The following is a 72,089-nucleotide window of genomic DNA, read 5'->3' as shown; positions in this document are numbered from 1 at the left end:
GGATGGTTCATCCACGGATTCTTCCCTTTTGAGTCTGGAAGGGATGAATGGTTCAAGCTCTTATGAAAAGGATTATTGGGGAGGAATAGAAAATCTGCACTGCTCTTTACATTACAATCAAGAGCAATTAGGAGAAGAGTTGAAGAAAGAGTTTTGAAAGAACAGAGAGGCGTGGTCTTTTGCAGAAAATTAAAAAAATAAAAAAACGATTGTGGAAAGAGAAGTTTTCAGACTTTGTCTCAGATCTGAATTATTCAGACCCATTCAGATCTATTAAGATGTTTTAAAAGTAAAAAAGACAAATGCATTTAATGGGCTGAAATCTGAATGATTCAGATTCAGACCCCATTAAGTGCAAACAAATGAGGCCGAGTCTCATTAGGCAAATGTGAGTTGGGATATGGAACATAATGGGCTCAAATAGACTGCGCCTAATTAGGGTTAAATGCACTAGTAGTCACTTTGAAGTTTTCCGTTTAAAATATATTCAACATTTTTAAAATATATTCACAACTTAAAATGATGGTGACAGTCCCACGTCTCGAAATTTCAGGCCATTGTTATAAAGTTCAATTCGTGTAATTCAAATTTCATACAACTGTCCTAAAGTTTAATTCGGACAGTTCAAACTATATATTACTATCCTGAGTTCAATTCTTGTAGTTCAAACTTCAGGTCACTGTTCTGCAACTTATTTCGTACAGTTCAAACTCCAGGTCACTATTATAAAATTCAACTCATGTAATTCAAACTTAAGTGGTATTTTGAGACGTTTAGTTTTTTCAATTCAAATTAAGGTAATTATCCTGATATGTAAACTAATATTTCGTGACAAATCACAGTTAAATAATGCAACAACAATTTTTTTAGATATTGTAAATACAAATAGAAGGATAAGAAGAAACGACAGAAATGAAGATGTGTGCTTCCTATAGAGGCTCCTAGTGGAGATATTAAAGAATTTTTAAACTAGAAGTCCTTTGTAACTGTAAGGCCTGGTGTTTTACTTATGAACAGTTAAAAAAGATTTGCGCAAAAGTAACATTGGTGTTCTATATCTTTTAGAAGTTCTCAATTTGTTCGTCTCTTCCTTCCTCCTCCTCCGTGTCATCTTTCTTCCTCTTTCTCCTTCTTTTTCTTGCAATAATTATGAACACACAATTAAATTTGAAAAGAAAGGAGATATGTATTTTAGAATATCTTAACCCATTATTTTGTTTGTGATCAAAATTGAATGGGTAAAATTTTATTGACCTTATATTGTCAATTCATGATGGTTTTGGTTGTAAAATATATGACAATCGAAATTGTTGAATTTTAGTTTAGCTTGAAAAAAACTTGTTGATGAGATAAAGTGATCAATTAATTTTTGACGGTTTGAGTTGAATCTAACCATTGACAATTATTGGGATTGCAATTAGAATGTTAGATATCAAATTTGAAATCTTTCAATCTTGATTTGAAATAAATTGAATCAATTTTAAAGTAAAAATATGTCGGTGAAATTTTCCAGATACTTTATTTTCGCTCATCTTTGTCTCAAATATTGCAACACCAAAATATATTGAAAAATCAGAAAATAAAAAAAATGTACAATATAGAGCACACTCAAAGTAAAATAAAAAATAAAAAATAAGGTAATATGAAATTTTAAATTGTCATTTGGACTAATTGTCTATTACTTTTTGTACTTTTTAAGCTCGTGAAACTATACTAGTCTCTTATATACTCTCTTTCTCGTATAATATCACATTATTTTGATTGGACACAGAGTAACATTATTTAAATGGATATCTTTTTTCCTTTAAAAGTTTTTTCCTAATAAAGAAAAAATTATTGCAAAGATGATGGCATATTTATTTGTGGTCACATTATTTTCAAGTTAGATGTCAACTTACAACCATCAAAAATGGTAGTGGAGTGATCACTAATCATCTATCTTTAATTAGAGACCTCGAATCGGAATAGAATTGTCTTTCTAAGGAGTAGTTTCCCCCCAAATCGTGAAACTTCTCTATGAGAATCCGTATTAGTCAGGATCCAAAACAGATAAAAGAAAAGATGTCAACCTACGTATGGAATCAATAATTTGAGAAGCTAAGCAAATAAGTATTATTATACCGTACCTCAAAAAAATTCAAGAAAAGTATTACGAAAAATGAAAACTAAAATTCATGTAAATTGATATACTTTGAGTTGGATAAATGTGAATATAGCCTTGTTTAAGAAATTCAAGCATGATTATAGTATTCTAATACATAGGCAATAGCCGTGATCCATAAATTGGAAAATCTTGAGTCAACGGACTCATTACCACTTAAAATGATTTTCTTTCAAATCAATAACAATGCCTTCATTCTGGAATTTAAAATAATTTTTTTTTTTATTAATCTTGATTTATAATTTGGTAACCTTTAATATAGGGTATTACAAAAAATAAAAATAAAATCATTCAGATTTAGGAGCTTCACTTGAAACTTCAGGAGAAGAAACTGGTGCGGCTGTAGGTTGATCATGTTCATGGTGATGGTGGTCATGACCATGATGATGATGACGATGACAGTTTTTATGGTGACCTTCATGACCATGCCCATGATGATGGTTATGACATTTTTTATGGTGGTGGTCATGCTCATGAGGAGCAGGAGAAGAAGCAGTATTTTGAGAAGATGGTGAAATAGTAGTTTCTTCAGAAGTTGATGGGCTAATTGGTGCATCTACAGGCGATGAAACATTTGTTGAAGTGTCATCACTAGGAGAAGGGGCAATTGAAGTATCTTCACTAAGTATTTTTCTGGAGAAAGTTGGAGTTGAGAGAAAGAAAAGACCAAGGAGAAGAGAAAGGAGTAAATATGAAGAAGTAGCCATTTTTTAAATCACTTAATTGTGATGTTGTTGCAATGGTGAGAAAAGTGTGAAGAAAATATTGACTTATATAGTGGAGACATGGTCTTTTGGGATTTAATTTTACTCTATCCCTCTTTAATTTTCATTGGATTTACTTTCTAAAACTCAAGATTACCTCAATTTTACCTCAATTTTGGTGGCATAAAATTTCAATAATCTTTTTTAAAAAGTAAGGTTTGGAAGTTTCATTATCAAAAATAAATATTTTAATTGTGTTCACATTATTAGATTATCAGTTTGTTCATTAATAGCACTAGAAAAAAAAAAAAAAAAAAAGGTTAAGAAAATGATACTAATAACGCTTCGGTCTCAAACAATGCTAGTAAAATCACTTCAAGGTGGAAAAAGTATTAAAGTTTAATTATTATAATGTATCAAAAACTATTTTTTTTTATTAAAAACCATCACCTAGGTTATATTCCCCTCAGTGATGGGGGTTTTGACATGACCCCTACCTGTCTATATATAAAATCAAATAATTATAAGGAGAAGGACATAAACATTGGCTTCCAAAGAAATGCGATGAATGATGCTTGTCATCCTTGTGCAAAAAATGCCTGGAGCATAGATTTGAATAAGAGAACAAGTCATAAGATAAACCTTCCGGGCCCACTAACACTACAAAAAAAAATGAGTAATTTGCGGAGGTTGAAAGTTGCAATTCGCGGAGGTTTAGCCTCCGCAAATTGCTAAAAGAAGCTAAAACCTCCGCGAATTACAACTTTTAACCTCCACAAATTATCTTTTTTGTAGTGTAAACACTTAGACATCATCAATAGAGAAGTCGTCTTTTATTAACCTTGAGTCTAAAGCGTAAAATCCTCTTCGATCACTTTTCACCAAAGCTTCTTAGGATATGATGTAGTGTTAAAGCTTGAGTGAAGAATTCATCTTGATGAAATAGCAGCTTATGATTGGCGAGTTTATCGGCCACCAAGTTAACTTCTCTAAAGCAGTATTAAATTTTGCTTCCTCCTTCAAAAAGTAGGTGCCTGATAGTATGGATAGAGCCCTAAGGTTGAGTATGAATTTGCAATGGTCATTATTAATCAGCAGCAAAGAGTCAGATTCTATGATCAGCTCCCTGTAACTATTGTCTTTACACCATTGTAAGCCTTTCAGAATAGCTAGACATTCATATTTGTTATTGTTGCATGTGCCAAAGAAGGAGTAGAATGTCATGATCATCTTCCCCTTGAAATCTCTGAGAATTCAACCACCTGCTGCCTCACCTGGATTGCCCTTGCAACATCCATCTGTATTGAGCTTCAAAGAGTGATGGTCAGGTTTTCTCCATTTGATAATTCTGATATCCATCCGATGTTGGGCCTTCTACACTTTATCCACAAATATTAATCCAATTAGGAGTTCAGTTCTTGCCATTATGTATATATCTATATATATATGTGTGTTGTGTGTATATATGTATATAGACACACACACATATATATATGTATGTATACATATATATGTCTATATATATATGTGTTGTGTGTATATATGTATATAGACACACACACGCGCATATATATATATATATATATATATATATATATATATATATATATATATATATATATATGTATGTATGTATGTATATATATTCGAGTCACATCCTGAAGCTCAGTTTGTGTAGTTCAAACTTTCTTTCATTATTCTTAAATTCTAGTCCTGTATTCAAACTTCAAACCACTGTTTTGAGAAGTTCAATTCTTTCTGTTCAAATATAAGGTAACTATCCTAAAATTCAAACTACATTTTGTGACAAACCATAATAAATAATGCAACAATAGTATTTTTGAAACATATAAAGCCAATCTATAGAAGCATAAGAAGCGTAGAATTTGGATATTAAATGTGAAATCATTTGGCATTGATTTGAACAAATTTGAATCAATTTTAACACATAAAATGTTGGTGAAGTGTCTTAAACTTTACTTTAAACTCATCTTCGTCTCAAATATGACAACTCGGAAATATATTAAAATATCAAAAAGCTTAACTCGTCTTCGTCTCAAATATGACAACTCGGAAATATATTAAAATATCAAAAAGCTATACAATATAGAGCACAAACAAATTTAAAAAGGTAACATGAAATTTTAAATAGTCATTTGGAATAATAATTTTCTACTATTTTACTTGTTGAACATTTTAAACTTGTGAAATTATTTTTTTTTTTTTTTTTTACTTCCCATCCGAGGTCCGGATCCGCATTGGGTCTGGACTAATTGGATTCACGCCGAGGAGTCCCACATTAGGGGATAAAGCGCTCACTAACAAAGGCGACTTCATACCTAAGGGGACTCGAACCTGAGACGTCTGGTTAAGGATTAAAGAGTACTTATCACTCCACTAAAACTCTCGTTGGTTGTGAAGTTATACTCGCTTCCTATATACTCTCTCCATTCCATTTTATATGACCTCACTTTAACTAGGCAAGACTTTAAAAAGAAAAAATGACTTTTGAAATTTGTAGTTTAGAACAAGCTACAGACATTTGTGTTGCTACAAAGTATTTATTAAGGTAAAATGCGAATTTTAAAGTTAAATTATTTTCAAATATAAAAAAAAAAAATTCTTCTTAAACAGACTAAAATGAAAAATGTATCACATAAATGAAAAGAATTTCTTTATCCTGCAATAAAATTTCACATATAACATCCTTTTCCTTTTTCTCTTTTGTAGATAATTTTGCCTCTGTAGTTAATCATTACATATAGGGAATACAAAACTAAAAGAGAGAGAAATCATCCGATTCAGGAGCTTGAGCTGAAACTTCAGGAGGATGAGCTGATGGTTGATCAGGCTGTTGATGACCGTGGTGTGGGTGATAACACTTAGTGTAGGGGCGGTGGTGGCCTACGTTCGGTGGGTGGTGGCCCTCATTGGGATGATGGCCACATAAACGTGTAGGAGCAGGAGAAGAAGGAGGAGGAGAAGCGGCGCTTTGAGGAGGAGAAATAATGACAACTGGTGAATCTTGAGGAGATGGAGAAATAGTGATTTCTCCAGGAGTTGATGGGCTAATTGGTGCATCTACAGGTGAAGGTGATAAAATAGTTGTTGGAACATCTTCATTAGGAGATGGGGAGAAGGGAGTACTTATTTGAACGTCTTCACTAGGAGAAGGGGCAATTGGAGTATTTTCCAAAAGTATTTTTCTAGAGAAAGTTGGAGTTGAAAGAAAGTAAAGATCAAGGAGAATAGAAAGGAATAGATGCAAAAAAGTGGCCATTATTGTAAATCAGTAGTACTGACTCGTGATGTTATTGCAGTGGTGAGAAAGTGTGAAGAAAAACATCTGGTTATATAGTGGAAATATGGTCTTGTTGGATTAAATTATAGTTTATCTCCTCTTTGGATTTATTTTACCTGCATTTAGTAGTCAATATTGCATCAATCTTGGTCGAGCTTAAGTAGCATTAAAAGTTTATTACTCATTTTTAAAATTCAAAATAATGAGCTTACATGTAACTTTTGTTTGCGCGAAATGTTCTTCAAAAGGACTGGTCTTTAATTTTTGGCCCTCAAATTGGTGGTCTTTAATTTTTGTCCTTCACTAAAAGCCTCTTGGTTCCGGGTTCAAATCCCCGCTCAATCAAAAATTTTAAAAAAAGAATCGCAAGGCATCAGTTGGGCATAAGTTGGGTTTCAAACTCTGCCTTAAGGCAAAAAAAAAAACAAACAAAAATTTTTTTTGCTGAAATTTTGTAAACCTTTGCCTTAAGGCCTAACTTTGGGTAAAAGTTTACCTTAAGGCAAACCTCTATCTTAAGGCATAAGTTGGGGTCCAACTTATGCCTTGCGATTTCTTTTTTTTTTTACTGAGCCTGGGTTCGAACCCAAGACCTCGGGGTATTAAACGAAGGGTAAAAATTAAAGATCGCCAATTTAAGAGTAAAAATTTAAAGACCAACCCCAGCGATGGACATTCCTGCAAATTGCCCTACATGTAATACATATAGCACTGTCAATCTGTCAGTTGAAATCCCCAATTGACAAATTGAATCATAAGTTCACTTGGGCCAATAACAGACGTATATTGGGCCGAACAGGTAAATGGGTCTGCTAAGATTAGACCAAAATGAGACATAATATGGGCAATTTGCAGGATTGGCCTTCGCTAGGGGTGATCTTTAATTTTTATCCCTCAAAATGGTGGTCTTTAAATTTTGCTCTTCGGGCAGAATTTACATGGCACAGGCAGAATTTTGCCCATGCAAATTCTACCTCCATGCAAATTCTACCTTCAGGCAGAATTTGCATGGTTAGAAATTCTGCCTGTGATGCCCAAAAGGCAAAATTTGCTAGGCAGATTTGTTGCAAAGTCTGCCTTGCAATTTATTTTTTTTACTGAGCTGGGGTTTGAACCTGCAATCTTGGGGTGTTAGATGAGGGGTAAAACTTAAAGGTCACCAATATGAAGGGCAAAAATTAAAGACCAGCCCAAATAAAGGGCAATTCGCTCAAAAAAAACATATATGAAGATATTTCTATAAATTCCACGCTTTTCCCTTCAACTGGGTTGGTCTTTAATTGCTTTCCTTCAAATATTCTGGTCTTTGATTTTTGGCCCTTGCAACAGAACTTATGTTTAGTAAGGCATAAGTTTTTTAGAAATTGAAGTCATGAGGGGCACAACTTGTGAGATATAATGATGCGGAAATATAAACTTATGCCCTGCGAGGGACAAAAATTAAAGACCAGCACAAAACACAACAATAGTGCAAATGACCCAGATAATAGGTTCCGGTGGAGTGGGCCTAATCCTGTCTTACATGTTGGGCCTACCCAAAAAAAGATGGGCAAAAAACATATATGTACAGAGTAAGTGGGTATATTTACAGAACATGATAATACTTTTCAGTTTACAAAATATATCAATAGATTTGTTACAAAATCTATACGAATCAGGTAACTTTAAAAGAAGTAAATAAAACAAATTAAATAAATTGTTTTCCTTATTTTATCCACTTTTCTTTCTCCATTCAAAATTAAGAGATATTGTTCCCTGATTTTCTTCAACTTTTGCTCTTTTATTTCATCTACTTTTCTCTCCTCATTCAAAATTAAGAGATATTGATCCCTAATTTTTTCCAACTTTTACTTAAAAAGTCCATTCTAATCGGTAATTTTTATGTATAAAGTCCATACACCAGAAAACATATATGTATAATTTTTGTATGCAATATGTATAACTGTATAAATTTGTTATAATTTTTATATATGAAACATGTATAAAAATCGTACGTGTATTTTGATTATGATAAAGTACATTTAAATTGTATAAAATATAATCTAAGTATGTATAAATTTTGAGAAAATATGTATAATAAATTTGTAATTGATACAAACCAGATTCCATACAAAGTTCATACACTAGAAAATAAATATGTATAAATTTTTATAGTATGCAATATGTATAACTGTATAAATTCGTTATAATTTTTATGTATGGAATATGTGTAAAAGTTGTATGTATATTTTGATTATGATAAAATACATATAAATTGTATAAAATCTGATCAAAATATGTATAGATTATGAGAAAGTATATATGTATAATAAGTTTTCTTATTGATACAAACCAGATTCCATACGCATTTCATACACTAATTCATATCGAATTTATTCGCATTTCATACACATTGTACCGCATATATCTAAATGATATATAGAAAATTTCATACACATTTCATACATATATTAGTTTTCAACATTTTCAAAAACTACAGTTTATAAAATATATAAAGATTTCAAACACACAATGATCACACATATCTCAAAACGTTACAAACCAATTTTTATATACAATTAATACACAGGTAAGTAATAAAAAATACTTTGTAATATTGGTTTGAAAATTTATTGTAGGAGAGAAGATGAATTTTAGGTCTGGAAATGGTGTCTATCATAGAAGGAGGGGGAGGGGAGAGAGAGAAATCTTTTTAAAAAGTAGAAGAAGTTAATTGGTAACTATCCTAAAATTAAACTCACATTTAAAATAAGATTCTTTTCCTTTAAAAAAAAGCCTAAAATCGTGGGATCCCATTAAACCAAAATTTGGTATACTTTGTAATTTTATTGGTATGTTTTGTAAATAAGGAAAAGTATCCTTATGTTTTGTAATATAAATTCTTAAACAGTATTATTAGGTCATTTTCCCAAAAAAGATTGTAAATTATTGATGATCTCTTATGCTTCCTGAAAGGAAAAATTCATAGTTTACAACTTTACCCTCGGAACGTGAGACCAAATCTCTGTGATACACTTGTCTATCATGGGCAATTTTTTACATACCTAACCTTTCAAAATATGTCTGTTTACCCTAAAAACGGATAACAATTGAATTTGTACGCAGTGCGAAGGATATGCGGTTTAATTTAACACGAATGATTATTAAGCGACAAGCAATGAAGTAAATGTAAATAGAACGACTAAACCACAATAAAGCAACGGTTGCCTTTGAGAAGCAGCCGTTCGGTTGACTCGACTTCTAGGAACCGAGCTCGTGTTAGAGTGGGCGTGTAATGAATGATGAACAATGATAAAACAATTAGAAAGATGAATGAACACTTGCTAACAATTGTTTTGCTTTTTGGATTTGTGCCTGTAAAAAAAGAACCCTCCCAGTGAAAGGGGGGCCTCCTCTTTATACAGTGGAGGAGTCCTAACCCTAGTACAATTCTAAATAAGGCACATAATCTCCTATTAACGGATGGGCGAGATCGGCGCCCAAATATCCGGCTGATGGCGGATATTTTGATCCTTCACTCATCGTGACTAACCGCCTTATTTTTGTATCTCGGCAACTAACTTCAACCAAACTCGACGACCCGGGGCCAGGTGTGATCGGTCTGGCTCCAACCCGATGCTCGACTTCGTACCTGACCAGGACTAGTTCGACCCAGCAATGATCGTTATGAACTTAAACCCCATGTCGGGAAACCGAGGATACCATTATCCTCGGTTTTACCCATATACAATGTCTAATACCCAGTTTTGCTACGTGTCATGCTAGTGCTTAACCAAAACAAATAAGCGCGTGAAATTGGTGTGTGAGATTACCCATATTTTGAAAAACTGGTAACAGAAAATTGATGTGTATTAGATACACTTTAGAAAAATTAAGTGTGTAAATAGTTGCTCGTGATGGACGGATGTTTAATATCAATATCGAGGGTAAACTATATATTTTATCTTTCTTTTCATGGGTATTTAGCTATAAAACCATGCAAGAAGACAGCCTGCTTCATCTCAAATATAGTACCTACTTGAAACTCACATGAAAGCAATACGATTTGAGTACCTAATATTTAACTTTTCTACCCTTGAAAATGCTACTAAAAGAGATCACATATATGGAGAAAAGGACATAAATGGTCCCTTAACTATGAGAGTAGGTTCAAAATAGCCCCTTAACTATGCACTTAACAGTTTTAGTCCTTTATGTTTGCCACAAGTTAACAAAAATGGTCCCTTAACTATGAGGGTTGATTAAAAATAGTCCCTTAAGTATGCACTTAACAGTTTTGATCCGTTAAGTTCGCCAAAAGTTAACACTTTTAGTCTCCGATAAAATATTCATCAGACTCTGTTTGTTAGATTTGACGAGATCTATGAAAAAAAAAAAATAGCGATAACTCACATTTAGAGGTACACATTACTAAAGAAAAGACCAAATATCTCGGGACAAAACCGACGGACATTAGTCCGTTATAGGGAAAAACCAACAGACTTGATAATGTCATAAAATAATGTCTCGAAACACAAAGACCGACGGACTCTGTCGAAAAAGACCAAATTCCTTGGTTTTAGTCCTTAATTTCTTAAAACCGAAATACAGTAAAAACAAATAAAGGTGTAAGAAAGTAGGAGCTGGAATAGGCTGACATACATCATGTGCTATGACACAATTTCCCCTAAATTACCAATTTTCCATCAACAAACTTCCTTCTACCTTAAAAAAAATCAGGGAAGAAATAAGTTGACATGTATATTTGTTGGTAATTGTAGTATTTGGGCTAGTTTGCGTGTACCTAAATAGGTATCAAGTAACTCCATTCATCAAAACGAGAAGAAATCTCGTAAGGTTTGTTGTCTTCACTGCTATATTGACATGTATAGTTGTTGAAAGTGTAGAATACTATTCGGATTTAATTTAAATTGGATCATTCTCGTTTCTTATTTCCTTGTTTCAGTGTTAACAATGTTTGGAGAGAGATAAAAAAGAACTTGTAGAGTAGTACTATACGTACTTACATTTTTGCTTCTTCTACGTAACTTTTAGATTTAAAATTTTGTAAATCAATATTCATATTGCGTCATTATTAGATTTTGTTTGATTCATCTTGCAAACACCGCACATTGTCCCACTGATCCGAAAATCCTCCTAGCCCACACCAGCCAACATCCCACACAATCATAGTACTATTGCACACAAGATGTTTTCAGGTTTACACCTTAAGAAGAAAGAAATTTTTCCACCCTCTTCTAATTTTGCCAAAAATAAAGAGTTCATGTTCTGTGTATTCATAGTACAATTTTTTATTTCTTTTTATATTAACAAGCTTGACAAGATAACTTAGAAAAAAAATACAATAATATGATATAAACTGCTAGTATATTACACTTGATAATGTAAAAAATACTGATTAAATTACACATTAATAATGCAAAAATTCCTTCTTCCAACATTCAACCATGTACCAAAATTATATGAGAGAGACTTCAATACTTGTGTGCAAAAACACGAGTCCTTGTAACATAAACACTAGCCATTTTTCTGAGTAAATCTCACTTTACCCCCCTAACATTTAAGGGTTGGAAATGATACCCCCCTCACATATTGAATGAGAACAATAACCCTTTTATCCAATATTTTCCGGTGAGAATAAGTAAAACTAGCCATTAAAATGAGATTTAATTTTATTAAATCTTACCTATATTTTTCTCTATATGTCCAAATTTTGTGTTTTAATTTTAATTGTTAATATATATATATATATTAGCCATTGAAATGAGATTTAATCTTTGTTAAATCTTACCTATATTTTTTCTTTGGAAAATATTGAATAGGGGGGTTATCATTCTCATTCAATATGTGAGGAGAGTATTCTTTCCCAACCCTTAAATGTTAGGGGGATGAAGTGGGATTCACTCCATTTTTCTAGATATATATATATATTAGCCATTAAAATGAGATAGATAGATATATATATATTAGCCATTAAAATGAGATGTAATCTTTGTTAAATCTTACCTATATTTTTTCTTTGGAAAATATTGAATAGGGGGGGTTATTGTTCCCATTCAATATGTGAAGGGAGTATTCTTTCCCAACCCTTAAATGTTAGGGGGATGAAGTGGGATTCACTCCATTTTTCTAGGTAAAGCATTTGTATATTTCTACATATTGCACCACCTTCTCATTTAGCCCAGACGTGCCAGAGCAGCTTGACATGGTCATAGCTACTCTTAAAGAGCTTCAATATACACGAATAACTTAACAAAAATTGAATATACCAGTCACATTCATATAGTAGTCCTGATAAAAGTTTTTATCAGCTCGCCAATCAAAATTATGACAAGCTAGTAAGCTGCAAAATGGTCAAAGAAATCTCTAAATCAGCATCCGGTCAGAGCTTTACTAAGTGCTACAGTAAAAGTTACAGAATGCTATATTACCAGAAATCTCGACTTCAAGCTTTATTAAAGGCTATCTCTCTGTGGTATCTTGCTATTATAGGACCTATGTGACTTAGAAGATATGATTTCTTAACGAAAATGGTATGGCAATTAGTTCATCTTGTTTAACTTTTCGATAATCGAAGGGAGATTTTTCATTAGCCAAAGTCTCTCCCCTCTTTCTCTTGATACCTACACAGCAGTTACACTTCGAACAGTTCAGCTCTCAAAGTTCTCTGGTTTTAACATAACCAGAGATCGGAAATTTCTGAAGAGCACAAATGGATAGAAGCACAACTCTTTCCTTCATTTTACAATTTATACAAAAGTAACTACCTTAATTTAGCTTCACTGCACATTTTCACTTGACAGAACTGTATAAACATGAATCCGAAAAGATCAACTAAGAATATAAGGATTTCCAAATATAGAACCTGGAGTTTGATACTTGTATCCCCAGCCTGAAAGTTCATCTCATTGAAGTGGACATTCCATATCAGTTGAGACTCATAACTGCTTTAACACCACTCAGGCATTTTAAGAACCAATAATCTAAAAGAATCGTTTCAGAATCAGAAACGAATTGACGAGAAATCCAATGCAATCATAGTCAGTCGCAAAAGGATACTCCTAAAACAAAACTAGGACTAGGTAAAGAAACCATATTCATTTCCTTGACAACCTGGAGACAGATCAACCTGTGCCAACAACTAACAATGAAAGAAAACAAATCCACCCATTTGGTAAAAGTCACTCCAACTTATCTAAGTACTCAACCTTTTATATAACTCTGTTTTATCAAGACATAATCCAACTTCTATTTTTGGACCTAGAGTGATTTGTTTAATTGAGCTTAAGTTGCAGAACATACATCTAATTGAGAATGCAAGCAAGCTTGGGGATTCAGCCTACCATATTTAAAAGAAAATAGAATAAAAGAAGCACAAAACAGGATTTTGAAGAAGCACAAAACACAAGATTAACCAAATATACTCCATATCCATAAAGCAAAACTAAATGTCACCAGTTGACTGTAAATAAGTACACACAACTCTATCATCTAAGAGAGACGGTGTAACAAAGTTGGACAACATAGTCTGAAAATTAAAACTAAAATGTATTGAGCAGCTCACACATTAATCAAAAATAGCGAGCTTCTGGTACTCTTCACCAGAAATGGCAAGCTCCATAACTTCCACAGGATTAACGATTCCACCACCCTCCAAAAACATGGTCAACAGATTCTTTGAAAACCCGCTCACAAGTGCTACACCACTCTGCTTTTCCAAAACCGGGGTCGATCTTGAATCTCGAAGGTTCCAAAACACAATCTCAGGCACAGTTTTGTATCCTTTCTCTGAGAACTTCCGTTGTATTGCCTGATAGTCCGTCTCCCATGCATTTTCTGATGCCTGATCGAATTCCATATCGCTGAACACAAATATCCTCTTTATCATTTGGTCCTCACTTAGATTTCCTTGTACTGCCACTTCCAAAATCCTATCAAACACTTTCTGGAAGTTTGTGTTCATACCCCAGTCCATATTTCTAACAAATTCGGTCTTCTCTTTTAGAGTATCACCTTCAACTTTCTGCAGTTCAGGTGACTCACTGAATGTGATCAGTTTTCCCTTCCACGGTTCCTCACTCAATTCCGAAACCAAGACACCAAGCGCCACGGAAACCTCCATCGGGATCCCACTCATACTCCCCGAAACATCACATACCGCGATACAATCACTTAATTTCCCTTTCTTACAAAGATCATCAACCATTCTTTTCCACTGAAGTTCAGCTACTTCTCCACCATCTCCATCGTTCAACGCCCCAATAATCTCATGAGGCAACAACGCTCCCGCTGCAATTTTCGCCTTCCCTGACTTCACATCCTCAAGATACTCATTAAACCTTTCTTGATCATGTTTCAAAAACAGTTCTTTATAGTTCTTCATAGCCACCGACGCCACCCTATTATAGGGCAATGAATTCCACTTATTAGCACTCATATACACCTCTGGCAACTCTAACGCCTTATGTAAAGGCACAAGAACCTCTTTTCTCAATCTATTTCTCACCCTATAAGCATAATGTACCTCTTCTACTCCATCATATTCACTATAACTCTCCCTAGGAAAAATCTTTTTCGCAATGCTCTCACACATCAACGTCGCCTTATCATACGACGAATCAACAGTTGGACACCATTTAGCAGCCAAACTAATCTCATTAACCTTACCCGAATTCAACTTTTCCAAATCAGCCCTCAAAAGCTCGGTAAAAAAATCCGATATCTTATCATGTAAAAGCCTGTAATGTTCATCAGAATAGTATTTTTCTAACGCTTTTTTCGCCTTCTCTTTCTCTTTTTCCTTCCTTAAACCCCTAGCTTTCTCTTGTTCTACCTTAATTTCTTCATTCAATTCATCCAAACTTTTTTTAATTTTCACTTTTTTACCTTCAGGCCTATTTACCCTTTTAAATCTACCACGACCACGAGTTCTTGATTTTTCTCTATCTTCTTTCTCTTTTTTCCTTATAAAAGGACCTTCCATAATTCGATACAAAATCTCAAGAAAATCTTTAAAATAACCAAAATCAGCAATTGCCTGAACATTACAAGCAAGGGTTTTAGGGTGTGTATAATGTAACCAAAAAGCAGCTGTATAAAACCCTTCTTTATCAGACTTACCTGTCCCTCTAACACCTCTAAGATTACAAATTAATTTGAGTGCTGTTAAAGGATTATGAGCCCAAGCTAATTCTAGTCGGCTAATCAGGTCGTCTGGTGACGTGTCAGGAACCACATGAAAGAAGAAATCTAAACAAGGGTTGCCTGATGATATGAATGTTGATGAGTTGTTTTCTGTTAAACCTTTTAAGGGCAAGTTTGAAAGATCAAAATTTGTGATTTGATTAGATATGGGGGTTAAGGGATCTTGATTAAGGGTGGTTAATGGTGGGTCATGGTGGAGGGATGGTGGACCAACTAGTAAAGTTGTTGACATTTTTGGGAAATGAACTGTGTGATTAAACGGCGAAAATGGTGGAGTGGTGTTTATAACATTAATTTTGTGCAGTGAGAAGTTAACACGTTGTTGTGTTTTGTGACAACTAGGAAAGGGAAATAAAATACTAGTGTAACACGTTTTTGACACGTTCTATGTGAACTGAAAATGAAGGACTGGTATTTTATACAGCTATGAGTTTGCTTCGGCACCAAGAATTTCAGTGCGGGGGGGGGGGGGGGGGGGGGGGACTAGCGAGGGGAAGTTGGCCCGGGGAAAAGGAAGGGGGGGGGGGGGGGTGGAGGAGATGGATTATGATAATTAGAGGTGGGCACAGTTTGGGCCAACTCGAAATTCAAATTGAAATTTGAACTTTTAAATATTTGGTTTGGATATTTGGATTATGGATTAAACTTCGGATTTTATTTTTAAAATTTATGGATTTCGGATTGGATATGGATTTAGTACTATGGATTTTTGGATATCTGAAAATTCAAAATTTTTATACCTTTTATCTAGACCTACCTATATCATATGTGCCCAGTACTAATAATTCTAGTTTTTAAAGGTCCAATAGATTAGTACCTAAGGCTCTACCCAATAAAATATTAAATCCAATATACAATTCTCTACTAAATCAAATATAATATAAGGTTTTCTTACTTCTCAAGTCTCACGTTAGTGTCACCCACGACAGAGCTCTTTGTTATTTTTTCAGATGACTACTTAGATTTTATTTTGTTCATTTCCACTTTTCCAGAATGCTTTTATTTGGTATAGATTTACTATGTTGGGTATGACTTGGATTTGTTAATCCTAATTTGAACTGGAAGGCTTTTTTCACTGAACAATTAAGATTTAGATTTACCTCTGTGGAACTAACACATGAATTTCTTTAATAAGTTTGTCTCAAGTCTCAAGAGTCAAATCCGAAAATCCAAAATGTCCAAACTGAATAATCCGAAACCGAACTTAAAATATCAAATCCAATCCGAACTTATTTGGAATGGATTTGGATTGTAATTTCTTCAATCCGAAAACCGAATATCCAAACCGAAAATTTCATGTCCAATTCGATGGCCCGAACGCCCATCCCTAATGATAATATTTCATATTTGCAACAAACAAAAAAAAATCACAAATAGGGATAGGACTTATCTCGTTTTTGGTCATTGCAAATGATAAGGAAAAATAAAATAAAATTCCACTTTTACCTACTGAATAATAGGAAAAAAATATCAAATATACCTCTCTACTTTAATATATTATTTATATTTATCTATCAGTATATTATGTGGTCAAAAGTTACCTCGTCCTTAAGAAAATTTTCATAAATACACTTAGTTAACGGATTTTTCGATTCCCCTTTCAATTACTTATAGTTGATTACACATATAACCCGCGACCCATGATACACATAACCAATTCCAAATTCCTTATATTAGAAAACTGCTTAGAGGTGAAGATAATTTCGGCCACATAGTATAACGGATGTCATTTTCCCTAAATTATATGATCAACTCAATTTGTAGTCCCTTATAAATTTATTTTTAATTTTATGTCTTTTTATAGGAGATGATTATTTTTACACATAAATAGTTTGAAAATAATACATCAGATTTTTGCAAGATCATTTTTTCTATTCAAATTGTAAAAGACCAATTGACCCATTTCCACAATTATATGGATGGTAGCTGGTTTTTATTCTTTAAAGTAAGTCGGATAATTAAATAGACACATCTACTTGCCCCGTTTTGACATCCGGACCCTTCTACTTTATGGAGTTTCATTCAAACACCTAAAGTTTTTCAAGATTATTCTTTTAACCCCTCTTACCTCGATTGATTTGCGGTAAAAACTTACTCGCACCGGGTGATTATACCAAGCCAATGGATGTATGACATATGTTTGCATATGTAAAACTATTACTTAGCCATGATTAATTAATGTTTATATTCAACTCATTAAATCATTTAATCATAGGATATTGCACTGATCTGGTGTAAATATTCGGTGTGGACAAATATTTACCTTGATTTGCTTACCCTTTTTCCAAAAGGTTCTCAATAATCAAATAAACGCGCTTACTTGCACATTTCAAACCTCTTACTTTATTAAATTTTAGTCAGACACCTAAAGTTGTTCAAAACTATTCTTTAAACCCCTCTTACCCCGATTGATTGCTTAACCTTTTTCTAAAAGTTCTCAATATTCTGCCAATAATTAAACCAATTGTCTAATCTTATTAGTATTAGGGGGTAAAATGATCCTGCCGTGTAGAAGGGTAATAAAGTAGAAATTTGACCAATATAAATAAATATTGTAGGAAAAGGAGTGCAAAAAGAATGAAGGGAAATTTACAATGAAGATTTCCTTAAAATACCAAAACACAGAATTTAATGCGAAGATATGTTTGCCATAAATTGATTATATTTACGTGCTAGGATGGGCTTCTCTACTGCCTTCCCAGGTTGAAACCATAAAAAACGAGTCTCTCGTTTGGAAGCATTAAATGTTACATATGCTTAACAATATTCTTACGAAAATAATATATATATATATATATTTGATAGTATTGCTTCGCAGTGGTCCCTACGTAATCTTTTACTCCATCCGTTTCAATTTATGTTAATCTATTTGACTGAGCATGGAGTTTTAAAAAAAAACGTTTAAACTTGTGGTGTTAAATGAGTCATATATATTTTGTGTGACTATACATAACATAAAAGTGAATTATTTTCAAATATATAAAAACGTCATTTTTTTCACGAATTAATAATGAAATAAGTTCACATAAATTGAAACGGGGAGGTATGTATTACTACAGGACTAGAATAGATAATATACATCCACACACCATCTTTTGTCAAAGTTTGCTAATTGTAGTGTTCAAGAATATAATGCCCCAAGAAAATGTATTTACCTTGTTTGTGCAGTATAACATTCTCACAAAAAATTCAATAACTTTACAGCTAATGTGATTACACTTAAAACTCTAGTCGGTAAAAAGATTTACATTAATATAATACGCACTATAGAGAGAACAAAAACAAACCAAATCTAAAATTAACATCTATTTAGGTTGTTTTTGATAGCATATGAAGGACCATATAAGCAATTTTAGTTGTTAAGATTGTTAAGGTTGCCCTGAATTTTCTATTTTATTTGGACTCTACCATAATTGTGTTTTATTTCAAAAAAAATTCTTCATAGAAAAGGTTTCCTTTCAGACATCTATAAATTGGCGGAAAAGTTTCGGACATGTCTCTCTCACAACACAAACATAATAGCATCCATATTAGAATAATATGATTCTTTTAATATAATTTACATACTAGCATCCATATTAGAATAATATGATTCTTTTAATATAATTTCTTTGTTATCTGATTTATCGCTGTTCAAGGTTTGTAATTGTTAGTTTCCGCACGACGCCGGGATGGGACCTCCCCTAAAAGAAAGAATTTACCTCGAGCCTATCCTACTCATTCTCCTTTTCCCGTTCCTGACCCTGAGTGTGGAGGGGTGTTTCGACTTCCCCTCCGGAGGACCGGTGTAGCTCGCATCGCTTACCGTCGATGCCCCTCCATGAAAGAGGTTTGCACACCATAGGCGAGTTCAGCTTCATTGGGAGGAATCGGTAGCAGCCTTAAGATAGAAGCTTCTTGAAGTCTCTATTTGGCAAAGGGAGACGGAGAGGAACTTGGAAGTCGGAAAAAAAACCAAGTGTAGCCATGGATTCTTTTCTAAGACTTCAAGAAATTTCGATAATCTGATTTCGATCCCAACAAAGATTAACATCGTTAAGAAAGAGAAAAAAAATCACCATTCAGGTGCAGCAAGAAATTAAAGTATCAATCTTCTTGTTTTCACACATCAGGAACAAAAAAATAGTAGAAGCTAGTACTAACATCAATGACAGAAATATTTTCTAGTTTAAATCCCACTTAGAAAGAGTAGTCAAAAGAAAATTAAACAAACTATATAAATATGAACACAAATATAGAGGAACTCATATTTCTTATTAATAGATCGAAATTAAAGAGCACATCTCATCACAATTCCAACAATTCTTTTTACAATTTAATCAAACACTACAAGCTTTTGATACTCTTCAGCCGAAATAGCTTGCATCATAACAGCTTCAGGACTCATAATCCCACCTTCTTCCAAGAACAAAGTGACAAGATTCTTTGAAAATCCACTCACAAGTGCCACCCCTTCTTGATTACTAGGTACTGGTGTTGCCACTGAATTCCTCAAATTCCAAAACACAATTTCAGGCACTTTTTTATAACCATTTTTCTTAAACTTCTTCTGTATAACTTGATAATCTGTCTCCCATGGATTCATTGAAGCCTGATCAAATTCCATGTCACTAAATACAAACACCCTCTTTATCATTTGTTCCTCGCTTAATTTCCCCTTCACAGCCACTTCAAGAATTTTATCAAACACTTTCTGAAAATCAGTATTGCCACCCCAAACCATTCTCCTAATAAAATTAGTCTTTTGTGACAAATTTTTCCCCTTCACAAAGTGAAATTCTGGATTACTGCTAAATGTGATTAACTTCCCTTTCCAAGGTTCTTCACTAAGTTCAGAAATAAGCAACCCTAAAGCAACAGAAACTTCCATTGGAGTCCCACTCATACTTCCTGATACATCACTTATTGCCATGCAATTTGTTAACTTCCCTATTTTTGCTAAGTCACTAACTATTCTTTCCCATTGAAGCTCAGCAACCTCAGGTCCCGTGGAATCCTTTAACGACGCGATTATCTCGTGTGGAAGCAATGCACCAGCAGCTATTGTTGTTTTTCCACTCTTCACATCTTCAATGTACTGCTGGAATCGTTCTTTATCGTGCTTGTAAAACAATTTCTTGTACAATGTCATCGCGACTGAAGGGACGCGTTTATAAGGAAGATCTTCCCATTTATTCGCACATATATACACCTCAGGAACCTCCAATGCCTTGTGTAATGGCACTAAAACTTCTTTCCTCAATCGATCCCTCACACGATAAGCATAATGCGCGTCTTCAAGATCCTGATACTCAATATAATCTTCGCGAGGGAATAATTTTCTTCCAATGCTTTCGCACATTAACAATGACTTATCATACGATGAATCAAGAGAGGGACACCACTTAGCCGCAAGACTAAGTTCATAATATTTCCCTTCATTGTACAATTTCATGTCCTCCCTCAATTGATCAGCAAAAAAACCTGAAATTTTATCATACAAGAACTTAAAATTACAATCTTTATCATATCTATCCAACAATTTCTTTGCCTTATCCATAATCTTTTCCAATCTAATTTTTTTTGCCTTCCCTTTACTCACATAGGAAATACTCCTTTCTTTTTTCTCCAAAAAACCATTATTTTTCTTTTCAGTCCACTCTTCTTTTTCATTTTTTCTAACATCAGGACCCTCAACCAATCTATACAAAATCTCCAAAACATCCTTAAAATAACCAAAATCAGCAATGGCTTTAACATTACATGCAAGGGTTTTAGGATGATAATAATGAAGCCATAAAGAAGAAGTATAAAACCCTTCTTTTTCTGATTTTCCAGTACCTCTAACTCCCCTTAAGTTACAAATAAGCTTAAGGGTTGTTAAAGCATCATTTTTCCAAGAAAGTTCTAATCTTTTTACTAAATCTTGATCTGGGGTATCAGGTACAATATGGAAAAAGAAATCTAAACATGGGTTTCCAGTAGATAAAAAAGTGGCTGAACCATTTTCTGTTAAACCCATTCTTGTCATAATTGGCTGATAAAAAATATCTTGTTGTGGTGTTAATGTTGACTTAATTATGAGGGAATGTAGGGTGGGTGGTGGGGTGGTGATAGTAGTGGAAATTCCATGAATTTCTGGTGGACCAAGCAATGCAGGTGGAGGAGACATTGTTGATTGATACACTAATTGGTTGAAGGACAATAATGATAATGAATTTGATAATAGTATGATTTATGAAATTTGTTATTGAGGAATGTACATATAGTGAATATTTTACTTGGTGATCACGCACCATCTATTTTTCCAAAAAAAAAAAAAAAAAACGCTTGGTGATCACGTACCTGTTTTCACTGACTGGAGTTGTTATTCTTTTGGATCATTATTTTAACCGACTGAGTGAAATTAGGCGGAAATTTTTAAATATATGAGATTTAGTTTTACTTTTTTTTTTCATGGTAAAAACTAAAAACACACAAAAAAAAAGTACTGGGGAAACTCGACTGTACAGCTAGAAACATATGCATATCAAATTATCTGTCGTGGTTAGTAAACATAGTTATTTAACATTATTTGTCGTTTTAGAAGTTCATAGCATAATTAATTTTTTTTTCTATTTTACCCTAAGTAGAATTTTGTCATTAATGGAGATGACACATAAATTGACTAAATATTTAATGAAGAGAGATTATACGTCTAAGAATAAAATAGTGAAATACCCTCCTAATTAATAATATTTCTTAAGGTGTGCGTAAAATAAAAAAGCTACAGACAGGTGGTGTAATAAATGTTTTGTTGTTTTAGTTGAAGGAAAAAAAGGGTTTCGATTTATTATTATAGTTAGAGATATTATCTGATATTTATTTATTAAAATTATCAGAAGTAGAACCATAATCCGTGATCGGTGCCCCCAAGTATGGATTGACTTAGGTTTATTTTTATTTCCTCTTTTTATTTTGGAACATTTAACCAGTTGCGGTGAAATTAGGGGGAAACTAAAAGTTACTATTCTTTTCATGTATTTGTTTACTTTATTCACGGTAAATAAGATAAGAGGAGAATATCATCAGATAGACTTGAAACCAAATTCTTTGTGTATCGTTTTAACTATTAAATTTATTCGCGCTTCGCGCGATTATAAAACATTTTATTTAATTCATGAAAAATTTATCTAAAAGAAGGGACTACTTTAGTCATCCTCATCTTAAATAGTTTATTGGATGATATATTTTTTATTTAGATTTATTACTAGTTCTTGAACTGTTGTGTCATGACCCAATCAGAGGGCCATGACGGGCACCCGGAGCTAACCTCCCGAGCACCTCTTCTCATACATCTCATAATCATATCTAGGTGGATCACAACGATAACTCATAACTATCATAATTTGTAAGGGCATGAGTCCAAAAGATAAATGCACATCTATATAATCATCCTCAACTATGCCCATATGCACAAGCTGACAAGGCAGCCAAAAATGATACACAAAAACATGAACCGATGAGGTTATAGAACATCTAACTTTATACATCTGTCTATGAGCCTCTACATAGAGTGTATGAAATCATAAAGACGGGATAGGACCCCGTTGTACCCAAATATGTACACAAAAGAATAATACCACTAGGCTGCAGCTCCGAAGCAAATGGAGCACTCTTGAGAAATCGCTGATGAAGCACCTAAGGATCCGATCAGTCTCCCTGCTTATCTGATCTGTCTCTCTGCTTACCTGCGGGCATGAACGCAGCAAAAGGACGTCATACGAATAATGCACTGAGTATGTAAGGCATGAATAACAACATAATAAAGATATGGAAAATAACATGAGATAAGAGAGATAACATGTACACTTGGATGCCTCTTAAGGCAGATGTCATGCATGCTTAGCTCTTTTTTTAAAAAAAAAACATTTTTCATACATACATATAGATATATATTGTTGCGGAACATGCAGCCCGATCCATATATCATATCATCCCGCGTCCGGGGCATCATCATAACGTACCCACTGCAGTGGTGTGCACATCTACGTGTCGTACCTAACCGACTATAGCGTGGCTCGGTTTGAGAAAATACATACATATATAAAGCATGCAAGGGAGCCCAAATAAAACGTTACCACTCTATTGGAGAGACGTAAGGTCGGTAAACCTCCGATTTCTATTATGAAATCATCATCATCGCTATATCTCATCTTGAAAGAACAATTATTATAAGATGAGATCAACAACAATGAATAAAATCAATAATCATGGAACAAGCTCAATAATATCACGAGAACATCAAGAACTATAAGCTTTGTTATCTGTAGAAATGGAATCATCATCATCATCATAGGGAACTTTTATCAACAATACTATAAGAACCTTGAGAATTATGAGTTTCTAGCAATTCTAGGAAATAGGACACTATGGATATCATGTATGAGTTCACAATAAGGGAATCATACCCTTAGAAAGAAAGGGTTAGCCTTAACATAGCTCGTCGTCTCCTTAACTACTCAACGCCTTGTCACACCCCCAACGAGGAGTATGACGGGCTCCAGCCCGTAGGGCGAAAATCACCTAACTTAACAGTTACTTTGAACATCACATACCATAACTCAAAGAACACCTGTACGCAGAAAAGGCCCAACGTAGAAATATCCGATAATTCAACACATATGTACATATGTGGACCGACAAGGTCGCCATTACATAACGTATATCATAAAGCCGGCAAGGCTATCAGAAAATATCAAGAACCCAAAACAAGGCCGACAAGGCCATACATAATATTTACATATCCCACTATGTCCATGAGCCTCTAAGAGTATACATATGAACATATATTATACTAACCGAAAAGTACCAAAAGATAGCAAGCCCGGAGTAGTGGTACTTGCTAACACCGCTGAACCTGGAAAATCCTACTGCGGTTGCTCCTCAATAACTCTATCGGAGCCTGCAGCACGAAATGCAACGTCCCGTACAATGGAACGTCAGTACGGATAAAAGTACTGAGTATGTAAGGCAGGAGAGTAACAACATAATTAAGATATAAGTAACATTAATAAGGCAAAAGAAAACTGAACATCTAGAAGTAGCACGAGATACAATGCATGATAAAATCATTTGTATGCTTATGTATATATATATATATATATATATATATATATATATATATATATACGTAACATATAGTATCCATGCCCGGTCGTAAGGCTCGGTGTTATATGTGTAAAATCATGCCCAGCCATTAAGGCTCGATGTTATCATCATTAGCCCGCGTCCGGGGCAATATCATAACATGCCTACTTCAGTGGTGTGCGCATCTACGAGCCATGCCCGGCCGACTATAGCGCGGCACAGTGTAGTAAAATAGTGCAATACAATTATATATATATACCATGCATGAGAAGTCAATGATATGACCTTGGCCTTTTAGAGTGACATAAGGTCGGTAGCCTCCGAATAACTTATGGAATTCGTATCGAGTCCAAAGAAGTAATCGATGATGATAAGTAAAATAATATTTTAAGAATCAATAAAATAACAAGACATTAAGATTTGAAATACAAAGCATGGGAATGGAGTGGATTTGTTATGGAACACTCGTGTTTATATTCTAGTTAGATTCGTGCCAAAGAAAGAGGGAAACAAACACCTTACATACCTTATCCGTCAAGCCACCACTTAAAGAAATCCTTACACCGATGCTTGCCTTTTACCCGAATCTATATATCGAGAAATACATCTTTAATCATACTTTCATCATATTTCCATCAACTTATAAGCACTAATTATTGAAGACTAATTTGGGTTACGAAAATTTGGGCAGCATCTCCCCTATATCATCTACTTCCTCCAAATACCAAAATAACTCCCAAACAATATTCTCAATATTCTACAAGATAAATATGTATATTTTCATCCAAAACTTTCTTCAAACCTCAATCCATAAGCCAACAACATCAACACAACAAACTATAACTTTTATTCTAGTAAATATTCCTAAATCAACGTTAAATAAGAGAGAGATTCAATGATTTATACCTTATCTTTACTAAAATAGCAAGATCTTCAATATTTACTTTGTTTTCAAGCCAACTCCAACACAAAACGGAATTATAATCGCGACTACTGTTATACCCCATTTAAACCGGGTCCAAGCGGGGTACAACATATTGGTGATCCCTAATTATTTCATTTAAGGAGTCACCACCAATTATTTTAAAAGGTGAATTAGGACACCTATTTTACCTAAGTAAACGCCTAAAAATAAACTCTAATTTTAAAGGTCTTACTAACCTAATAAATTCTAGGTAAGGGTTCTAAATATTCTAATGGGAAGGTATTAGGCATCTGTAGCGACTAATCTTTCGTTCCTGAAAATAATAATCAAGACAAGAAAAATAGCGACAAAGAATAATATTTGATTTCAAGAATTTGTGCGGGGGTTACAATCTTTATGAAATCTTAAATAAAAAGATGTAATCCTCTGATTCTTCTCCTCACGATACAGCCGTCAATCAAGGGCTTTGCTTGTTCTTGAATGGACAAATTACTTGTTGTTGATGTTTCACTACGAATGCGGAGCCGAGCTTTAATCACAAACGTAGAGATATGGAAACTTGCGGCTCACCACTTGGAGCGAAGACTTCTTAGTATGCGGAAGACTTGCGGCTGAGAGCTTCTCTATGTATATTTCTTCTCTTTTTCTTTTGGCTTTGTGAAGACCCCTATTTATAGTTGCAGGGGAGAGCTAGGGTTTGTATATGATTGGTTGAACCATGTCATTTGAACACTTGGCGACATTTGATTGGTTCTTCTATTGACTTGACATGCTGCGTCACTTATGCACGTGGCATGATTTTATTGGTCCTTGACTTGACTTGGCGCGCCACGTCATTTGACACGTGGCATGGACCTTGGGCTAATAGAGTGGGCTCATCATGTGAAGTCCGACAAGATAGACTAGCTGGCCCAATTGAATTGGTCTTTCAATTAAATCCATACCAATTGGACTTAAGCAATTAATCCAATTATATTAGCCCATAATATTTGTTCGGACGAATATATTTTGGATTTAATATAATTCGAATTTCTTGTGGATTTACTTTTAATAAAATTTCGTCATCTACAAATGCCCCCTGCTTCAAGGCTCGTCGGAGTGTCCAAACTTTTGTAGACTAGGCTTGAAGTATTAACTTAATGCTCTAATTGCAATGTTATGCCACACCAAGTAAGGATATGATGGACTTTGAATTAAATGTTCACGTGATGTCTCTTGTGAAAATTTTAGTCCATACTACATTAAATCATACTTTTCAAATGGGGTTTTACTTTTCCTTGTATGCCAATGTACTAACCCCTTGGTAATATATTTTCCCGAATTGTGTATGGTTCCTCCTAGTTTGTATATGATTAGGAGACTTCCAAAGCTGATGCGTTTTTTTTTTTTTTTTTTTTTTTTTTTTTTAAGGAATTAGGACACCCAGTTGATTTTGGACAATATGTTAATCACCGTCCATTCCAACTTTAGCTATATAGCCGCCTTTCAGATCTTTAAAAATAGAGATATGCTTCTCTTTCGGTTGGCGTCGTCAATCAGGAAGATGCTTTTAATCCCGAGCAAATCATATTACCAACATGTATAACTCTCCTATATTTTCCATATTTGCATGGTATTTCTTTGTGATTTATGAGGAGAAAATATGAACTTTCCATAAGTTTAAACTTTCCATGTCTAAGCCCTTTCCCATATTAGGAGAGAATAATGACTTTCCATAAGCCAAGACTTTCCATATATAAAGCCTAAACTTTCCATAAGCTTAAGCTTTCCATGATTAGATTCCAACTGGAACAAGGATTTCTTTGTGTAGTCCATGTAGGAACCAGATTTTGACATCCATAAATACACCCCTTCTCTTGGTGTTTGAGCGTCAATTTGAAGTATCTTCGAGCTGGTTCGACCCATCTCTATCAGGTAATTTCCTTCTTCCATATGTATTTTCGTCACTTTCTTCACAGTTCTGCATGTCTGTGGTAGAAAATTCATATCTCAATGTAGGAACGTCGAAATCATGATCCGCTTGATGTTTCGGAAACTAGACTCGTAGAGCTACGTCATATGCGGAAACTGTGACCAAATTGCTTATATATTTACTCAGATATTGATCGAGAATCAGACCTTCAGTTCTGGTTCACTGGTTCAGTAGTTTTGTGCGTCCTGACGAAAAATCTTATATCTTGACTTAGGAACATCGCAATCACGAACGGTTTGCGGCGTCGGAAAGAAGACTCATAGAGCTACGTCATATACGAAAACCACAATCAAATTGCTTCTATATTGGCTCAGGTATATTTCTTTTAATCAGCCACAGAATCTGATTTTGCTCTCTTGGCTTTGGACATGTTCTACGAAACTTACCTGTCCCTTTTTTTATTTCTTTTGCAGGTCTTTGGGTGCATCTGTACGACTTTAAATTTGAACAAAGATGATGCACTTTCGTGATCGCGATACGCCACGTCCTCATCTAGAGATAGTGAGCGACAAACGAAATCCGAACGCCAAAGTCCTTGCCTTGGAGGTTCAACCTCCGGTGATCGGTGCCTTCTCACTTGACGGAGAGCTTTCTACGCTTCATCTTGATGAATGGTCTAAAAAGGAGACCAAAGACGTCATGAGCAACTTCTCAGGCAAGGCTACTGTTATGGACGTCCCTCTGTTGAAGTCTGCAATTCATCGAGAAGTCGCGCCCACCGAATCTTCTCATCCCAATGGATGTTTCAATACTTGGATTATTCCCCTTTCCGTATTTGGTAAAGTTCGCCAGTTGAGTTCTTGACAACAGATCCAATGGACATGCCAAGACGACTTAGCATTAGTGGCAGAGAGATTGATATTCGAGATCAAACTATTGGCCGCAAGATAAAGCTTCGTGATATTGGGGCCTCAATCCATGTCTATCGTGCCAAATTGAAGCGTCGTGCCGTTGGCATTGAGAGCTCAAGATTTTATTTATTTTTTTGCAGGTTTTCAGAGAGTGTTTCGCTATCAAACTAAGGAGATTTAACTGTTGGCTAAATGACTGGCGAAGAACCACTTGGTATACCTTCGTTTGCAGTTACGGCTTTGGCGCCGAACCACACGTGGTGCATTTTTTTGGCGACGAAGCTCATGAATCATGGAGCATCCTGTTCTTGAGTTTGTCGAAGATGTACATGGTGAATTCTTCGTCCCATATTTGGCATTGAAGTAGATGAAATTGTCTCCTCTTTGCGGCTCGGTAAAAAAAAGCACTTGGAGCACTCCTTTGGCAGCGTTTAGCATCCCCTATTGAAGCTTGGACAGAAACTATGTGGTGCATATCATCATTGCGACTTGGCGAGGTTGACTCTTGGGGTATTCCTTTCCAAACTTCGGCGATCAAGTACTTGGCGCATCTTTGCAAAAATATTTATTCTTTGATGTAGGAGTGATGGAATGGAGATCCTCTTGATTCTGAAGAAACTAGACTTCAAAAGAGGCTACATATCAAAATATTAGAGCCAAACTCCTTCAGGATCGGCTTGAATTAAATTTTGAAGTTGATCAATGGATCTGCCGCAATGACTTTCCAGATTTGCATGCTTGGGTGCGAGAAAATTCATAACTCGGAGTACGAGCGTTGGAATCACAAGATTCCACTTTCTATGGAAAGAGGATTCATTGATCTACAATATGTATAAAAATCACGGCCAAATTCCTTTTAGATTTGTACAGATAATTCTCCAAATTTCAACTCCGATGCTGCCTTGTTCTATTTTTCAGCTTTGCGTTTCGGTGGGAGAAAATTCATAACCCGGGGTACGAGTGCCGAAATGACGAGATTTCAATTTATATGGAAAGAGGACTCATTGATATATAATATATATAAAAATCACGGCCAAATTCCTTTTATATTTGTACAGATAATTCTCCAACTTTCAACTCCGATGCTGCCTTGTTCTATTTTTCAGCTTTGCGCTTCGGTGGGAGAAAATTCATAACTCGGGGTACGAGTGCCGAAATGACGAGATTACAATTTCTATGGAAAGAAGACTCATTGATCTACAATATTTATAAAAATTACGGCCAAATGCTTTCTACATCTGTACAGATAATTCTCCAAGTTCAGCTTAGAATCTATCTTGTTCGAATCTTCAGCTTTGCGCATTTGTGGTAAAAGAAATCTCAACTCGTCATAGGAGCGACATTCTAGCTTTGGCGAGCGACTACTTGAAGCATCCATCAGATTTTTTAGTGGCATCATTCTTTGAAGAAATAGTGCCTACTTGACAGAAGCGTTTAAAACAAACTGCAATCATCTTCGGCTTCAACTGCCATCACGAATAGCTTAGATATTTTGCATGGGATGTTGTATAGATATTTCCATCCTTTCTTTCAAATCATTGATGTATCTAATTCTTTCAAGCATGAACCTATAAAATGTTCTCACTTGCTGTGAATTGTCTTCTTCTTTCCAGTTATGTTTGTCTCCTCGCTCGATAAAGAGGATCAAATCATTTCGTAGTTCCGAACAAGAAAGAAGGATTTTTTTTTTGGTGCGACTGAACTTAGAATGAAACCCTAAGCGCCTACGTACCTCGGTGAAGAGGATCAAGTCATTTCGTAGTTTCGATTTTTTTTTTTTTTGTCCTAACTTTTTCCTAGGCCGCCCCTTTCGAGGTTTTCAACCTAGCGGACATTTTTTGTTTGTCCTAAATTTTGCCTAGGCCGCCTCTTTCGAGGTTTTCAACCTAGCGGACTTTTTTTTTTTTTTTTGGGTCGTACACAGTTTAAACTCATGCGGGCCAGGAGTATCATCTTGCTTCAAGGATAGTACATCTTCAAGAATTTCCCGTTGATGGGACCGATCCGCAAGCCATCTGCATCTATAAGCTTGTAAGCGCCACTTGTATAGGCTTCTTGGACAACATATGGCCCATCCCACTTTGAAGTGAACTTGCTTCCAGATTTATGAGATATGATAATAGGTCTTCTTACCGCCAGGACTTGATCACCAACTTGGAAGGACCTCAGGCGAACCTTTTTATTGAAAGCACGGGAAAGACGAGCTTGATAACATTCAAGGCTTTGCTAAGCTTCCAGCCTTTTCTCATCAAGGGCCTCTAACTCTTCAAGGCGTAGACGAGCATTTTCTTCTTCAGTGAGCCCTTCTTGGATAGCGAGCCGCAATGAAGGTATTTGGCGTTCAAGTGGAAGGACCGCTTCAGCTCCGTAAACAAGAGAATAAGGAGTTGCTTGAGTTGGTGTGCGATGAGTCGTTCGGTATGCCCAAAGAGCTTCTTCCATTCTATCATGCCAATCTCTTTTAGACTTGGAGACGACCTTCTTTAACAAGTTGCACAAGGTCTTGTTAAATGCTTCAGCTAGTCCATTTGCAGCAGCATAATACATAGACGAGTTTCGTTGCTTGAAGCCAAAAAGCTCGCAAATCTTAGTCATCAATTTGTTGGAGAACGGCTTGCCATTATCTGTTATGATATCTAGGAATGCCAAAACGATAGATGATGTTTACTCGAATGAAGTTTGCCACATTCTCCTTTTTAACTTCTTTGAGGGCGACAGCCTCAGCCCATTTTGAGAAGTAATCCGTTGCAGCTAAGATGTACAAGTGGCCACCAGAAGATTTCGGTAGCGGTCCAACCACTTCTAGCCCCCAAGCTTCAAATGGCCAAGATGCAACAGTTGGATGTAACACCTCAAGAGGTTGGTGTATAAACTTTGCATGAAATTGGCATGCTTTGCAACTTCGCGCATAGTCCAAACAATCTTTCACCATTGTTGGCCAATAATACCCCATCCTTTTTATATGAAAGTGCAGTTTTGGCCCAGATTGATGTGATCCACAAACTCCAGAGTGGGCTTCTTGCATAGCTTGAGTCGCTTCTTCTTTCCCCAGACAACGCAAGAGAACTCCCTCGAACGATCTACGGTACAAAGTATCTTTGTAGTAAAGGAAGCGAGGGGCACGATGACAAATTTCGGTCTTTCTTTTTGGATCTTCTGGAAGAATGCTATAACACAAGTAATCGATCATGGTTTGTCGCCAATCGACCTTCTCAGCTTCAGTAACGGCCACAAGAAGCTCGAGTTTGCTTTCTTCATTCTCATCGTCCTCCGGCGGTACTATCCATTTCTGGCAGATAGTGATTTGCGCTTGGTCAGGCAAAGTCAATGTTGAAGCCAAAGTAGCCAAAGCATCAGCTTTCTTATTTTCCTTTCTTGGCACGTGTTGGAGAGTTACGTTGCCGAGCCACCCAATTAATTTTTGTGCATAGTGATGATAGGGATGCAATTCTGGCTTTTTGACCTCGTAGGTACCCAACAATTGATTGATTACCAATTCAGAATCTCCAAAGACTTGTAATTGTAACTGCTTCATATCAACAGCCATTTCAAGCCCAAGATGAGTGCCTGATATTCTGCAACATTGTTAGAGCAACATTGTGTTAAAGTGAAGGAATACGGTAAGACCTCCCCTTGAGAAGTGACAAATATCACACCAGCGCCAGCTCCTTCGCGATGTGCAGCACCATCAAAATACATCTTCCAAGGCCGTTGAATCTCAATGACCATTGCATCCTCATCGGGTAGTTCATCAGTTAATTCCCAATCATCGGGTATCGGATGGTCTGCTAGAAAATCCGCCAATGCTTGCCCTTTCACAGCTTTTTGAGGAACGTACACAATCTCAAATTGTTGAAATTGGAGATACCACCTTGCTAGTCGGTCGCTAAGGACAGGTTTCGACATCACAAATTTGATGGGGTTTGCTTTGGAAATAAGACGAACTACATGGGCTTGAAAGTTGTGTTTTATCTTCTGAATCGAGAAGACTAAGGCCAGACACAACTTTTCAATCGGCGAATACTTCAACTCATTTGGCGTCATCATCCTACTCAAGTAGTAAAGGGCATTTTCTTTCCCTTCGCTATTCTCTTGGGCTAAGAGTGCTCCAGCTGAACTTTCTTGTGCCGATATGTATAGTATCAATGGCTTTCCTGGCACAGGAGCCGCTAGAACTGGAGGTTTGATCAAGTAAGTTTTGATGCTCTCAAAGGCGTTGGCACAAGCCTGGTCCCATTCGAAAGGAGCACCTTTCTTCATGAGACGACTGAACGGTTGACACTTCCCTGCTAGATTTGAGATGAATCTCCTAAGATACGCCAGCTTCCCTTGCAGACTTTTCAACTCATGGATGTTTCTTGGCTCGGACATCTTCACGATTGAATCTACTTTGGCTTGATCAATTTCTATCCCCCGATGTCGAAAGACAAAGCCAAGGAATTTTCCGGAGGTAACCCCAAATGCACACTTCAAAGGATTCATTTTGAGTTGGTGCCTTCGTAGTACGTCAAACACCATTCTCAGATCTTGCAAGTGATCACTCTTTTTTCTTGATTTTACCACCAGATCGTCAACATAACATTCGACGTTTTTGTGAAGCATGTTGTCGAAGATATTTTGCATAGCTCTTTGGTATGTTGCTCCAGCATTCTTCAAGCCAAAAGGCATTACTTTGTAGCAATAAATACCTTTAGGAGTGCGGAATGCGGTAAGCTCTTTATCCTTAGGTGACATACGGATCTGGTTATAACCAGATGAGCCGTCCATGAAGGACATCGCCTCGTATCCAGTAGTGGCATCAATCATAAGCTCAACAATGGGAAGTGGAAATTCATCCTTAGGGCATGCATTGTTGAGATCCCTAAAGTCAACACATACTCGAATTTGTCCATTCTTCTTTCTCACAGGGACAATGCTCGAAATCCATGTGGGGAACTTAACTTCGCGAATGAAACCAGCCTCAATAAGCTTGTTAACTTCATTTTCGATCAAGGGAACCAATTCGGGCCTGAAACGTCGCTGTGCTTGTTTGATAGGACGTGTGCCATTCTTGACAGCGAGATGATGGACCGCAACTTTAGAGTCTAAGCCAGGCATATCTTTGTAACTCCAGGAAAATACATCCTTATACTCTTTAAGTAATTCAACATAAGCACTCTCTTCATCGACTGCAAGTAAAGAATTTACATAAGTGGGCCTTGGATCTTCATTAGTGCCAAGGTTGACTTCTTTCAATGCATCGACTGTCGTTTTTACCCCTACTTCAAATTCGAGCGGAGCATCCTTAGCGTCTTCATCTTCTTGAGGTTCGCCACCATCGACAGATATATGATAACACCAAGAAAAATCCTCCAATTCTTCATCAACCCTTATTGGAGATAAAGTATCCCTTTCATCTTGTACAGTAACGTGATATGAAGAGCCAACACTTTCTTCATCTTCATCCCGCTCCTTGGTGTAGACCACAACATGCGACTTTGCTTTTAGCACTTCTCCACATGAGACCACAAGATCCGTTTGCCGCCTCATCCTAGAAGGGATCAGACTTCGGAAGTCTTTGGAGATGTTTTGAGATTTGGGAAAAACTGATGATTTCATACGCTTGTGATTTCTCCGAATCTTGATTCCATTCTTCATTGGTCCTAACCTCTCAAATACAGAAACTCTCGCGGTCGACTTTCCCAGTCGGTCAAAGATAGACGGCTTTTTGTTAGAAGCAAGAGGTTTCTCTTCTGCAGTGTTGTAGTTGTTACTTGCCCTTCTTATGGAGATGCGAACTGGTGGGGGTTGTTTATACCCCAAACCTTCACGTTTTTGCCTCGCCGCAAGTTCCATCGGAAGCTTCCCCAATTTTGATGGTTCGCTAGGATTGTATCCAGCCTTTGCGAGTAGTTTGTAAGCATTTGGATCGAAACCTTCACCTGTACGCTTCGTAGGGAGTTCTTCATTTTGTGGCGAGCTGCTAGCCACAAATCTTCCAAGTAATTTTGTGGATGACATTATTGTGTCAATCTGCTTGATAGGAAGGGTTAGACCTCCCAACATGTTTCCCTCGTCCCTTTTGGCCTTTGGAACATAACGAAGAACAGAAGTCACTTTCTTACTCGAAGAAACGCCATTTGTGTTGGGAAACTTACTGACATCGAAGGACCTTTGATCTTCCTTAACTGCCGCCTTCTCCTTACAAGCAACCACCTTTGCATTTTTGTTCATAAACTCAGAATTATCGATTATCGCAACTTCATCAACTTTTGCGGCACATTTCTTTAAGTAGAACTTGGCATCGGCGAAGTGCGCTTCAGCTTCAGTGAAGGGATTATCATCGGCCATAATCTTCTTTTCAACTCCATCTTCATGATACTTCAAACACTGGTGGTAGGTAGAAGGGATCACCTTGTTCTCATGTACCCTAGGCCTACCGAGTAAGATGTTATACGAAGTCCTTGCATCGATCACATGCAACCATGTGCTAGATTGCAGCTCGCCGATGGTGAGGTCTACTTTGACAGCTCCTATGGCTCTTTGTCCCCCTTGGTTGAATCCTTGGATCATCAAACGACTTGCGGAAAGATCCTCCATTGCGATTCCAAGCTCCTTCATTGTGTGAATATGAAGGATGCTAACTCCAGATCCACCATCGATTAGGATTCTATTCACCTTTTGCTCACGTGCAAACCCAATCATTAATAAAGGGCGATTATGAGGTATGTCGCCGAGTAGAAGGTCATCATCGGTGAATGTGATTTTGGCCATGCACGCATCTATGACTTCAGGATATGACTTTGCAGAGTCTTCTGATGATCGACATGACGAGGTCACGTTTTTCGCTTCCTTCTCATCAACGGTACAACATGAAGCTTTTACATCATCAATGACGAATTTAGTGTGAAACCAACTCGGCAAGTATTCTCCTAATGTTATTGGCCGACGCGGTTCTTGGTAGTAGCGCCCCTCTATTTTCTCTTTCTTTGGGTGCTCAACTGGATTTTTTGTTTCGGGTTTCCTCACCTTCTTTCCCTTAGTCTGTCGTTTCACTGAATCCTTTCGCGAACCTGTTTTGCGGTGCTTGCGACGAGTTACGAGAGTCCAACCCCCATCATCAAGATGACCAATTTGGTTTTCTTCTTCTTCAGACGGTCCTCCTTCTACTGACACAACATCGCTCGGTGTAAGAAGAGAAAATATTTCATTCACATTAACTGGTTCGAAGTCTCCAAACTTAATCATTCCTGCCAGACATATGTTCGAGATGTCTTTCTCTCCATATCCTTCAACAAAGTTGCAGGTCATGACTGGATCGAGCGAGCTAATTGTGACACCAATTTGGTTTGCACTTTCTTTCTCATCTTCAAGTGAAATCTTTCCTTCGTGGGCTAACTCCATAACTTTATCCTTGAAGACAAAGCATTTCTCGATAGGGTGGCCGATCAACCGGTGGTACTTGCAATAATTCGGTTCATCAGTTCTCCCTGCTTCACTCGGCCATTTCATCTCGGGTAACTCAAAAAGTTTCAGCCCAAGAAGTTCATCAAAGATTACAGAAACGTCTGAATCAAGGAATGGATAATCCTTCTTTTGCATCTCCTTCAAAGTTGGTTTTCTGTTCGCTCTATCCTCTAAAGAAGTTGTCTTTACGCTCTGCTTCTTGCTTACTTTAGTGGTGAACTTCACAGGCTCAACATTAACGTTCATGGATTCTTTCTTTTCGGTCTTGGAAAAATATCTCCCCACTTTCTTTACTTCTTGCTTGTCTTTACCTTTGCGGGATTCATAGACCGGCGGTGCTTCACTTCCAACTGACACCATGCTTAACTCCATGTCATGAGCACGAGTGGCCAATTCTTCAAAAGTCTTAGGCTTTATGCCTTGTAAGATATAGGTGAGACCCCAGTGCATACCTTGAATGCACATCTCTATTCCCGAAGCTTCGCTAAGTTTATCTTTGCAGTTTAGACTTGCATGCCTCCATCGGTTGATGAAGTCAATAACTGGTTCTTCCTTTCGCTGGCGAGTGTTTGTAAGTTCCACCATGCTTACGGTGCGTCTTGTGCTATAGAAGCGGTTGAGAAACTCCTGCTCCATTTGCTCCCAACTATCAATGGAACCAGACTCAAGGTCTGTGTACCAATCAAAAGCATAACCTTTAAAGGAACGAACAAACTGTTTGGCAAGGTAATCACCATATGTTCCAGCGTTGTTGCATGTTTCAATGAAGTGTGCCACATGTTGCTTCGGATTTCCCTTACCATCGAACTGCTGAAATTTTGGGGGTTGATAACCGGCAGGTATCTTCAAGCTATCAATCCTTGCAGTGTACGGCTTCGCATATGTAAGGGATGATTTTGCGAAAACATCATATTTATCCTTGATGGTCCCCATGATGAACTCCTTTATTTGATTGATTGGAATCATCCCTTCAGAGGAAACTTGAATTTCTGAAGCATGTTCCACTTGTTTTGCAGGAGATTCAATCCTTTCTTGTGCTTGCGGACGTTTTCCAGGGGCATGACTCGAATCCCCCTCCATCACACTATCAAACCTGTCTGTTAACTTGACAATTCGATTATCTTGATCTTGCACATATTTGGTCAAGTCTCCAATTGCCTTTGTCAAGCTCGCGAGTTGTTCTTCAACAGTTGAAGCATTGGTCATCATCGCATGCATCACCATCATAGATGAAGAAGAATAACACAGATTTTCGTGAACATAGGATGCGGACATGTTATGCGGAGTAGATCCAGTGCTCAAGACATCATCATCAGCTTGCCTGAAGGATTTCTTGGGCTTAGATAAACTAAGTTGGGCAAGAACCCTCTCCACCATTTTGGCGACATTCTCCCCTTCTTTTGTGATGTTTGCGGAAGACGAACCAAAGACGACAGCAGATTCAGGTTGTGCTTGCGGAACTCGTTGCCCTAGCATTTTGGCTTGGTTCCTTGTGACAGGTCCGATGCTCCCCTCAGTAACATCTAGGATACTTTCAACAGCAACAGAGAATTTGGATCCGGTAGTTTTTGCGGATGCGGATTTCGAGTTGACCTTCTTGGAAGCCATCTTAGTGTTTTTGAAGTTCAACTATTGGAGAGAAGAGATGAGAGGTAAAGATGGTCCCACTGGGCGTGCCAAATTTGTAGCGACTAATCTTTCGTTCCTGAAAATAATAATCAAGACAAGAAAAATAGCGACAAAGAATAATATTTGATTTCAAGAATTTGTGCGGGGGTTACAATCTTTATGAAATCTTAAATAAAAAGATGTAATCCTCTGATTCTTCTCCTCACGATACAACCGTCAATCAAGGGCTTTGCTTGTTCTTGAATGGACGAATTACTTGTTGTTGATGTTTCACTACGAATGCGGAGCCGAGCTTTAATCACAAACGTAGAGATATGGAAACTTGCGGCTCACCACTTGGAGCGAAGACTTCTTAGTATGCGGAAGACTTGCGGCTGAGAGCTTCTCTATGTATCTTTCTTCTCTTTTTCTTTTGGCTTTGTGAAGACCCCTATTTATAGTTGCAGGGGAGAGCTAGGGTTTGTATATGATTGGTTGAACCATGTCATTTGAACACTTGGCGACATTTGATTGGTTCTTCTATTGACTTGACATGCTGCGTCACTTATGCACGTGGCATGATTTTATTGGTCCTTGATTTGACTTGGCGCGCCACGTCATCTGACACGTGGCATGGACCTTGGGCTAATAAAGTGGGCTCATCATGTGAAGTCCGACAAGATAGACTAGCCCAATTGAATTGGTGTTTCAACTAAGTCCATACATGTTGGATTTAAACAATAAATCCGATTATGTTAGCCCATAATATTTGTTTGGACCAATACATTTAGAATTTAGAATATGATCCAAATTAATTTGTGGATTTAAGTTCGATTAAATTTCAGTGTCTACAAATGCCCCCTGCTTCAAGGCTTGTCGAGCTTCATGACTTGTCAAACCTTTAAAGACGAGGCTTGAAGTATTCACGAAGCGAATGTTTTTTTTTTTATTATTATTATTTGCCTCCATATAGTTGATTTCCCGCAAAATATTTGAAATCTGACGGGAAATAATTGTGCTCAAGCTCTTCAATCGTGTCGCAAGCGAATTTTTACCACCGCCATAAGTAAGCCTAATCCTACTAGGAGAGAACAGTGACTTTACATCCATAAGCACTCTGCATATTAGTAAAAAATAGTGGCTTTCCATACATAAGTATTTTCCATATGCAAACACTTTCATATTAGGAGAAATCAGTAGCTTTCCATACGTAAGTATTTTCCATGTGCAAACACTTTCATATTAGGAGAAATTAGTAGTTTTCCATACGTTAAGTATTTTCCATGTGCAAACACTTTCATATTAGGAGAAATCAGTAGCTTTCCATAAGCCTAGACTTTCCATATATAAAGCCTAAACTTTCCATAAGCTTAAGTTTTCCATGATTAGATTCCAACTGGAACAAGGATTTCTTTGTGTAGTCCATGTAGGAACCAGATTTTGACATCTATAAATACACCCCTTCTCTTGGTGTTTGGGTATCAATTTATAGCATTGTCGAGTTGGTTCGAACCCATCGCTCTATCAGGTAATTTTCTTTCAATATGAATTTTCGTCACTTTCTTCACAGCTTACATGTCTGTGGTAGAAAATTCATATCTCAATGTAGGAACGTCGAAATCATGATCCGCTTGATGTTTCGGAAACTAGACTCGTAGAGCTACGTCATACGCGAAAACCATGACCAAATTGCTTATATATTTACTCAGATATTGATCGAGAATCAGACCTTCAGTTCTGGTTCACTGGTTCATTAGTTTTGTGCGTCCTGACGAAAAATCTTATATCTTGACTTAGGAACATCGCAATCACGAACGGTTTGCGGCGTCGGAAAGAAGACACATAGAGCTACGTCATATACGAAAACCACAATCAAATTGCTTCTATATTGGCTCAGGTATATTTCTTTTAATCAGCCACAGAATCTGATTTTGCTTTCTTGGCTTTGGACATGCTCTACGAAACTTACCTGTCCCCTTTTTTTATTTCTTTTACAGGTCTTTAGGCGCATCTGTACGGATTTGAATTTAAACAATGATGATGCACTTTCGTGATCGCGATACGCCGCGTCCTCATCTAGAGATAGTGAGCGACAAACGAAATCCGAACGCCAAAGTCCTTGCCTTGGAGGTTCAACCTCCAGTGATCGGTGCTTTCTCACTTGACGGAGAGCTTTCTACACTTCATCTTGCTGAATGGTCTAAAAAGGAGACCAAAGACGTCATGAGCCACTTCTCAGGCAAGGCCACTGTTATGGACGTCCCTCTGTTGAAGTCCATAATTCATCGAGAAGTCGTGCCCACCGAATCTTCTCATCCCAATGGATGTTTCAACAACTGGAGTGTCCCGCCTTCTGGTTTCGGAAAAGTTTGCTACACACCCGGCTACTGGGAGTGGGTGGAAGATGTGCTTCCTCGCTATAAGGAAGTCTTGGAGCGTGTCAAAGTTTACGATGCCATCTACGCTTCTTTGTTTACATATGATTATGATGACAACGTACTGCATGCTTTTTGTGAGCTTTGGCGTCCGTCTACCAATACGCTTTCCACTTTCGTCGGGGAGATGTCTATCTCGCTTTGGGACTTACGAACAATTGCAGGACTTCCCATTCACGGATCTTTTTATGATGAAGTTGTTCCTTCGGCGAAAGAATTGACGCAAATGGACAATCAGGGGAAACCATGGCTCCCCAAGAGCTGTCTATACTTGTTTTCAGCCTTTTACAAACTTGCCGAAGGTGGCCGCCATGAGGTGTCCATCCATGATTGGGTGAAATTTTGGTTTAGAGGACCAAGCAGGTACGCGGAACCTCCGCAAAAGGCGTCGAAAGGTCGTGCAACGAAGCCAAGATTGAATCACAATCCTTCCGGGCATATTGACATGAATTACTTACCACGAACCGATGAGGAGCATGCCCCCTTCGTCGAGCTAGGAGTGGAAGATTCACTTAGAGATGAGACGAATTTGTCGGCTTTCCTAACATGTTGGCTCTGCAAGTTTGTTCTCCCCCATAAGAAAATTGATTATGTGCGTGCTAGCGTTTTTAAAGTGGCGAGCTTGATGGCTCATGGAGAGAAATTCTCTTTGGTAGTCCCAGTCCTTGCGAGCATATATCGTGGCTTGAGAGAGATCTCTACTTCTCCAGACTTGAAGCAGGGGGATATAATTTTCCCCATACACTATGTATATGGCTGGCTAGGAGAATATTTTAAGACCCATCATCGTGCCAATCACTCACATCGGAGTATACCTTTATGCAAGATTTCTGGCGAGAAGATGGCCAAATACTTCAATTTTTCTGACGCCCGAAAGTTATTTCAACAAGATGATGCCCGCCACCTCCATCATTTGGCATTGCTACAAGGTAGGGAATTATACTTCACTGATACTGGCGATCTCTCAGATTCATGGAACGATACTATCATAAGCCTTCGTTCGAGCTATGTTACACTTAGGCATGATGCGGATCTCATCGTGGAGTCCTATAGCCCTTATAGGTTTAGCAGACAATTTGGTTTTTGTCAAGACATCCCTGGACACCTCATGGAGCGACCATACGATGGCACATTGCTAACACTAGCACAACTTTGGAATTCTTCAATTCGCCTTGGAACCTCTTCAAAAGTCATAATTCCGGTGCGCCCATCAGAAGGTAGTTCGCCTTTAATGACTCGTGAGTACATGGAATGGTGGCTAGCCAATCGGACAAATCCATCAGAAATGAGTCCTCGAATTATTTCACAAAAATCAAAGCAAGATCATACACCTATGTTGTCCAAAAGAGGTCCGACTCGAATGAAAGAAAAATTGCATCCTTATTCTAAGTCCGAGGTGCAACTTAATGATACTCCGCAAGCTCATGAAACTTCTTCTAAATCCAAAACCTTGAAGGATGTTGAAATCCCTATGGACAAAGGAGTTAAACGCGTCCGACTAGTCTCCAAGACAAGTGCTACGGCTCCTAAGGTGACCAACAATACTTCCAAAAGAAGGGAGCCTTCGAGTTCATTGGACAAGGGCGCCAAAGAAACATCAAGTCTCGCACCATCTTGCAACAAAAAGTCTCGCCCTTCCTCTCTTCCTATCGATGTTGGAAATACCCTCGCATCCTCTAGTTCGACGGAGAGTAATACAAGTGGATATCGACATTGGAATCGTTTAGAAAGGAAATCGAAGGAGTCCGACGATCACCATAATGAATTCGCTGATTTGGACGCTATTAGCATTGGATCTGATATCCATCTGGATGGGGATCCAAACTCGATGATGGGCTTGGAAGAAGTAGCAGAACAAGTAATATTTCTTCTCTCCATATTTTCTGCATTTACACTTTTTGTTTTTAAATCTGTTTTTTTTTTTATTTTTTGTTTTGTAGTTGGGTTTCCAGAAACTAGACGGGATGAACGCGGCTGAAGTTGTCGTTGATCAGATTACACATCCGAAGACCTTCAGACCTTCCTCACAGCCATTGCAACCTAGCGCGTCGAGCTTTGATCCACAAGGGACTATTTTCCGCTTCAAATCAACTTTCGTCTCTGAGATATGGGGTGCATTGTGCGGATGGATTACACAATTTTCTTTAGGTTCCTTAGACAGCTTTATGGTGTTGGAGGCAAGTATTTCTTCGACTCTTGAGGAACTTAGGAAAATCAATATTATCGATGTTTCTGCTTTGGAGGGTCTTGTCGAGAACTTCTTCAAGGCGTATGCAGAGTATGACTCTTTGAAATCGTCGAAGATGACTAAAGAATTACACCAAGAATCACTTTCAGATGCACAACGGTGCCTCGATGATGCTAAACAAGAACATGGAAAGCTAGATGGGTCCATGAAGGAGCTTCAGGCAAATCTTGCGAATGTGGAGAAAGACTTAGCAGCCTTGAACTCTAGGAAGGAGCAACTTATTGCATTCCTTGACAAACACCAAGAGGAGTTGTCCAAAAATCAAGAGAAAATCGCCATTACAGAGGGCGAGATTCATACTATTGAAGCTAATCATGTGCTATCTGATGAAGAAGCAGAGAGACTATCCAAGCTTGAAGAGGCGGTTGAGAAGAGTCGTCAACAAATCCTATGCTTCAAGCCTTTTCCGTGACTTAGATTCTTGCTTAGGATTTTTACTTTTTAATTGCTTGTTATGATGTAGTGACATTTCCTTCTTGAAGCAATAAAAGTAGTCGCCTTTATTTCAACATGAATTATTTCGTCTTGTGATTTGGATCAATTTTCTCTCCCCCTTTTTTTGAAGATAACTAAAGAATCTTTTTTTTTCTCTCTCGAAATTTAGCTTGAATTCTGCCTTGCTCAACCCTTCAGATTTGTGCTTTGGTAGTAGAAAATTCATAACTCGGAGTACGAGCGTTGGAATCACAAGATTCCAATTTCTATGGAAAGAGGACTCATTGATATACAATATATATATAAAAATCACGGCCAAATTCCTTCTAGATTTGTACAGATAATTCTCCAAATTTAGCTTAGATTCTGCTTTGTTCGACTTTTCAGCTTCGTGCTTCGGTGGGAGAAAATTCATAACTCGGAGTACGAGCGTTGGAATCACAAGATTCAAATTTCTATGGAACGAGGACTCATTTATATACAATATATATAAAAATCACGGCCAAATTACTTTTATATTTGTACAGATAATTCTCCAAATTTCAACTCCGATGCTGCCTTGTTCTATTTTTCAGCTTTGCGCTTCGGTGGGAGAAAATTCATAACTTGGGGTACGAGTGCCGAAATGACGAGATTCCAATTTCTATGGAAAGAGGACTCATTGATATACAATATATATAAACATGACGGCCAAATTCCTTTTATATTTGTACAGATAATTCTCCAAATTTCAACTCCGATGCTGCCTTGTTCTATTTTTCAGCTTTGCGCTTCGGTGAGAGAAAATTCATAACTTGGGGTACGAGTGCCGAAATGACGAGATTCCAATTTATATGGAAAGAGGACTAATTGATATATAATATATATAAAAATCACCGCCAAATTCCTTTTATATTTGTACAGATAATTCTCCAAATTTCAACTCCGATGCTGCCTTGTTCTATTTTTCAGCTTTGCGCTTCGGTGGGAGAAAATTCATAACTCGGGGTACGAGTGCCGAAATGACGAGATTCCAATTTTGTTGGAAAGACGACTCATCGAACTACAATATTTTTAAAAATGAAGCTCAATTGCCTTCTACATATGTACAGATAATTCTCCAAGTTCAGCTTAGAATATCTTGTTCGACTCTTCAGCTCTGCGCATTTGTGGTGAAAAAAAATCTCAACTCATCATAGGAGCGACATTCTAGCTTTGGCAAGTGACTACTTGAAGCATCCATCAGATTGTTTAGTGGCATCATTATTTGAAGAAGTAATGCCGACTTGATAGAAGCGTTTAAAACAAACTGCAATCATCTTCGGCTTCAACTGCTGTGAATTGTCTTCTTCTTTCCAGTCATGTTTGTCTCCTCACTCGGTGAAGAGGATCAAGTCATTTCGTAGTTCCGAACAAAAAGAAGGATTGTTTTTATGCGACTGAACTTAGAATGAAACTCTAAGCGCCTACGTACCTCGGTGAAGAGAATCAAGTCATTTCGTAGTTCCGAACAACAAAGAAGGATTTTTTTTTTGGTGCGACTGAACTTAGAATGAAACTCTAAGCGCCTACGTACCTCGGTGAAGAGGATCAAGTCATTTCGTAGTTTCGATTTTTTATTTTTTTTTGTCCTAACTTTTGCCTAGGCCGCCCCTTTCGAGGTTTTCAACCTAGCGGACATTTTTTGTTTGTCCTAAATTTTGCCTAGGCCGCCTCTTTCGAGGTTTTCAACCTAGCGGACTTTTGTGGGGCCGTACACAGTTTAAACTCATGCGGGCCAGGAGTATCATCTTGCTTCAAGGATAGTACATCTTCAAGAATTTCCCGTTGATGGGACCGATCCGCAAGCCATCTGCATCTATAAGCTTGTAAGCACCACTTGTATAGGCTTCTTGGACAACATATGGCCCATCCCACTTTGAAGTGAACTTGCTTCCAGATTTATGAGATATGATAATAGGTCTTCTTACCGCCAGGACTTGATCACCAACTTGGAAGGACCTCAGGCGAACCTTTTTATTGAAAGCACGGGAAAGACGAGCTTGATAACATTCAAGGCTTTGCTTAGCTTCTAGCCTTTTCTCATCAAGGGCCTCTAACTCTTCAAGGCGTAGACGAGCATTTTCTTCTTCAGTGAGCCCTTCTTGGATAGCGAGCCGCAATGAAGGTATTTGGCGTTCAAGTGGAAGGACCGCTTCAGCTCCGTAAACAAGAGAATAAGGAGTTGCTTGAGTTGGTGTGCGATGAGTCGTTCGGTATGCCCAAAGAGCTTCTTCCATTCTATCATGCTAATCTCTTTTAGACTTGGAGACTGATAACGTCCAAATCCACCCTATTAATTAGAATGGGCACGGTCGTATGCAAATATAATTTACCCAACTATGAGTCGGGGTCGAATCCCACAGAGAACAATATGTAGGCGATTAGGAAAAGTAGGAATTTTCACCAACTACGCTAAAGCCAAACGATAGATAATGTTTTGGTTTTGTTTGAGAGAATTATAACTAATGCAAAAATGTAAACTAACCTAGAAAGCAAGTAAAATGATCAATGGCCACAAGCATGGATACAAGGGAAACTACGCTCAAGTAACGATCCAATGTACTTCATGATTTACAAATAATGGTGAGTTTATATTACTTAGCCTCGGATAATGACTCTAAATTAGCTTCTTCCGAAGACTAACTAGACTACCTAATTGAATATCCCTAAAGCAATTAGGAGCATTAAGAACACCCGAATATGGCTACAAGTGGTGTCGCCTATTCCTAGGTCGATTTCCATTAGATGAGGGTTAACGCCCCAAATTCTTGTTAATTAATCTTTCCCAATTCCGAGTTTGCCTCTTCCAAGTTTAAACCGAAATAAATGGGCAAGTCTTAGGGTTAGCTACTCCCTTAAGAATCATTCAAAATGAGATTAATTAAAGAAACAATAACTCACTTCATTAGGAATAAAATCATTCAACACATAAGCAAAACAAGAGATTCAATCCAAACTTAAACAATATATACTTCCATAAACAAGGTTCAAGTATTGAAATGAAATACTACACACATAAATAGTCAATACCAAACAAGAAATTGAAGAAAGGATTAAGAATATCTCATTAAAGTGCTTCCAATCTTCTCCTCCAATGTGTTGGTGTGAAACCCTAGCCTCCAAGGACTTGTGTTGAGCCAAAGATGTCTCATGTTTTGCCCTAATTTTCTATTTATATGTACTGGAATGGAAGAAATCGTCAAAATCCGAGTTCTGGTCGAAATTGCCGAAAATCCTTCATCGCGATCGCACCATGTGTCTGCGCGATCGCGTGGATGACGTCAGCTTCCACTGCTCCCTTCATCGCGATCGCGTGTCGATACTGTGCAATCGCGTGGAATTAACAACGCGCGTAGGCGCGATCGCGTTAAATTCCAGCACGATCGCGTGGAGTACATTTCCCGCGTGGGCGCGATCGCTTGGGTACTCTGCGCGATCGCGCAGAGTATTTTTCCACGATATTTTCCAGAACCTCCAGTAAATTCCAGTTTTGCAACTTTTTTGCTTGTTTTCCACACTTAGGCTCTAGGGACCTCGTATTACCTGAAACATGACAAAAACTACGTAAAATGACATAGACTTGCTTAAAAACAAGTAAAACTTATAGTTAAAAAGCATCGATTGTGGGGTAAAATCACGCCACATCAGAGACGACCTTCTTTAACAAGTTGCACAAGGTCTTGTTAAATGCTTCAGCTAGTCCATTTGCAGCAGCATAATACATAGACGAGTTTCGTTGCTTGAAGCCAAAAAGCTCGCAAATCTTAGTCATCAATTTGTTGGAGAACGGCTTGCCATTATCTGTTATGATATAACTAGGAATGCCAAAACGATAGATGATGTTTACTCGAATGAAGTTTGCCACATTCTCCTTTTTTACTTCTTTGAGGGCGACAGCCTCAGCCCATTTTGAAAAGTAATCCGTTGCAGCTAAGATGTACAAGTGGCCACCAGAAGATTTCGGTAGCGGTCCAACCACGTCTAGCCCCAAAGCGTCAAATGGCCAAGATGCAACAGTTGGATGTAACACCTCAGGAGGTTGGTGTATAAAATTTGCATGAAATTGGCATGCTTTGCAACTTCGCGCATAGTCCAAACAATCTTTCACCATTGTTGGCCAATAATACCCCATCCTTTTTATATGAAAGTGCAGTTTTGGCCCAGATTGATGTGATCCACAAACTCCAGAGTGGGCTTCTTGCATAGCTTGAGTCGCTTCTTCTTTCCCCAGACAACGCAAGAGAACTCCCTCGAACGATCTACGGTACAAAGTATCTTTGTAGTAAAGGAAGCGAAGGGCACGACGACGAATTTCGGTCTTTCTTTTTGGATCTTCTGGAAGAATGCTATAACACAAGTAATCGATCATGGTTTGTTGCCAATCGACTTTCTCAGCTTCAGTAACGGCCACAAGAAGCTCGAGTTTGCTTTCTTCATCCTCATCGTCCTCTGGCGGTACTATCCATTTCTGGCAGATAGTGATTTGCGCTTGGTCAGGCAAAGTCAATGTTGATCCAAAGTAGCCAAAGCATCAGCTTTCTTATTTTCCTTTCTTGGCACGTGTTGGAGAGTTACGTTGCCGAGCCACCCAATTAATTTTTGTGCATAGTGATGATAGGGACGCAATTCTGGCTTTTTGACCTCGTAGGTACCCAACAATTGATTGATTACCAATTCAGAATCTCCAAAGACTTGTAATTGTAACTGCTTCATATCAACAGCCATTTCAAGCCCAAGTATGAGTGCCTGATATTCTGCAACATTGTTAGAGCAACATTGTGTTAAAGTGAAGGAATACGGTAAGACCTCCCCCTGAGAAGTGACAAATATCACACCAGCGCCAGCTCCTTCGCAATGTGCAGCACCATCAAAATACATCTTCCAAGGCCGTTGAATCTCAATGACCATCGCATCCTCATCGGGTAGTTCATCAGTTAATTCCCAGTCATCGGGTATCGGATGGTCTGCTAGAAACTCCGCCAATGCTTACCCTTTCACAGCTTTTTGAGGAACGTACACAATCTCAAATTGTTGAAATTGGAGATACCACCTTGCTAGTCGGTCGCTAAGGACAGGTTTCGACATCACAAATTTGATGGGGTTTGCTTTGGAAATAAGACGAACTACATGGGCTTGAAAGTAGTGTTTCATCTTCTGAATCGAGAAGACTAAGGCCAGACACAACTTTTCAATCGGCGAATACTTCAACTCATTTGGCGTCATCATCCTACTCAAGTAGTAAAGGGCATTTTCCTTCCCTTTGGTATTCTCTTGGGCTAAGAGTGCTCCAACTGAACTTTCTTGTGCCGATATGTATAGTATCAAAGGCTTTCCAGGCACAGGAGCCGCTAGAACTGGAGGTTTGGTCAAGTAAGTTTTGATGCTCTCAAAGGCGTTGGCACAAGCTTGGTCCCATTCGAAAGGAGCACCTTTCTTCATGAGACGACTGAACGGTTGACATTTCCCTGCTAGATTTGAGATGAATCTCCTAAGATATGCCAGCTTCCCTTGCAGACTTTTCAACTCATGGATGTTTCTTGGCTCGGCCATCTTCACGATTGAATCTACTTTGGCTTGATCAATTTCTATCCCCCGATGTCGAACGACAAAGCCAAGGAATTTTCCGGAGGTAACCCCAAATGCACACTTCAAAGGATTCATTTTGAGTTGGTGCCTTCGTAGTAGGTCAAAACAGATCAGTGACTTGTATATATATTATGTATATTTGAGTATACTTCATGTATACACATTCATAAGGATGCTTAGAGGGTTAATATTTGAAAGCTTTTGCCCCCGTCTTCCCGATGTTGCACAAGTTCCAAGGGATTTCCATGAATCCCAGGCATGGCTAACATCGGGGAGGGTTCAAGCTTAATCCATAATGACCAACTAATCTCCCCATAAATGTACTAACTAAAGCATACTCTAGATATACACACATAAACATAATCAAAACACGGTATACTTGCAATATACAAACATGTAGGAATTTAAACAGGCACAGAATCGCAACACAACTTTTATGAAATTTCCTATGGTATGTTGATGGAGTGAAAATAGATTTCAGTTTATAAACTTTAAGCCATGTACTTCAACCAAACAGAAAACAGTTTGAATTGTCTCGCAAATATATCCAGGCAGTCACTTACTTTTTAGCCAGAAGTTTTAGGATTAAAGATCAGTCACACAGAATAGAAACAACAAAAAAACACATCAAGACCTTTAACCTTTGGAATTCCATTTGACTCAGTCGAACAGAACCAAAGAGGAAGAGTAATATACAAAGGGAAAACCAGACAGCATGCATGACATACACAGGTTTCTGCTTGTTTGTTAACACTTAGAGGGTTCTAGGCAATTCAGCACATAATTTAAGCTCAGCAAGACAAGCAGTAGGACCTAAATGTACTGGACACTCGATATCAGCATATTTCATATGTACAGAGCTTCAAACATAGTATTAAAAGAGCAGAACTGAATTTAAATACTTTTACCCATTTAAAGAAACATATTCTGAGATCCTTAGATACTAAAACCAATAGCAAATTAACAACACAAGCCATGTGGTTTAGACAGAGTCATTAAAAGGGCATACAAAGGTTTTGGTCAGTTTGATAACTCAAGTTACATGTCCTTTGGTCTTTATGAACATAGTTCTAGATCCAAGCAGACTTATACAAACTGGTATGCAACTTATCATAAGGGTTTAACATACAACAAAATTTAAACTTCCTAAGGCCAAACATCATCTTGAGATAATAACTCTATTGACTAACAACCAGACATATATATGCTTAAAGAGGATTTTATGCTACCAAATACCAAACAGCCACTTACAAGTCACATAGGGATCTGGTAAACCATCAAACATGCTATATAAGCATTTTTTTAGCAATTCTGACTAAACAAGATATCCCAGCTAGCACAATATAGTCAAACTAATCATTTACACAAGTAAACAAATGTCTAATGGATAGTATGCTACTGAGGGAATAGAGATGACATGCTCTTTTGCACCTTCCATGAGCTTACACAAATCCAAACAGGGTCATACACATGTTGATTTTAACTCATTATACTCACCAAATTAACTAAACATGTGGCCAGATTTAGGTGATTTAAGTAATTGGATCATGAATCATGCATAAGTGACTACCACAGACTGTACCTTAATACCATTAACTATATAGCAGGTCTTTTGAACTTAACAAGACTAAGCATGATATATAATGCTAAACTAAACATATAACATATACCAAAATTAAGACACGCTAATCACACGGTTGACCAACTAAACCCATAATCAAGTCTTAAGAGTGGACTACTCAGCAAGACCATAAACCAAATTTGATCACCTTATGCACTTAACTAGAGGCTATTAGCATTAACACAACCACCTATCATCACATATCGCAGACAAACATGGTATTGATCCTTGTTAGATTTAAAACAAATGAGATTCAAACCAAACACATAAAACACTATGACACAGAGGGGGTAAGCATTTGGACATGATCAAACCATCAAGACAAATGGCATGATTCAAGGTAGTTTAAGACATTTAACTCTACTACATTTAAACCATTTATAACACCAATTTACAATACTATAACAAATATGCTACCAGGATCATAGTAGGAATACAACAAATGTCTAAGAAAGCAATAGGCAGAAATATAACCAAACATGCACTTAAGAAAATTTAAGACTAATAACATCTAAATCATGACACCTAGTAACTAAACCAAACAACACTGTAGCACTGTAGCACTAAAGCTAAACCTAAGACTAATACAGCACTGTAGCAGTGTTGTTTCTGCTCTGTCAGCCTAACTTGTAACGTCAATAATTCTCTACTCCGATGTCATATCGATGAGCGGGTTGTTGCGCTGGAAACTAGACTCGACGAACTTCATTTTGGAATTTTGAAACATCTTAAAAATCCTAATATACATGGAGATATACCTCTCCAAAGTTGACCCAAAATTCTATCCAAAATCCTGCCAACTTTTTCCAAATTTCCGTCAAACTTCTTTTCTTCGATTTGCTTGATCCTGGAATCTTCCGAAACTCTCCATACATGATATTTATCATTAATCATACTTGATAATGGTCATGTCCTTTGGTTCCAAGGTTGTCCTTCCCAGTTACGACTTACAAGATCATAATTCATCCTTTACTTAAACAATATACTTAATAATGCTTCATTCCTCACAATCCATAGCTCGGCATACTTACATTCAAATTTAACCAGTGCTTCTCCGAGGTACGGGGTGTAACACGCCTATCCTCCCGAGCTCGTAAATCTACATTCAAGATGATTCGCAACCCGGGTAAGTCATTGAAACGCTTATGTGGTCAAACTAAATTAATAAATAAGCTAATGAAAATTGGGCAGCATTTCCCCTTATATCTTCTATTTCCTCCAACTCAAAAACAACTCCCAAAACCACAATAAAAACATCAACAATTCCATAATCAGAAGATTACATTCCAATTATACTGAATCCGATCCCAAACTTCTTTTCAAAAACAATCCATAACAACAACTTCAATACAACTCCTTATACACTTGTATACCACACTTCCTCAACATCATTATTACCTCTCATAACAAGATTATACTCATAACATGCTAACAATTATAGCTCAAGTTAATTTACAACTCAAAATATCATCAATTCATATTTGAACTTTTCCCTATAACTCTTTTCACTTTCTAAGACTTGCTAGACCTTCAAATCAACTTAACATAATAGATAAGATGAATAACATACCTTGTATTTGAAGAATTTCAACTCACACAACTTGCTCCAAGACTTAATCCCCACAACTCCAAGTGAAAGTAAGAACATCCAACTTCCATAAATAAACTTAGGTTGATCTTCTCTTCATTTGATTTGGAATGATTTGAAGTGTTTATGGATGTTAAGGGAAGCTTAGAGAGACATCAGGGATTTATTTTTGGTGAAAAATGAAGCCTAGGTCATGGAAGCATCTATTTATAGGCGTAGGAAAAAAAATTCCACCGACTTCCAATTTCTGGAAATTTCGGGTTAAGGTACGTCCAAAATGTACGGGACGTACATTTTTGTACGGGCCGTACTTTAATCCATATTCAGAATTGCGATTTGTCAGTTGCATTGGAAAGAAGACTCGTCGAACTTTAATTTACATAGGTTATGGGTTCTGTAACTCCTCATATTATAGGAGATATGCTTCTCTCAAGTTGGACCAAAATTTCCTGTCGAAATTCTTCCAAGTTTTCCCAAATTTTCAACAAACTTAATTTCTTCGATTCGCTTGATCTCGAAACGTTTAAATACTTGTCTAACACTTATTAAAAGTCTTCCTTAACCTTATAGGGATATCATAGCCTCTCTGGACTCACGTTAGTTTACTTACGACACAATCGACGCGGAAATTTACGAGGTGTAACATGTTGAACACATGCAATGCCTATATCGAGTGATATATCATTTCAAGTTCTCGCATTATTGTTGTGATTTATTTTTGCCCTAACTCTCTTTCAGTCTTTGCTGCCGATGGTATATATAATATATTCGAAATGAGCTTTGATTTCGATAGTTGTAATTTTCAATATACTCATTGTAGTGTTGTCGAATTTGATATATAGTAAAACTTATAGATTAGGACAAAACAAAATTAGAAAACTTGTGCAAATGATGCTAAATTACTGTTTGGAAAAGAAATATATAGAATCAGCCAATTTTACCTTCGGTTCTGGTTGTGAAATAATTCAAGTGGAGTCAATTGTCAAGTCAAGTGGACATTCATTTTCTTTTATCTAATATATTTTCCAATCATTTAATTTAGACTATCAACCAACTAACCTTTTATTTATGTTAATAATAATGAGACCATATAAAACAACATATCACTATAATTGTTAGTTTTATGAAAAATGTGCGTTATGTGGTTTCACCATAAAGGTGAATTGATTAAAAAAAAAATCCTCAAGTAACATTGTCTTCCAGAGAGATGCTTGATGCTCTCCAAGTAATGCTAGATGAAGTGATACTTCATTATAAGCTAAAAGAATCCCTTAAGGTCATTTTATCTTCCAGATGTAAATATTTATATGTTACAACTTTAATGGGAGGCAGTTTAGCACAATATTTCAGTGCAACTATTTCATTAGGAAAATTATGTAACTTTATTTGCTTTTTGTTATTCAAGAAGACTATTAATATTAGTAACTATGATGCCTAGATAAATCTTCTTTCACTTTCAGAAAGTTGATAACTATTAGAGATCAAAATAGAAAATTTTACTTTGAGATCCTAAAACAAAATTAAACGAAAGAGAAGTGAATAACATCAGTTGAAAATGGTAATTACCAGCCAAAAGCTACATTTAAATGAATCAGCAAAAATCAAAATAGGGTAAATAAAATTATTACATCCACCAAATTAAATAAGATGAGAAATAGAAGAAAACAAACTACAACTGAAGACAATTATTATCAGGAAAGAAAAAACATATTTTTGAGTTACCCAAAAAGGATATTAGAGCAGATAAAATTACATCAAAGTAATGATATTCTAGACCACAAAATTACAAAAAGATAAACGATGTGGGAAAAAATAAAAGAGCTTCCAAACCTGGCATAGAAAATAAAAGCATATTATAACGATCTGTAATGATTACCTCTCCTCTGTTCAGATACATCCTCTTCTCTTCTTTCAGGTCCTCAATGCTTTTCCAAGAAGGGAAGAGAAAATAACAAAACAATCTAGAATCGCAATAACATAAAAACTTTACAGAATGAACTATAATAAAACATATCAAAACAATATTACAAATAAAGTAACAATGTAGGGAAAAAAGAACAATTCCAGCAGAAGATAAATAATATCACTCCTTCAAATCACTGAAAGAACAAAAGAACATAGTATTACTTTATTATGTGCAAAATTTAACTGGATGAAGAAAATGGAAGCAGAAGATCACCACAACCTTCTTCTTTCCAATTTATATAGCAGACGTATTATTTTGCTTTATTGATTAAGAAAACTAAACGTTATCAATGAATTTATTAGGGCAAGCAATCGGCCAAAAAAGAAAAACGGCTATCATTATTAGCCTAATTAGGGGAAGCAAACGGAAAAACGGCTGCCAATAGATTAATTATGGGAAAAACTGCAAGGTTAAACATTAATTTATTAAGCAAAAATATTATGTGCCTTAAATAGAGTAAATTGATTTAAAAGAATTAAAAAAAGGAAAAAATGCAAAAAAAGGAGAAAAAAGATAAACATGAATGGAGGTCATAGAGAGGAGTCACATCACCTTATCTATGTCTAGCTTTATAATATATATAGATTAGTTTCGTAGGATAAAGGATAAAGTATTAAAGTAAGTAAAAGAATTACTCCGTGTTTGTCTCTCTCTCTTTTTCTTATTGGGTTTAAAAGATAGCTAATGTTAAAACTTAAAAGGTTAGTACATGTCGTGATGTTGGTTATACGTATACTAGTGAAATTGTCTGCGCGAAAGACATTGAATTTACAAAATGAGACCATTGATTATTTTTTTTTAGAAAATAAGAAATAAAAGTTCTCACGTAACCTGGACCGATCTTATATTAATTTGAATTATTCCTGTTCTTTTTCCCTTTGAGTTACACGTTTCATTTGAACAAATATTTCATCCAGGTTTAGGATTAATAAAAAAAAAAAGTAAAGTAAAATATGTTAAGAAATGTTTTCGAGAAATGTCATCTACGATCTTGGACTCCAATCCAATATTTTCTCATAATATTTTTTTTTCTTTTATGTCCTATTCGTTCTCGCTTCTTCTCTCCCTCTCTCTCTCTCACTCTCATTCTTTCCTTTGCCCCACATTATTAAAAAACTTTGTTTTTCAGTTAAAGGCAAAACTAAAAAAAAGAGTAATTTATTCTTTTCTTTTCAAGCATATGAGGAGTTAATTGATTCCTTTCCATCTGATGCTTCCGCCACCTATCAGAAATTTAAAGTCACTTTAAAAGCAAACACAATTAAAAAAATAAAAGAGAGTCTACGAAAACAACAACAACAACCAAAAAAAAAAAAAAAAAACTCAAAAGACTCTTATCTCCATTTTGCAAATTTTCACTATCTTGTGTAATTTACTCTTCAACTCAACCTACAATCAAAAGACATTCTATCACAATCTCTATCGCAAATATCTACCTCAAAAGACTCCTTCTTGCCATTTGCAAATTTTCACTATTTCACGTGACTTATCCTCCGACTCAACGCGCAACCATTTTTCTTTACATTAAAAAACATGAATTTAGTATTTTCAAAAATGAAATCAATTAGTATTGGAAAAAACTCACCATTGTATCCATTGTAAAAGAGTTAAGGATATGAATATGAGAAGAAAATGTGTGACAAGTGACAACAACACAATGAAGTAAGGCAAAAACACAACGGAGAAAAGGAAAAAAAAAAGGCGAGAACTTTCTGTGCAGCGATTATATTGGATTGAGGGGGAAAATGATATGTTTTTTTTTGTTTTTTTTTTTTTGGAATAAATGCTAAGCTTTACTTATTTATAGTAGCTAATACTTTATTACTTATGAGTAATCAGTAAGACAAATAGAAAAAGTAACGCATATAGAGTGAATGAAATAATAAAATGAGTCTTAAAGTGCATTAATTGACATAAAATATAAAATTAGTCTTAAGGCCATTAATTGACAGAAAATTAGTGCGTTAAGGGGGTGTAGCTACGTGGGTTGATTCAGAATAAAGTTTTACTGGGCTTTATTGCATAGGTTATTGGGCTACTGCTAAGTGGGCTGCCATGCTCTACATTTATTGTAGGAAAAATTACATCATAAGTCAAGCTTTTAGAGTTAGGAATATAAATAACACAACTTTTAAAGTTCTTCAAAAATAACACCTTTTATATTTTAAAGAAAATATTATACGAAAAAGAATCCTCTAAATTAGGGATTCAATAATATTTACTCATTATTATTATCATTTATCTCCCTACTTTAGGGGGATAAACCCATCTTTAGTAATATAAGCTAAACTAATAGGATGGAGGAGGAAAAAATTGCAAAAAAAGGAGAAAAAAGGTAAATGGGATCCTTGGCCATAAAGAGGTGCCACATAGGATTGATTATGCCTAGCTTTGTTCGGTGTAAGCATTATCCTTTCCGTTACTAACTGTTAAGTTACTACCCCTTATTTCTTTCTTCCAAATTCTTATGCCTTCATTGGTGTATATTGATGTAGTGTTTTTAATACCATAATTCAATGGACAATTAAATACGGACAGTAGAGGGGAAAATGCTACTCACTTCTTTGGCATAGTTGGAACAAAAAGCAAAGAAAATGAAAAAAAAAATGTCAAAAAAAGGAGAAAAAAGATAAATAGTAATGGTGGCCATAAAGAGGTGTCACATCACCTTGTCTATGCCTAGCTTTATATTATATATAGATTTATTTCTCTTGTTTAACAGATAAACATCTATTCTTCTCACTTCTCTTTCTTATACACTCCTCAATTGCTACTACATCTTCTTATTCATTTCCACTTTTTCATATTGGCTGTTGAGAGTTTTCAAGAATTTAGGCAAGGCTAGTGTTAGAGAAAAAAAAAAGATTGACTTCGTTAAAATATTTATTAAAAAAAATTAAAAACATATTTATTAAAGAAAATCCAGCAAATACATTTCAAAACAACATATTCGAAAGACAATTATTATATGAGGTATAACTGCATATATAAGATATTATTTGAAGCACACAAAAATTTATCATACAAGGTATAATAAAATTATACGTGGTATATGAAATGTATACAAGGTTTATATAAATTGTATAATAAAATTATATGAGGTATATAAAATTTATTATACAAGGTATAATAAAATGTATATATGATATAAAAGACAGTTACAACAGAATTTACATATTAGTGATATATATTTGTATAAGTTTAATTTTGATTAATTTTAATTTCAAAATATTACTACATAGGTTTCCTTATACACAGGAAGTTGCTTTAGCAAAAAAGTTGGAACATATGGAGGTTTCCTTGTACATAGGTATAGTTGCTTTACTATAGAACTCTTAATTAAACTGCTACGAAATGTTTACTGCATTTACCTGTTAACAATCTGTAAATATTTTTATATTCTTGTCTACTTATGTTTTTTTCCTTTTATTGTATGAGTCTTTTAATTATGAAATTGACATATACACACAGGTTCTAAATAGTATTGGCATCCTTTTGACCCAAGTTTTATTTGGCAAAAGAAAACCTAAAAATATTGGCATTAGGTAGCCAAAAACGTTTTAAGCGGGCATAATATTAGGGATACAAATGGTTTTCCCTGAAATTTCGCAAAGAGATTCCCACATTACTTGTGACTCATGAGTTGTGATTTTCATTGGCCTTTATTAATATAATTTCTTACTTTTGCATCCACTATTTATTTCCCATTTCCACACATTTATAATGGAAAACATTATGAACAGTCTTCTTCTCTTAATGTTGCTAATTTGGTTTTAGAAATGTTTGTACTGTCCCATATCCGTATCCTTTATTACAATGTATAAAGGTTGAAAATGACTTTTCCACTGCTAATAATATGTATACATTTTATACATATAACATGTATACATATGTATAGTATGTATACATATACATATGTAAATGACTTTTCCACTACTAATAATATGTATACATATATTATACATTACATGTATACATGTTACTTGTATACATGTGTATAATATGTATACATATACATATGTAAATGACTTTTCCACTACTAATAATATGTATACATATATTATACATACGTATACATGTAATGTATACATGTTACATACGTATAATATGTGTACATATTTTACATATATCATAATATACCTATGACATATGTATACATATTATTGTATACTGATTATTGCAAAAAAAAAAAAATATGGGATATATTTGGTCGAAATGTTCAAATACAATGCTTAGTTATATTATAAATGAAGAGATTTTGGGAGATAATTTTGTAGAGTGAGAAATTTTAGGAAGAGAGAGAGAGAGAGTTTGGAAGATCGATTTGAACCTTTTTTAAAGGGACAGTTAAAGGGTTATGCAATACAAAAGTTATAGCTTAAACGTGGAAAATGGCTATCCGTGCCATTTTTTTATACCATTTATGATCCATAGTTGACACACTGTGCCAATTCCCCTTTAATTATTCATTAGTTAGTAGGAGAAATGAATAAAAAAATGCAATAAAAATGAGAAAAATGTCAAAAAAAGGAAAAAAAAAAAAAAGATAAATGCCAATAGAGGCCATAGAGAGGTGCCACATAAGATTTTCTATTCCTAGCTTTATATTATATATTGATGATTTCTTTTGTCAAAAAGGGCTAAGTTTTTTATTAGGGATATACACAAAGTCTCCAAGTAATATAACTGTCATATGGAATATAGTTTTAAAAACCTCTGTAATATGTATAGGATGCATTCTCTCTTAAGCATGGATAGCATAACGTATAGAACTGCTCACTAATGACACGCAATTAAAAAGGAATATTTACTTGTCATAACTGTCTCTAAGAGGTATTTATTAATAATAACTACTTCACTATTTAATTTATTTTTATGTAGTAGCTACAATGATTTTCTAATTTACAGATTGTAGCTATACCAAATATATAGAGTTATTCCATTGTATTAAGCTTATCTCTCACAGCTCTATCTCTTCTCCCTCCCTTCTCCCTTTGTTCCCTCTCTCTCTTCTCAGATCTGCTTCTAAACACCACTCCTCCACCATCGGCGCCACCGCAACAACCACCGTTCCCGGCAACAATCTCCAGATCTGCTTCTCTCTCACCTCTCTATCTCGTCTACCTCACTTCTCTCTCTGCTCCCTCTCTCTTCTCAGATCTGCTACTAACCACCACCCCTCCACTACCGGCGCCACCGCGACAATCTCTGTTCCCTCTCCCTTCTCAATTTCGAGTTCTTCAGTCCAAAACCCAGAGAAAAAAAGTGAGGAACTTAAAGAAAGGTTGAGGAAACTAGAAGAAGCTTCGAAGAGGAAAGCTTTTCAAATCTGGACGGATACTGGAATCCATGGCTTCTTCTCCTTGTTGTATCTTAGATCTGAGTGTATTTGAATGTATTCATTACTTTTTTTCTCTATATACATATGTTGTATATTAGATCAGAGTGTATTTAAGTGTATTCGTTATTTTTTTCTCTATATACATAGTTTTTCTCAGATCAAAACTAGATGTATTTGACTATATGTGTTGTTTGAATGATCTATATACATATGTTTGTATACAATTTTTTCGAGTAAATACAGTGTATTTGAAATTTTGTTGAACTACATTCAAATACAATTGAATTTACGACACCCGTGGCGACGTTGCTGATCGTAGCTCGAATACATTCAAATACAGTCAAAATAAAAGGATATATCTATATATAAATAGACTAAAATACACAGCTCCGTCATGTATTTAAATGCACCCGAATAAAATCATTTTGAATACACATGTATTCAAAGAAATTAAGGTTGCATGTATTAATATAATCAAATATATGTGACATCAAATAAAGTTGGATACAGCTGAACAGTGTATTCAAATACACACGAATTGTCTAAATGTTAGCTACAAACCTTAAATAAGTAAAAGGTAGCTACTATTTGTTAATAGCTCCTAAAATGTAGTTATTTGTCTAAGTTGCCCATATTAAAAACCATGCATGCACATGTCGAAGACTGGGATATTTAATTTGAAATATTTATATGATAGCGGATACTTATAGAATGAATTAAATCCTCTCCCGATTTCGCTCACAAAATTGAACACTAATAATAGTCGATCCATAAAATTTCAAGTGGATAGCACTATAGCCTATAAGTTGTTGGATTTGTGATATTATTAATCTTTACTAGTTATGTTGGAGATTAGATGGGCTAGTCACGGGCTACTAGTGATTCGTTTAAATGTAACTTTCAACAAAACATAATATTTTATGAAAATGTATTACTTGTTCCTATCTGTTCCATGTGAGAATGTATCATCTTATAATACATATATTCCTGAAAAATTATGTTAGTTACTTGCTGAATCTCTATAAATACCTATCCCACTGGCCTGAATATGGTAAAATCGAGTTCCTTCATCCTTGGCTTTTTATCTTTTCACTTCCTAATTCCAAAGTCTATTCTTATAATTTTCTACAAAATTAATTGAAAAACTTAACAATTCTTCGGAACTTCATTTGAGTTCGCATTAGAAGATTCCTTAGTGGTTTGCTTATATTTTGAAAGTAGAATGTCACGTTATTACTGCACTAAGATAATAAATGAAATCTACTTTGAAGTCATCAACGCCTTCCATAACGTGTTACGTTTCTCGAATTATTTTTTCACATTCGAAACTCTATTTTTTTTTGTAATGTTAGTTACTGTGTGTTATTTGTTGATTAAGATCTTCTTAGTGCTTCCATCTCTAATATCTTCCAACAAGAATGTGACCAACCCATCAGACAGAAGATGTTATGTTTGGGAAGGTCAAAAACTCAAAATATTATGCATAACCTATAAGAAGAGTTTATCTATTGTACCAGGATATACTATAAAAGCCTTAATAAAGCCAAACAAGCAATACCAATTTTAACTTTCCCCTTATCTGGAAGTGATGAATTATTCCCCAGATGATCAAAATTTTCCCCTTCTCTGGTAAATCAACACAATTCTTGAATCAAAGAATGGAATAATACAAATGTTTATAAAATACATGTAATACATTTATTAGTTAGAAGATACAAGTTTTAGCAAAGAGAAGGCTTAACGCATCGTAAATTTAGACTACATTAACCAAGTAAATAAGTATCGAATATCAGATAATAATAAAAATAATGTTGAGTAGCTAATAGTGCATTTAGCAGAAAACCAACTAGGACATCAATTCACAATCAGAAAATTGACATAAATAATCGCTCATCCATAAAAAAAAAAAAAAATTGCCAACAGATGTATAATATACACATTACATATATTATGTATATTGACTTACAAATATAAATATTTATAGTCGTGACCAGATATGTAACTTTTCCATGCAAATTTAATGGTTTTCCCTTTTAATCTTTCAATTAGTTGCTGCAAACATGTCAACCAAGTGACCAGCTTATAATGTCTTGTACTGAAAAAAAAAAAAGGAAGTGGCCAACTTATTTCTAGCAATAAAACGATACCATCTATTAAGCCCAAATAAGGCCTAATAACGGCCCAAATAATGGACCTCAGTACAGTCAAGAAATTGCACAGTTTGTCCTTGAAATGGACTGGTCTTTAATTTTTGTCCTTCAAATGGATTGGTCTTTAATATTTAGGGGAAAAGACATACAATAGCCAACAGGCCAAGCCAACATTTGGGCCTAATACCGTGAGCTGGCCGGCCAGTCCAAACTATTCCCAAGTACTGGCCGGCCCAGCAGCCCAAACCCCTTTAAAAAAAAAACTTTCTGTGGCGACTATAGTCGCAACTAAAGGTCCACTGCAAAAAGAAAAAGGACTATTTGTGGCCACTTTAGTCGCTACTAAAGATCAATTTTTTTTTAAAGTGGCAATTAAAAAAGTCTCCACTAAAGGTTAAAATTCATATTAAGCCTTCAATAGATGTTTCAAAACATGTATAATACGTGTATACTTATATAGTGATTGAACTTTCAAAACGTATATAATATGTGTCTATTTATACGTTGATTGAGCCTTTAAGAAATATCTCAAAACATGTATAATAATACTTATGATATATTTTCTATACATATATAGTAGGGATACATATTCTATACAACAATGATACTTTTTATGTACTAAAATAAATCAACTACAAACTAATAAAATTAGTAAGTATACATTAATTATATATTTATTAAACATAAATTATTTACGTTAATTACACATTTATTATACACATATTATACAATAATGATACAGTTTCTATACGTATGATACATTTTCTATACATATACAGTAGTGATACATACTCTATACAATAATGATACGGTTTCTATACGTATATGTATGATATATTTTTTATACGTATGATACACTTTCTATAAAAGAATGATACAGTTTATATGCATATGCTAGAATTATATATACACTTTCTGTACAAAAATGATACAGTTTATATGCACTTTCTATACAAGAATGATACAGTTTATATATTGTATATGTATGATACATTGTCTAGATAACATTCAAATTATAGTAGTGAGACTTACATAAACAACTACCTTTTATTAGCTCATAATAATATATAGCTACAAGTTTGATAATTACAAACCGTAGCTACCTTTAATGTCCCAGCGGCTGTATTTCATTATTTTGAAATACAGCAAAATACAAAAATCGTGAAAACAAAGTGAAGTAAAAATAGGCTTGAATCAGTGGTTTATTGACTACTGCTAATTTGTAACCCTGTTAAATATTCTTTATTTTGTATTTTTTCCTCTTTTTGGTTGGTAATATTTGATTTTAGAAAGAGAAAGACCCGTAAATAGTGAGGAGCAAAAGGAAGAAAATGGAACGGAGAAAGAAAAGCACTTTTTGTTTTTTTGGTTTAGTATATAGGATTTAGGGTTGTTTGGTAGCTAGTAAAGAGATGCCTTATTCATGTATTAATTTCTGCATAAATTATACCACATTTGGTAGCTAACAAGCTGATACTTTATTCATGGATTAGTTTCTACATAACTTATATCACGTTTAGTAGCTAGTTAGAAAGTAAGTCATTCATGTATAAAATCAATACGACGTTTGGTTTGCAATTTTAGAAACCCGCATAACTAATACATATATAAGTTATGAAGGAATCTATGTATTATTTTATGCGGGTTAGAAGATGAAATAATTAATATATAAATAAAAAGTTGAAATGACAATATTACTCTTATCACTCTCTACTTAAATAGTATATAATATTTTTAATTTTTAATATAACAAACCAGCATCCAAAGAAATAATTCACGTATAACTAAATCCTGCATAATTAATACATACATAACTAATGCCTACATTATTAATACCTGCATAATTAGTACCCCATAATTCTAAGCAGCTACCAAAAAATATAGACGTTAGCAATTCCGGCTTCAAGGTTTTCCTCTTTTACACATTTTACACTTTCTTTTCCCACTTTGATATGGCTTAATATCTTTTTTATAGTTTTTATATTTTAGCTATTCCCCTTATTAACCAATTATTGTTTATCAAGCATTATTACGGTCCCCAAATCCTCAATTTTCCATGGCACAAAGAAATTTCGGATAAGCCTCTTCAAAACGCTTCACCAATTATTTCAAAATCATTAACAAATTAGTCATAAAAAACAGAACGCAAGTAGCAAATTGGGATAGTCCAGCAGAAATGTAGCAAACTGGTCTTTTCTCATTAGATTATGGCTTCTGATTCTTTCAAATTTTAAAATGTAGTAAGCTTAATTAATTATTAGTCGTATTTCCCACAGGATCTTAGATATTAATCTTTTTCAAATTCCCATTTCATAATTAAATTCATATATGTAATGGGTGCAAATAGCAACGAAATCAGCACCTGAAGTTGTGGTGGATACTCCATCTTTATGCAAAAGGTTTAAATAAAAAATGGTGTATTAATTTTCTATGATAATTAATCAAATTATAAGAAAACAAATGAATAAATTAAAACTTGATAAGGGTTTAACGGGTTGGGACGTGATATTTTTTAACGCATCTTGGTCCACCTATTTCTTGACTCGCTCATTTATTAACTTAGTCCGTTTTGACCCGTTCAAATTTCAGCTCACGTCGACCATTTGACCACCCTAGTTGTTTTTCACTTCACCCAAAATGTAAAATCTTTGACATTTCAATGTCATATGTTGTCACTCTATTGTATACTTAAACAATATTACAACGCATGCTTCAAATGATAAAGGATAAATATAGTTAGTCAACAACAATTATGCTTAGTTTCTTTTTTCTTCACAACAACTATACTTAGCAACTAAATCCTTAGTGTGTCACTAGAAAGGTCTTGGTGTCCCAAAAAATGTGGCCAAGTTCAGTTAACTCCCTTTTGGATTCGATTATTTTAATATGTTAAGGTCCATAGGAAATAAGAGTACTGTATATGAATTGCCCTTTTTAAGTTTTATTTATAATTTTAACTCTAAGGATGGATGGTGACAGAATGAGGACTTCGAATTTGAATTGGATTTGGACCAAGAATATGGTTTCTTCTTTTCTCCTTTTTGTTATTTGAACTTTATTAGACACTGTGTATAATCACGTGATAAATTTAATAAAGTCTTTTTGATGAACCTATCAACGTGCAAGTTGCCATTCCCAACCCTACGTGGAGTGCTATTCTTCCAAGAATTTTCTAGAAGGAGCTCCATAGTATCTATTTAAAGAAAAAATAAATATTACTCTCTCAATCCCAAATTATTTATCGTGCTTACTAAAGATAATTGATTTAAATTATTTGACATTTTAGAAGTTCAATTCACAATTAATTGTTTTTTTCTATGTTATCCTTTCTAAAATTTTATTATTAATCGAGATGACCACATAAATCAAGTAAACATTTAATGAATAAAGATTCATAATTTAGACATAAATAAAGGTAAAATTAATCAAATAACCCTCATAAAGTCATAATCCTAACTAGTATTAGTTAATGGGCGTATAAATAAAAAAATGACAAATAATTTGGGATTAAAGGAATAGTTAATATGTATAATGATGATATCTCAAAAATGACTTTACACATCTCTCCATTATTTCATCGGACACATACTATCATTCATCGATATATCAAAATTTAGACAAACAAAGTGAAATCATTTTAATTTCTTTTTGTCTCTATTTCAGTCACCAAAACCCCGTTCTTTAACTACTCCTATTATCTTTCTTCTAGCTGTAGTACACAAGATAAGAAATATAGTTATTGCTTTATTATCACAGTTTATTACTGAATTCATTGGTCAATATAATTTTACTATTATGCAACGCGATTCGAATTAATCAGATTTCCAATAAAGCTGGTACCAAATATCGGGTGGAAAATAAGAAAAAAAATCATGTTTGATTTTTAAAACTTATGATTTATCTTAGCATTTGACTATGTTGCTGTGATTGACTGATTTGAATAAACTTCGGAGGTCTTATAATTTTTATTAACCAATGAGCAAACTTAACAGAAGTGCACGAAAGAGCTAAATTCATGAATCCTCATCCTGCAAATAAAAGATTTGTCCTCTAGTTAATTCTTTATTTAAAATAATATACCGTATGAGATAAGCAATACAAATTACAATGGTGATCCTTTTTTTTTTTTGGTAGAAATGATGATCTATGTGCTTAGATTGGATTATGCACTTTTCTACCTTAAGTGGGATTTTGACCTCTAGATAACTTTACGAATAGATTATTTCCCAAGCAAAAAAACAATAAACTATTTCACAAAAGATAATACGGTGCACTTGGATCACCTATATCTTTTACAAAAAATATAGGGTATGATAGCTCTTGTGGCTTTTAGTTCTACCTAACATCTAAGACCCAAAGAATCTTCTTTGTTTATTTTTTTATTTTTTTATTTTGTGTTTGAGAATGGACCAAAATAGTAGCGATTTATTTGGAAACGATATAGGTAGCTTCCATGAAGGCTCTACAAATCTAGCATATTGTATTTTCTTTGTTAAGAATCAAGCCAACTTGCCAATTTTTATTTGTCAACCTATGCATTACATTTCTTTATTTCTTCTTCTAACTAAATATGTGAAAATTAAAAGTCAAATTCTTTCTGAGGGAATAGTCCAAAAGTGTCATATTCAATTTAGGTTTGCTCTTTGGATTTACATGTAGTAGAGGAATACAGATGTTGAAGTGTTATACACAAGGAGATCAATTTATTATCACTATCCAAAATTTGACACGTGTTTTTGAGTCTATTATTATTATTATTATTGTGTTAATCAATATTTGTATTCTTTTTAATCGATTTACTTAATTTACTCGTGACAAAATAAATTTACACACATGCACGTTAACAACTCTTCTCGACGTCCATAATAAAACTAGAAGTATATCGCAGATGAGATCGATTCTCTTATATAGCATCCCAGAATCCTGTACTGTTATTTGGAAATTTACAATAAAATAACCTTTTTAAATGATTTTCCTTTCAAGTGAAAATACAAAAATAAAACCATTATCTTTCTAGTAATAACTCTGCCGTAAAGTAAATTCATGACTCCAAAAAAGGCTCGAGAACATGAAAAATAAGTCTCTAGTCAATCACCAAAATCATATGAAACTTAAATACAATCATCACCAAAATATTGACAACAAAGATACTACAAAGTTATCTTCAACTAAAGAACAAAGAGATGGAATTTCCCAAACCCCTAAGAAAAAAGAAACAAAAATAAAATAATAAATAAAAAAGATGGGTAAATCTTTGATTTTACCATGAACTAAAGTAAGTTGCATCACAACTACTTTGATCACTTGAACTACTATTCAAAAGTTGCTCTAAGTAGTCAGCCCCCAAATCTTCAAACACAACTACATTATTTACATTTTCCATTTTCACTTCCCTCACTACTTTGTTACTACTACCACTATTACTACTCTTCTTGGAACTGGAGCTCCTTTTCCTCATTGAATGGCGCTTTTTTAGCGCCATTACAGGGGAACAGTCATCGTCCACGTGGCACTTCATGTCACGTAGTGATTCCCTGACTGTTTCCACTGGAAAATTCAAAATGGCGGATGTACCCCTCATTGAAAAAGCGGCTTGATCATAAGCCAAAGCAGCTTCCTCCGCGGTATCAAATGTCCCTAACCATACCCTAACACCATTCCTAGTAGAATCCCTTATCTCCGCCGCGAATTTCCCCCATGGCCGCCTTCTAACACCTCGATACGACTTTTCCTTAGCGGGTTTTGCTTCAATTTCTCTAACAACCTCGGATTTTGAACTAACTTCCTCTTCCTTAACATGGTACGATGTAACTGTTTCTGAAGTTGTTTCCTGAGCGACGTTAGCAAGAACACCAAAAAGAAGCATCTCTTCGGAGTCATTAACGTTAAAAGGGAGAGAAGATGAGTTTAAATTAGACCATTCCCACGAAGAATCAGAAGAATTTAAATCAGAATTCATAGGGTAGTAGAAAAAATGAGAAGAACAAGAAGAAGAATCCATTTTTTTCCTAGATAATATATGCTCTGTTTCCTATAAGGAAAGTATTTATAGATGCTCTGTTCTTTCAAGTAATAGTCCAATCCTAAGAGAGCAACTTTGGGGTAGCCTTGTTTATATACCCAAAAAGTTAGATGGACCCCACTAGGAAAATCTATATGGCTACAAAAATTTCTTAAATTATTTGTAGGTGGAGCCAAAAATAAAAAATAATAATTGGAACTAAGGGGCAAAAGGGGGGGAAAATAAAGGAAGAGTGACCAAGGAGGATGCTTTGCGATTATTGTAATGTTTTGTTGTTGATTAATTTAATGACAAATTGGGCCAATAGCGCACGTGGGTCAAATCAATCAAAGGCCGCCAAGTCAGGCAGGGACCAAATGACGTCAGCAACCTGGACATTTTTGATTTCACTTATTTTCATTTAAGTTTTTTTTGGGGGGTGAGGAAATTAGAAGAAACTGTCTAAAGTAATATGCTATCCTACAGAAAGATACCCCCGCTGTTTCAAAAAAGTAAAACAGATTTTTAAATTTTGTAATTTTAAATTAAAAATTTGTATAATGTAGTAAAATATTTTTTACTCTTGTAGTTTTGAACATGTCATGCGAGATGTTGAAATTAAATAATTGCCAATTAGAAAGAGACATTTTTATTAAAACAGACTAAAAATGAAAATAAAACAAATAAATTGAAAAGGAGAAAGTAAGAAATAATTTAAAATAAAATAAACCGTAGTCAATACACCAAACTTAATTAATACTAACAGGTTTTATATATATATATATATATATATATATATATATATATATATATATATATATATATATCAAATCAATAAATGTATAGTATATATTATGAAATCTATATATGAACATACAATATATGAAACGACTCTCTAGCTTAACAATTTTAATGCTAATTACAAGATAAATAGATAATGGATTGAAATTAACAAAAAATATGAATTCTTGAAAAGAATAATAATGAGCAGCAAATTTGTACTGTGTTATGAACTAACTAATTTAGGACGATAAAAGATTGAAGGGACAATGATCAAGTTATGAAAAATGTGTTTGTAAAACCATCTGTGGAGTTTCCTTGATCAAAGTGTTACAAACTTAGGGTAGAATAGGTTTTCCTTTTCCTTTAAAAAAAACAGAGGCTATAATTTTTTATTTTTTTTAAATTTCTTGCACATTACACGGTTGAATATTGGGAAAGGGGAATCGGATAATGGGAACTGAATTCACACTTATTATGTAGGAGACTATCACAGATGCTGAAAAATTAACTTTGGTAACAAATATTAAAGGGTGTATCTAGAAGTTTACTTACGAGTTTGACTGAATTAGTGGCTTTCGTCCAAATCTTTTATTTGTATTAATAAATTTATTAAATATGTATAATAATTAATTCAGAATCTAATTACTAATTTTTGATATTGTTATTCTAGAATTTAGAAATCAAAAATTTTAATTCTGGTTCTGTTTCCTATGATGTTGTATTCAAATTGACTAGGCGCAGAGGGAAAATAAATCTCTTTCTTTCCTCGTACTTATTAACGGACTTGAAAAAACTACACACTTGCTTTCCAAAGATAGTTGAATTTATTGAGACCTGGTATAAAATAAGGATTTTGACCGTTACTGCATTAATTTAGACTATAAGCTCATTAACAAGTAAAGTAAACTAATGTGTTATAGTGCTTGAAAAAAAAAAATCAACATGTAGATAATTCCTTGACAAAGATCAACATATATAAACATAAAGGACGTGCCTTGACAAAAAAATAACGCACGTTCCAAGTTAAGACCTATATATTAACTCATTTTTATCTGTTTTTCCATGAGGTGGTCGAATTTTGCTGCAAAAGAAATTTCAATGTTGTTGTAATAGTTTTCAAAGTAGAATATTCAAGAATTCAACCCTTTTCATTTTTTATTCTTTCTTTTTGTGTTCTTTTTTTTTTTTCCTTCTAGTTAGAGTAGTTTAATATTATGGCTGGTACGTAAATTGAAAGGGTAATTTTTTTGTGAGTCAATGCTGTAATAGTTGTTCAATATAGGGTTTGTATCAAAAATGTATTTTGGGAAAAGGGGACTTTCCTTTGCCTAGCTTGAAATATGTTGACCATTATTTTGGATAAAGTTTTCTCTCTCTTCCTGTCTTGCTTCTAGAAAGTCGCACTTTCTGTTCGCTGCAGAATTATTCTAGAGGTAGTTTGATCGATGTAAATAATTACACGTATGTTGGGTATTTATATTTAATTAAATAGTTAAGCGTTAAGAAATATACATGCAAGACCTTGATGTAAACACCTGATGCAAGTAAGTTTTTACTTTGACGCTGGGCGGATAAGTTTTTGCTTAGGTGCAGGGGCGGATAATATGAAATAAGAATAATGAGATTGAACTATTTTAAAACTAAATTTCCTCAAGATAAGTAATTCTTACATATAAAATATAGGTCAAACCCATCGACAAACACCTATGGTCGTCCACTTCTTTCACTTGAGCACCTAAAGTGGCCCTTGTTCCATTTAGACACTTCAGGTGGGTCATTCTTATTCCACTTAGACACTTTTTGCATCGTTATCAGAGCAAAACCAACACCAGTCGTCTCCTATGTGGATTAAGTGGCCAATTAAATTGTGCCAGCTCATTTATATTGTGCCAAGTATTGTTTTAAAAGGCACTGTCAGGACTCGCCCCGGGGCTCGCCTCGGGATAGGGCTGTGGCAAAACGCCCTGGGGCTAACGTGCGGGACTTAGTTCCTATGAGGCTTACGTCCTAAGCGCCCAACCGTACGCCCTAAACACGCTTAACGCCCAACGCCCAGGGCTCGCCTAATAGTTCTTACACAAATTATATTTTAAATTCCTTAATTAAAATCATTCACCCTCATAATTGTTTAACAAAATAATGATACTTAATAGTTTTTCATCTATAGAAATAGAAGATTGGGTGTAACTCATATAACAAGTCGTAGTATTGGATATTTACTATTTGAGAACGTCGTGAGGGTGAATATCACTTAATTTTTTTTTTAAAAACGCATAGCGGAATTGTACATTTTCACTTGTCATTGGTCATAAGTCCTATGTATCAGAATTATCATATAATTTTATTTTTTGTTCATGAAGAAGTTATGTTTTAATTGTAATATTGATAAATTTTATTGATTATTTGCTTATAGGTAGATAAAATGAATAGTATGATAGTAATAGTGTTTTAAGAAACTGTGTTTTTTTTCGTGTTTGAAAGTTAAAATGTTAGAATTGATTTGCATTTCATAATAGCTTTTATTTCATTGTATTGTTTATACTTGTAAAATTATGTTATATATAATTACAAGTTATAAGCGGTGTATAATGGATTGCTTTGATCATTTTTTTGTGAGGATCAAGCGCGCGCGCACTCACACACACACACACACATATACATACATACATATATATATATATATATATATATATATTTCATTTATTTACAGTTTTCTTTTATTTTTTTATGTAATTTTATCTATTTAAAAATATTTATTGTAATTATATTATTTTAAGAAATACTAAAAATTAAATACCCATGGGGCTTACGCCCCGTGCCTCGAGGCTTACGCCTCGTCAAGGCGTATGTAAAACGCCCCGCCTTACGCCCCTGCCTTTTAAAACACTGATGCCAACTCAATTAAATTGTGTCAACTTATTTTAATTGTAAATTCACTAATTTGTAAATTCGTGGAGTTTTGACTAGTAAAAATTGGGGCTTTTGAGCTGGTTGGATGTGCAATAAGGTGGCGCCCCCTTTGGTGTTGGTTTTGCTCCGATAACAGTGCAAAAAGTGTCTAAGTGGAATGGGAATGACCCACCTGAAGTGTTTAAATGGAACAAGGGTCACTTTAGGTGCTCAAGTGAAAGAAATAGACAACCTGTCGATGGGTTTGGCCATAAAATATAATTCCATTATAAATGACCGGATAACAGTTTTTCCTTCATGATTTAATCATCATTTGAATAAGTTTTCTTCCAAATTAGAACTTGAGGGCACTGAGAAATCTACTCACTTTTTAGTTTGCTGATACTCTGATGGTGACAGCCGAATTATTAATATCAGGTTAAGAAGAAAGAATAGTAACTGACAAGAATAGTTAAAAATCTTACGAAAGATACAATTGTCGTGTCGTGTCGACCATCATTTGAAATAAAAAAGGTTGCTGTTCTAGTGATTAAATGAGAAAATGCATTCCAATTTGTAGTCTTCAAAACATGGATATTTTGAGTCTTGAGTATTTTACTAATACCATTTTTTTATTTATAGACGATTATTTGTATTTATTTTTTAAACTTGATAGGTTAATTTTTTTAACACTATCACGCACATGAATTACATTTTAAGTAAATTAAAAGTAATTAATCATGCGAATTGGTAAAGTGGGACAAAGACTTGTAGTCACCTCTTGTGAAAAAATTAACAAAAAAGCCAAGTACACCTAATTATTACTATTATTTTTTACCTAATTAGTTCACATTCAGGTTATTTGATGGTAAAAAGTTGGACACTCTTGTTTTTTCGTGATGTTCTAAGACTTATTAATTACCAAGAAGAATTTTCTATGGGTGAATCATCAATTTCCAGTTGCGTGTTTTATCTTAATTTGATTTGTTACGCTACTTTCTGGTCAGCATTTGCCATCTATATATGGGATTCATGTGAACTACTAATTTTTCTTTCAAGTCTAATATTGCGCCAAATTCACGTCAGTTCACTAACATGTCAAGCCATGAAATGACATTTCATGGGAATAGCTATGAACGGGGTATATTTTACCTTCCAATTATTTCACATCTTATCATATTTGTGCGAGGCGGATCTAACATTTGAAGTTTATATATTTTGAAAATAAAAAAACGTTTATGAGTTCTAAAGTCTATTATATTACATATTCACTGAACTTTTCAACAAATCAATATACAGAATTTGCACCAAAGTTACTGCATTTTGCCGAATTAATATATTTCGTGCTAGTATGCATGCCCCTGACGGTTGCAACATATTGGCAACGTGGTCATCCGAGCCCACTATTTTCAACATGGAATACAAAAGTACATGTGAAAATTCATTTAAATTTCACCAAATATTACATCGGAACCCATAACAATGAGGTCAATGTTAAAAATCTTACCAAATCTATCAAGTTTAAATCTTGAATACATCTGTGAAATATATAGTAGGGTAAGTAGGGTTCACTCTCAACAAAATGGCATTTTTATCATTAAAATATAAACAAAGCATGACAAGGATTGAAAAATTGAAATGTCCAAATACAGCCCCCCTTGAAATGTCACAAAAAGTCATTGAAACTTGGATATACATGAGGTTTGAAGGTCCTCCTGAAAGAAAGGATACTGCACATTGATAAT

General features: G+C 35.3%; 4 protein-coding genes across 4 annotated transcripts; 1 reads left to right on the top strand and 3 right to left on the bottom strand.

Annotated features, from left to right (window-relative positions):
• Positions 1 to 13,576: 13,576 nt before the first annotated feature.
• On the bottom strand, positions 13,577 to 15,752 carry LOC132608931 (uncharacterized). Its single transcript, XM_060322731.1, has one exon. The coding sequence runs from the start codon at positions 15,600 to 15,602 to the stop codon at positions 13,734 to 13,736; it is 1,869 nt and encodes a 622-aa protein (XP_060178714.1). The 5' UTR covers positions 15,603 to 15,752; the 3' UTR covers positions 13,577 to 13,733.
• A 3,863-nt stretch (positions 15,753 to 19,615) lies between these two features.
• Positions 19,616 to 21,597, bottom strand: LOC132610047 (uncharacterized). Its single transcript, XM_060324301.1, has one exon. It carries the CDS (start codon positions 21,519 to 21,521, stop codon positions 19,686 to 19,688), a length of 1,836 nt encoding a protein of 611 aa, XP_060180284.1. The 5' UTR covers positions 21,522 to 21,597; the 3' UTR covers positions 19,616 to 19,685.
• A 17,668-nt stretch (positions 21,598 to 39,265) lies between these two features.
• On the top strand, positions 39,266 to 42,481 carry LOC132611317 (uncharacterized). The gene is made up of 2 exons (XM_060325746.1): positions 39,266 to 41,573; positions 41,656 to 42,481. Exons 1-2 carry the CDS (start codon positions 39,315 to 39,317, stop codon positions 42,373 to 42,375), a joined length of 2,979 nt encoding a protein of 992 aa, XP_060181729.1. The 5' UTR covers positions 39,266 to 39,314; the 3' UTR covers positions 42,376 to 42,481.
• Positions 42,482 to 65,740: 23,259 nt separating this feature from the next.
• On the bottom strand, positions 65,741 to 66,747 carry LOC132609627 (ethylene-response factor C3-like). Its single transcript, XM_060323689.1, has one exon. It carries the CDS (start codon positions 66,670 to 66,672, stop codon positions 65,932 to 65,934), a length of 741 nt encoding a protein of 246 aa, XP_060179672.1. The 5' UTR covers positions 66,673 to 66,747; the 3' UTR covers positions 65,741 to 65,931.
• Between the last annotated feature and the right edge of the window lie 5,342 nt (positions 66,748 to 72,089).

The sequence above is a fragment of the Lycium barbarum genome, chromosome 9, assembly GCF_019175385.1.
Source record: "Lycium barbarum isolate Lr01 chromosome 9, ASM1917538v2, whole genome shotgun sequence".
In the NCBI taxonomy this organism is placed as follows: domain Eukaryota; kingdom Viridiplantae; phylum Streptophyta; class Magnoliopsida; order Solanales; family Solanaceae; genus Lycium; species Lycium barbarum.
Note: the sequence above shows the minus strand (reverse complement) of the source record. Positions and strands in the feature narration are given on the sequence as shown.

Excerpts from the sequence above, each read along its gene's own strand:
- LOC132611317 (XM_060325746.1), top strand. The coding sequence starts at position 39,315 with ATGATGATGCACTTTCGTGATCGCGATACGCCGCGTCCTCATCTAGAG. Across the intron at positions 41,574-41,655 it reads TGGAAGAAGTAGCAGAACAA|TTGGGTTTCCAGAAACTAGA; the intron begins GTAATATTTCTT and ends TTTGTTTTGTAG.
- LOC132609627 (XM_060323689.1), bottom strand. The coding sequence starts at position 66,672 with ATGGATTCTTCTTCTTGTTCTTCTCATTTTTTCTACTACCCTATGAAT.
- LOC132608931 (XM_060322731.1), bottom strand. The coding sequence starts at position 15,602 with ATGTCAACAACTTTACTAGTTGGTCCACCATCCCTCCACCATGACCCA.
- LOC132610047 (XM_060324301.1), bottom strand. The coding sequence starts at position 21,521 with ATGTCTCCTCCACCTGCATTGCTTGGTCCACCAGAAATTCATGGAATT.